The 64,120-nt window shown below is 37.3% G+C and overlaps 2 protein-coding genes across 2 annotated transcripts; both read right to left on the bottom strand.

The window, feature by feature from the left end:
* Window positions 1-6,323: 6,323 nt before the first annotated feature.
* On the bottom strand, window positions 6,324-8,228 carry LOC112053267 (uncharacterized). The gene has a single exon (XM_024092640.2). It carries the CDS (start codon window positions 7,971-7,973, stop codon window positions 7,212-7,214), a length of 762 nt encoding a protein of 253 aa, XP_023948408.1. The 5' UTR covers window positions 7,974-8,228; the 3' UTR covers window positions 6,324-7,211.
* A 752-nt stretch (window positions 8,229-8,980) lies between these two features.
* On the bottom strand, window positions 8,981-49,045 carry LOC112053263 (uncharacterized). The gene is made up of 10 exons (XM_052889008.1): window positions 48,880-49,045; window positions 40,236-40,542; window positions 30,212-30,414; window positions 27,156-27,283; window positions 25,780-26,030; window positions 13,935-14,096; window positions 12,962-13,094; window positions 12,141-12,323; window positions 11,330-11,468; window positions 8,981-10,468 (listed from the first exon to the last, which is right to left on the bottom strand). Exons 2-10 carry the CDS (start codon window positions 40,478-40,480, stop codon window positions 10,329-10,331), a joined length of 1,584 nt encoding a protein of 527 aa, XP_052744968.1. The 5' UTR covers window positions 40,481-40,542; window positions 48,880-49,045; the 3' UTR covers window positions 8,981-10,328.
* Window positions 49,046-64,120: the final 15,075 nt, after the last annotated feature.

Raw genomic sequence — 64,120 nt, 5'->3', positions numbered from 1 at the left:
CAGCCTTTCTTGATGAGTACTGTTTACCAAAAAATAAATTAGAAATGAAGGTAGAAAACGCAAGTCATTTCTTAACTTATTTATTTTAAATTATGTATTGTTTGTATAAAAAAATATATAAAATATAATAACAATATCTAATTATTCAAAGCTTATATTAATCAAATTTATTTACATTAATTTAAGAACAAGTTAATTTAAATAATTATTAGGTGTGAAATGACTATATATTATATACCCACATTTTTAATGATTGTTGATAAACATTATTCATCAAGAAAGGCTGTAATAGACCTACCTACCTATTATGTTTTATTTTCATACCTCACTACTTTCACTTACAACCCCTGCAGTTTATGTTAATCGCGAAAAAATAACGGGACATGATATTTTACGTAGGTACAAGAGAATAAATCATTCTTACAAAAAATGTCCTTAAAAATATAATAGCTTTTTTAAAAACAATCGATCACTTTCAATAATAATTTTAAATCCAGTCAATTAGCGAACAATTAAAAGACCATTTCGTAGTCTCAGATTTTGTACAATTTGCTTATATATCTCACATTTCTTGCACTTAACATTAATTTTTTTTACCCAAGGTATTTAAAAATAATTCCCAACAAATCACACCAATCATCAATCAAAAATTGATACACTATTAAGCAAAAATCACCAATTTTAAGTTCATAACAATATCAATCACGTTTAAGCCACATAAAACAGTTTGCTAGATTAGAAATATCCAATATCGCAAGCAGCCGTGCTGTGCGAGCCACTTTAAAGCAATGTGCTGAATGGATGGCTTAATTAGCTTAATTGATGTGACTGGCGTCTGTGGCAGTAAACCGCAGTAACCTTTATGGTTATTTATGAGAGGGTGAATGGGGTTGGCGGATCGAAACCTGTGGTATTTTAGTGATTTATCTGACCTACGAATATTAGTTATATAGTAGAGGCTTCATCATTATCAGCCGTTGAACGTCCATTGCTGGACATAGGCCTCTTGTATACACTTCCAAACATCAGGGTCTCGAGCCGCCAGCATCCAGCGGCTCCCTGCAACCCGCTTGATGTCCTCAGTCCATCAGGGTCGGCCAACAAAGCAATTTCCGGAAAAATGGCCAACGCTTTCTGGAAAATCACTTTTTTTTTCAGAAAATCAGATTTTCTGCAATAATGTTTTTTGTTCCAATTATTGATCATAAATTGTTTATTGTGGGCATAGGGAGTATGTCGGGCAAGAGAGGTGAGTGTTGATGCATTTGAAAGGGACCCCATGAGCCTACACCCAAGGATACAAGTCCTGGGACCTGCTCGAGGTGTTTCCTCTACGAAATGATGGTACAATCACTATCGCTGCCACCCGACATGTCTTCTTCTTTTCTTGGGCCTTTTCCGCACTTGGCCACTAGGTTTGGCCGTTGTGCGTAGGTCCTTTTGGTGCCGGTCCCCGCTGGAGTCATTCCAGCCAACCGAGCTCGCTCCAGAAGCTTAGCTGGCCACCCTGGTCGCCGAACGCCTTTTGGAGTGTTGCAGGGGAGTCAATGTGTGCTGCACGTTTTTTGGATACACCTCTGCATCTGAGCATAACATGTATCGGGGTTTCTTCTTCCTCCATGCATGCTCTGCACAGAGGACTATCGGTTATACCTAAAACCGAAAGGTGTTTATTTAGTGAACAGTGCCCTGTCATTAGTTTTGTCACTGTTTAGTTAAGTTTGCTACGTTTAAGTTTAATGATCTTCTCATTCCTGATTCGATCACGCAGAGAAACTCCGAGCATAGCTCGCTCCATCGCCCGCTGAGTGACGCAGACGAACCAAAGTCACTAACATAGCTCAGCGAGTTGCGAAGCTGAAGTAGCAATGAGCGGGTCACATAGTTCGAAGAGCCGATGGACGTTGGGGTCCCAAGGTGCTGTAATGGCGACCCCGCACCGGAAAGCTCAGTGTTGGGCGCCCCCAACTAGGTGGACCGAGGATGTCAAGCGGGTTGCAGGGAGCCGCTGGATGATGGCGGTTCGAGATCGTTGTGCTTGGAGGTCCATGCTAGAGGCCTATGTCCAGCAATGGACGTTTATCGGCTTATAAGGTAAGGTAAGTTTAATGACGTGGGTTGAGGCTTGGTAAAGCCTTTTGTGTGTTTGCATTCATTTGTGTTAGCCCATGAATTTGCATGTGACATAAGTGTTTCTTTGCGGAGCCATGTATTGTACTCACTGTAGGGTATTGGCACCATTGAAAGTGGTCCATTAACCGTCAGTGTACCTTTGCTGCGTGTTCGTCTGCCCTATTATTTCCGATGTCATACCCAACTTCCCTCCGGACGTCCATCTTTTAATTTAATGATATTAATGAATTATAGAATAATAACCGATAACTCCATAACAGAGAGCCAGAGAGTCAAAGATAATCCCGCTCGTCGCGTCAGTGCCACTTAGTATAATTGACGCAATTACGCGTCAAACGCCGCCCGAATTAATATTCAATATTGAGTTTGCTACTTTGACGGAATAAATTAAACTGAGAATTTAATTTTATTTGCATTCATTCTTTTATCATAATAATATTAGGTGTTTAAATTAAAAACAATTTTTCACTACTCTTGCACAAAAACACTGATACCTACTAATACCTACGAAAAATTTAATAAGTGGAGAAAACAACAACGAATGGATTCACTTACGAAAGGAGTTTTTTAAACTATTATCTCCCACGTTTACCTCACATACTCATTATTCATCTTCACAGTAGTCGGAAATTATGTTACCGGGTGAAAGCATCTCCCTTATTATCCAAAATTGTAGACATTTAATTTTCAATTAAAATAAATCATTGAATATTGTACTAAACTATTTTATTTTCTCGCAATCGTAGTGAAAAGCAGAGTGTAACACGTGCGGCTAAACCTAAAAATACCTCGTATATAATGGGTCTTTTTAGCCCCTTGTATAACAATCTATTATTATATAGGGTAAAACCTCAAATCGCCTGCCCGTCCCTTACCTGTCTGTCAAAAGTATATGATCACGATCTAACGTGTTTAAAAACTGTTTCTATAGAATCGATGTATTTTATTTGTTTTGAACACATTTACTCGTAAAGTATCGCTTATTTCGCCAATTACAATATCGTAATGTATCTCATTACGCAGATGTGCCGTTATCAATCAATCAATCAATCGATCAATCGATAAATCAAATCATTTATTTGCATAATGTGGTACATGTTTTGGTCTTAAAATTATTGAGTCACCTATACATTCAACTGATTATAGTATGCAAAATTTTTACAATTAAAATATTAATTTCAATAATTTGCCCTAATAACATATATTTGATGTGAAAATTTACAATAAAAATTTATTATAATTGTACTAGCAAACCATAAATTAAATTTTACTATTTACAGAACAAAACTTTAAAATGATATATGAAAATGAAAAATAAATCGATGATGAAATGCACTTGTACAAATAAAGTAAAATGCACTTGTGCCGTAATGTAACATAAAACCTTCATCATCCGTCTCAACATTTTATGAATAAAATTAACTTTTTGAGATAAAATATAATAAAAAAACATTTAATCCAACCACTTATCTGTATCAGAAACACAAAAATATTAATTTAAATTATTAGTAATACTGGCTGTTTTTGGTGCATTTGTCTAAAAAAAAACTAACGCTGGTGTGCGCATTTCGTTATCTGTGCAAAAATTACAAGTATATCAAAATGTCATCATAAGGAAAACAGGCAAAGATGTAAATTCATTTTCAGAAAGTGTGTTCAAACGTTCTCGTACAACACGTATGACATACGTGCGCTTTGATAATTACGGCCTCTGCCTGTTCACTACAGCTCTCGCCTTTGGCTCGAGCTGCAATATCGCCTCGGCTGTAATTTTCAACTTACCGCAGTTATATCATAATGTACTATTACGTTTTCGTCGTGTGAAGAGCTCTAAAAATTTATTTGTGTAGATGCATGGCAAAAAAACCGGCAACAACTTCAAGGTTACTAAAAGATGAATTTAAGTTTCATGTGTAGTATTTATCATAACACAAGGCAAAAGTGTGTTTGTTTTTCATTCTCGCCACAACTACTGAACGATAAGAGTGTGCAATATGTAATTTGGTAGTTACAAATGGTTCTGGATCTCAGATTCTGGAAAAGTTAGGAGCCTGATATTTGGGTAAATGATATTTCAAAGTGTTAGCTTCGTTATGACTATACAAAATACACAATTTGTAAAACTTTTCTCGATAGTTTATTTTTTTGAAAAATACATGTTTTGCTCACATTTTGCTTTCAATCTCAGGAAAGGCAAACTTATTTTCTTAAATTTTTGTATTGTATAGAAAATTAGGTATATATATTGAACATGGCCATTTTGTTTTTCGTTATGTTGTTTAATTTACTTGCAATTAGGTAAAAATGCTTTTGACGCTCACGTCATAAAATTTGCGTCGCGCGTCAATCGCTCCGTGCTTTTCACTCACGTGAAAGTCATAATTCGGTGTCTCGTTTGCGCTTCGAATTTTATCCATATCGTACCGACGCGTTGCGCGCTCATAAGGCTGAACTATAAAATAAGGATTTATAGCCTCTATAGTTCTTTTAATAAACATAAATTATACATACCCTGTATTCACAAAATAGGCTGTTCAAAAAATTATTGAAAGTGTGTAACCAGCTTAAAACTCCTTAAGTCTGTGAATTACCCAGACGCGTAATTGAGTGACATCACCGCTCCAATTGGCACGGATTCCAAAACTTATGCAAACATGCAATCGGCATTATCGGCCTACACCAATGATATGAAACACTGTTAGTTGTGTCACTAGCGCATGAAAAATGAGGTGCTCAAAAGAGAAAATTTTGAGTCAACTCAATGTTAGTTGTGGTCAACAACGAACGTTATTTAAACAAATAATACCTAAATATCGTCTATAATGTCGAGTTGTGTGTTCAGGAAGTGAATATACATAAATATATAATGGAATTAAAAACAAAATTGTGCATGTGTGCGTTCAGTATTGTAGCATAATATTTAGATCATTTTTTGTCGTAATTTTGTAGGGACGTAACCTATCTATACTAGTCTATACTAGTATTATAAAGAGGAAAACTTTGTTTGTTTGTAATGAATTGGCTCAAAAACTACAGGACCGATTTTAAATATTCTTTCACCATTCGAAAGCTACATTATCCACAAGTAACATAGGCTAAATTTGATTTTGGAAAAAAATAGGGTTCCTTAAGATATTTGGGATTTACGGACACAAGGTGTAAAAAATCAACCAGAAATGTTACTAATTTTGCGAACGCTGCCTAAACTATAAAAGATAGAACCATAAAATGTTCCAATTAAAATATTAGTTAATTAATTTGGGTAGAGGTAGGGTAGGGGTAGCGTTAGGGGTAGCGTAGAGATAGGGTAGGGTACTTGATAGTTTACATAGAGTTTTACGCAGACGAAGTTGCGGGCGTCCGCTAGTCTATTATAAAATTATCATTAAAAATTGTCAAGTGCTTTCAGATTTACCTACTGCCAGTAACTTTCGCAACTAACTTTCCAACACCGGCTCGCTATTTACTGGAAAAGCCCTACAGAAAATTACTATTTAATGCCTAATTTATCTAGGGATAGCTTTATTTTTGTCAGCCTAAAGCACACTCAATTCATTTTAAAGGAATTTAACTTATTTCTTCCGATGATAATTATGTTACCAAACGTTCATTTTTTATTTTGAAACCTAAAAATCATTCCTTGTCAGCTCTTCTAGTCATGTAACTGCTTTCAGAACCAATGGTAGTCTAGACAAACAGACAACTGAGACTACAAGACTAAATGTTTCAAAAGTGCTTGTATTACGTGCACACATGGCCATTGATCATGGGTTTGACTCCCGCCCGCAGGACTATTGTCGTACCTACTCCTAACACAGTTTTTACAATAAAATGAAAAGGGAAAGCAAAAGGAAGGATATTGGCTAATTTGAAACAATAATATGTCTATCTTTTTAAATAAAAAAACGTTAAAATTATGCTGTGTAAGATTTTTATAGTTATTTTAATAAATAAAGCATATATACTATAAACGTTGTATTAAATTCACTATTTTTTAGCATTAAAATTTAATAAAAAATATATTATTTATCAAAGTAATCACTATCATACATAAGTAGAATTATCGCTTATCAGTAATTGATAATTGTACATAATCTATGAATATAAACAGTGAAAATAATCATGATTTTTACAATTTCAATTCAAAATTACAATAATACATTAATGATTTAAAAAGTTTTATACCTACATTAAAAATATCTTGTTAGGCACACTTTAATGACAATACACATTAACATCAATTAATTTTAGGCTAAACATTTTTATCTAAACGACAATTTACGTCCAAGGGTATATCCAGATATATCACGTGACTTGATACTCGTTCGTATTATTAGAACACATACAGACAATATCACCATTAGTATTATATTTATAAATCGTTAAACAAAGTCCAAAAAGAGATGAAAACAGAATTTGATAGAGTCAGGTATCACAAATTCCTGATTCACAAGACAAACAAATGAAACAGTATTCTTTTTGGAAGAAAGAAAGGAATAGTAGATTGTTATACAAGGGGCTAAAAAGACTCATTATAGGTATACGAGGTATTTTTAGGGGCAATACGAGCCGTAAGGCAAGGGCCACTAAATTGAGACGAGTTTATAATGGGTTTAGCCCCAGGCGCAACATTATACTTTTCACTACGATTACGAGAAAATAAATCATTCAGTACAGTATTCAATGATAAAATTCTTTTTGCAGACGCAGCTCGCAACTCTTTAAAAAATTACTTTAGCCCCTAGAAGCTGAAATGCTTGTTTAGCCTCGCCGTGGAGTAGTAATATGACAGTGTTCTTGAGCAAGAGTTGTGAAAAATTAATTTCGCACATCACAATACTACTTATTTCACCACTCCGGTAATAGAATTAACTACCAGTTAAAAACCTGTGAAGTGTGGCATAGAATTTTTGTCCATCCCTATTGGTGTACATCCCTGATCACATATTTACACGTGCTAGTAAAACAGATCGAGAAATAAACTAAAAACACGTAGAACCAACACGTACTTCACAACTTATTCCAACCCTCGGCAAACTTGAAACTTAACGAGTTAATTTACGTAGTTCCGAAGCAATTTAACTTACACGGCAAAGTACGTCATACATCTTGTGCGAGACTTCCGCGCCTCCGAATCCTATATAACAGCAGTTGTGACTCGGGTGTACCTTACCAGGTGTCACGGACAGTTGATGCCTAGCTCGTCCCACATATAACGTTTCACCAGAAGAAGTATGTCCACCGTTTATGGCACCTGGCGGAACGCTGCCATTGGATGCTGGAACCCATCTTAAACTATCCGGTCTTGCGCATAAAACATCGATTTTTTGAACTGGTATCTCTTTGCCGTTAAACATTATAGATGCAGCGTTATGTCTCACTGATAGCTTTCCTGGTATGAGGTCTCCATTGTGCCAAGCTCTGATTACCCATAGAGGACTGCCGTCCCAACCTTCGTGACCTCCGATGACTGCTTTGCCAGTCAAACTGTTCGCAGTTGTCGAAGTTGTGGGTACCCAGTCGTAGTCTCCTGATGTTTCGGATATTTGGACTTGTTCTGTTGTCGGCGGGTTGGAAGTTTCTCCTTGATAGATGATGTTGGTTATGTAGGTAGGGTTGCTCGGATCTGGGGGTGGAGGCGGTCCGATCGGGAACGGCATCATAACAGCTCCAGGGATGTAATACGGGTAAGGGTAGGGAGGGTGAGCGGGCTGGGTAGTTTGCCCGTAGTCTGGTTGAGGTTGCGATGAACTGGTTCCAGAGAGACTTGGCTGGGGTGGACGCCATCCTGGGCCGTAATACGGCGGTGGAGGAGGTCCATAAGGAGGAGGATAGCTCATTTTGTTAGATTTATCCCTTAGAAGGTGCTGCAGAAACAAAAGCTACTTCTTGGGTGCAAAACGATGCGCGTATAGAACAACTGCTTCTTGAAATCCTGTCCTTTTCCGTTTTGAGCAAAATCCACTGTTTCGTTTCCTTATTGCGCAATAATTTCCTTCTTCGATCACAAAAATGTATTGTAAACTATCAGTGGATCGGGGTTACAGTTTATATTGTTCACTTATAATCTTATCTGTTTCTTGATAAACGGATAACGTTTGATAAACTCAAGTGAATCATTGTATTATTCTTCAAATTACTTTGGTGTTAATAAAATTCCTTTTGTTCTAAGTCTTTCTAAAATTTTGTTTTGATTACAATTTTTTTTGTTTGAGTCACTACGTTTGCGTAATCTATATTTCTATTACACATTGCTGTTAGTAGAGATATAATACCGGATTTAATTACCTTAGTGGCCAAGTGCGGATAAGGCCCAGGAAGAAAAGAAGAAGAAGAAGAATACCGGATTTAAATTTAAATTAAAATTGAAAAAGAAACTTAAGCTAACGTATTCTAATAGCTATACTAATCAATTCCTTATAGAATGGTGGCAAGAATATTAAGCTGAACAGCTAGGCTGGTTAAGGTTATGCCTTTGCACAAGAAATGAGCCAATATTTTTGTCACCAGAGGGCCTAGTAGCAGTTTGATACTGTGACGATCGCGTTTACGTAAACGCAAATTTCTAAGGAATTGAAACAGCGCCATCTAGTGGCACTACTGCACAACTGTTTCAATTCCATATAAATTCGCGTTTACATTAACGCGGTAGTAACAGTATGAATATTTTGAAAACTAGTTGACAATTAGTCAAGGTGAAATGGCTAGGTTTTTTTTATACTGCGTCTCCATGACCTAGGGTTCAAATGATAAGAGGATCAAATATAATATGTAACTCGCGCTTAGAGAGTCAAACGCAAAATATAGTATGTATTGATAAGAAGTGATTGAAATAAAACGAATGAAATAAATTACCAAATCTATATTTGCAATTTTACTTATGATATATATATGTAGTTACAAATAACTAAAGAAATAAATTACTGTAATAAATTTTATAAAACTTAACTATTAACATATTTATTTCGACATACAATAAAAGTGACTTCATAATAAATACTTATCAAACTCAATAAATTTCTTCATTTTAAATTCTTGCTAAAATTCTAGTTCCCTAAAATATTCTGAATCGTGTAAAAATTACTATTATTTTTCAAGTTCAAGGCTTAACCTAAAGGTCTATGTACAAAAGAATAGAAATTGGAAATTATCAAACCTAAGCAAGTATATTCTACATAACCAGCTTCGAAAGCTTTTGACAGTTCGAAAGGTCTTAAAATAATTGGGATTGTCTTACCAATATCCAAATACACATTTGATGGCGCCGATTTATTGAGAAAACAGACCCAGAGAGAATATGGTAGGAGAAATGAAAAGAACGAAATGATTGACAGGCAGTAACTCTATCTATCAATGAGTGAATAAAGCGTCTCAGTATCTGTGTCATCCTTAACCCTGTACCACGGGAGGAGTTTATGTGGTCCCTCGATAGTAAAGAACAACAATGATCGAGTCTGTAGCAGTAACAGAGCTATCATACTAGCGGATTGCAAACGTTCTCAAAGCGGGGCGGGTTCGCAACGTATAATAGGCGCGCAACGAATTCGTTCGTCGCAATTTTGTACTGTCTCGTACTAGTGTTGCCAACCGTACGTTTTAAATCGTATTTGTACGACTTTTTTGGCTCATTTGTCGACGAAATTGTTTTGGATTATTTTTTATTCGTCTTCAAAGCAACACAAAATAGTCACTCTCTTCCGATAATTGTTAATGGGTTTTCCGAAATTCATCAATTCTTTCGTTTTAGTCTCCAAAGTAACAAAACCAAGCAGTGTTTCCTCGTCAGAATCCATTTTGTTACTGAATGTACTGTACGGTGTTATCATCATCATCATCATCATCTCTTTACCCTTATCCCACTTAAGTGGGGTCGGAAAAATATGTCAATCTTTTCCATTCTCTGTTACTCGTCAACTCATCATCCACTCCTTTTACACACATGTCCTCTTTCATACAATCCAACCATCTCTTCTTTGGCCTTTCTCTCCTCTCATGTCCTTCCACTTGCACATTCAACATTTTCCTAGTAATATGACTTTCCTCCCTACGCTTTACATGTCCATATCAAGCTAACCTTCGTTAATTCGCTACAAAATCGCGATGGAAACATTGCAAATCTGTCACACCTCCTCGACGTGTTCGCTGCGCAGCCGCGCTCGCAAGACGCTAGTATGATAAGGCCCTATGGTGTTACATCAAGTGAGCACCACAGCTCGGAACACGCATCGATTCCCGTCCATGAGCGCCGGCCACACGAACGATTTGATCAGGTCGGAGCGTCGCTCGCGCGCGTCGGCCAGGGAGTACCTCACGTGCTTCTCTGGATTCATTACCACTGGAACACGAATTACACAGGTTCAGTTTTCAACCTTTCAAAAAAGGAGGAACTCAATTCGACGCGAATGTTTTTTTTTTTAGTGAAACACTTGAGGCAACGAATTTGCAGTCTTCAGAGTGGATTATGAATTTTTCTTTTGGAAAAGATTTTGGTGATGAGAACAAATTGTGACACTACTTTTGTATGTAAGAAAATCTTGGACTCTTAATGTGACCCACTTCCCGATCTTCGATTATGATGAAATTTTGCACATGGACTGAGTTCTGATGACAATACATGACTAGCTAAGAAACGTCATTACAGATCTAATATGGCGAACAGGCTGTTTGAAATCCACCCTCGTGTTAAGGATATGAAATAAAAGGGTTTGCTGTCAGACTTAAATCCAATATGGCAGACGCCCAAGCTGGCGGACAGGCTATTTGAAATGCATCCCCATGATATCAATATCAAGCGTGTTTTTTTGTTTTTTAAACTGTTCATGTTATTTAGACTTGAGCTCTAGTTTTTAAATGGTTTATTATGATAATATGAACTTATAATGACTTTATGACTATCACTGTCAGATATGAATGATAATGACTTTTACTGACAAATTAACGTAGTTTCTGAGACACGGTGCCTCAGAAAATCACCAACGTGTGAAATCAAATTTCAAACTCAAACAAACTCCGGGATGCTACTAAGTTTTCTTTGGAAGAAAACTTCAATATTTTATAGCCTGGTCCAGGAGTCGAGTCCAGGAGCCATGTTGCAACAGGTTAGGTGGAGCAACGATGTTAAATAGCATGTTTGCCCTAGCTGCTTGTGATGACGCATGTGTCAGGGTAGTGGCACTCAGTCGAGCATCATGCTCACCTGGGGTAAAGTCTGTGTCGATGCGCAGCGGGGGCGCGTGCAGGCTGAGCGCCCACGCCGCTCGACACGCCGCCGCCACCAGCGCGTGCAGCGCGCCGCATGCTGCCAGGCACGGGTACTCACGCAGCGTGCTTACCACCTACGATTATATAAGAATATATTGTAGTAAATAGTTTATAGAGAAGCTTCTTTACAAAACAGAAGCAGCAAAACATGGTAAAAAGAATCGGTTAAAGAAATATTTTACTAAGAGGCTAAACTTCCATACGGCGTAGCCTGTACTCAGCAGCCTTGTGGCCGAGGCTACGAAGCCTCATGCCTGGCGTGTCGTCCTAGTCACAAAGACTTGACTTCCTTGGATAGACGTGAATGATTATACCTGATTGGCAACAATCCTCTCTTCGTCTCCTGAATGTGAACTGAGGTTTGACGTGTCGTCGAAGTCGCATTCTAGCAGAGACAACCTAGTGAGACATTCGTTAGGTTACTGTTAAAACTAATACCTGATTGACAGAAGTCATCTCTGCATATCCTAGCGAAAAGCTATGCTCCTGAGCAGCTTCGTGTTCTGTTCGTCTCTTCTGTTGACCGAAACAAATCCCAGCAGAAAGTTTGCCTCCCTGAGCTGTTTGTCAGGAAGATGTGCAGTTGTTACCTGATTGACAACAGTCGTCTCTGCATGTCCTATCGAAAAGCTATGCTCCTGAGCAGCTTCGTGTTCTGTTCGCTTCTTCTGTTGACCGAGTCAAATCCCAGCATCAAAGGAAAGTTGATCCCTGAGCTGTTTGTCAGGAAGATGTGCAGTTGATACCTGATTGACAACAGTCCTCTCTGCGTCTCCTAGCGGGAAGCTGTGCGCGGTGCTCCTCAGCAGCCTCGTAGCCGCGGCGACGAGGCCCGACGCACCTGGTGTGTCGTCTGAGTCACATCCCAGTAGTGACTTGACTTCAATTAGTCGTTTGTCGCGTAGGCTTATTGCAGCTCGGAACGACAACTGAAAGTTATACAGCAATCATTACTGTACTTGCGAAAGTAATTGACATATTCTTGGCAACATTAACCGATACTTCATATCTTCAATAAAACTTGGTATACCTAGCACCAAGTTCATTCGTTTGAGGACAATAACGCATGATATTGATGTAAGTAGCTCGATTTTTGCTACATCTACGGCAAGATTCTATAATACTTTATAATAGTTGTAATGCCTATGTTTTGTCAGAGTCACAGTTTTTTTTTCTGACGAGCTTTATCGCCAAGAATAAGTAGTAGGTAGATCTGATGTCTCTTTTCTTTTACTTTAGTAGTATGAGTAAAATAAACTTGTAGTTCTTCCAAGTAAACACACTTCCATCTTAGACTGCATTCTCACTGAACAATAACTAAGATTGCAGTGAAGAACTAAGTTATCACTAAATAAAAAAATATTTAGGTGCACTGAAAGCCAGATCCATCGGTTTTTGTGACTGGTGGGAAGCTTCGGCCGAGGCTAGTTACCACCCTACCGACAAAAACTTACCGCCAAGCGATTTAACGTTCTGGTATGATGTCGTTCCATCATCCAAACCATCAGGTGTCTTGTAAAGAATTAAAAAGATCGTATGAAGAAAGCTTGGATAAAGCTTTACTTACGACGACGATAGAGAAGACGATCTTGTACTTCAGGTTGGGTGTGGGTTTCAGCGGCTCCAAGGCGGCCAGCGCCGGCAACACCTCGTCCGCCGCCCGCGACCACACCGCCGCGTACTGCGACACCAGCTTGCTTCTGTAATGTTAATGTTTGATTTCATTTTGTCAATTGTTTTGCTGTTTATTTTAATCGGTTGATAATAAAGAATACTTTACTTAAGAAACCTGCATACTAGAGAATTTTCTTAATTCTCTGCGTGTGTGAAGTCCGCCAATCCGCATTTGGCCAGCGTGGTAGACTATTGGCCTAACACCTCTCATTCTAAGAGGAGACTCGAGCTCAGCATGTATGGGAATGACATTTGCTATCGACAGGTCACGTGATCAAGATCTGTCATTCCCATACATTTTTCTACTTTTCGAAGCGTTAGCGATCGTAGAAAGAGAATCGATATGCCACTTGGCTAGGGGGGCAAAAGCGTAATGTTTGGAAGTCGCTACAAAAGGCATATATGTCGTGCGGTAGATGTCTATCGGCTGATATGATTATGACGATGGTTAACGCATCCTTTAATGAGGATGTCCTTGCAGTAATGAGAGTTTTTTCCCGATTCCTATCGTTACCTTTTAAAAATACACGAGTATTTTTAATAGGAGGGAAGCTTCGGCCGTGGCTAGTTACCACCCTGCCGGCAAAGACGTACCGCCAAACGATTTAGCGTTCCGGTACGAGGCCGAGTAGAAATCGAAAGGAGTGTGGATTTTCATACTCCTCCTAACGAGTTAGCCCGTTTCCATCTTAGATTGCATCATCACTTACCATCAGGTGAAATTGTAGTCAAGGGCTAACTTGTAAAGAATAAAAAAAAGTGTTTTACGAACGTAAATAATTCAGCCAAAAACATACTCAGACTAATAAACCACATGAACGGGTTATCTACGAGAAAATTTCAATCTTCGCTACTGGTTTAGTCACCTGTCAGGCTGCTGGTGGGAGTCATCACTGTCGGAGTGGTAGCCGTCGCTGGCGGAGTCGGTGGGCGAGCGAGGGCCGGTCTCCACCACCTGACCCTCGCTCATCTGAGACAGCACCGCCGCACAGCCGCGGGAGTAGCTCATCAGCACGCCGGCCACTGGCCTGGAAAGAGAAAAAGAGACTCATTTCAGAAAACTTTTAATCAAAACTTCGTTGACTTATGTGGTTGTGAAATTCTTAGCTTAAAGTGCATGAGAGGGGTTAGGCCAATAGTCCACCACGCTGGCCCAATGCGAATTGGCAGACTTCACACACGCAGAGAATTAAGATAATTCTCTGGTATGCAGGTTTCCTCACGATGTTTTCCTTCACCGATTGAGACACGTGATATTTAATTTCTTAAAATGCATACAACTGAAAAGTTGGAGGTGCATGCCCCGGATCGGATTCGAACCCACACCCTCCGGAATCGGAGGCAGAGGTCATATCCACTGGGCTATCACGGCTCTTTTTCTTATGTCTTACCTCAGCTAAGACTTAATTAGGTACGAGTGAAAAGTGTTATAAACGTAAGAGTATAAATATAATCAGAAAGATCCAAACTGCTAAGCTATCGAGAGTTGCACGTGTTATTGTGAGTCAACCATAAAAGATAGACATTTATACGCTGTTGTGATTTTTGATATAATTTTAAGGAAAATATTTCCATTATACATGATTTCTTTGTAGGTTTAACCATTAAGGCTGCACACGCGACGAAAGCTTAAAAAAATGGAGTAACTTCTCCCGTTTTCCCAACATGCTCTGCTCCTATTGATCGTAGCGTGATGAAAAGTATACTATAACCTGTTCAGGAGTATGTAAAATAATTGTACCAAGTTTCGTTAAAATCAGCAGCAGACAAGAAGCTCTTTCAAATCCAGCCTCTTGAAAAAAAAAGTAAAACTAATATAACTTGGTAAAAATGGCTAAAATATTCAACAATCATACAGTACGCTCCACACGAAAAACGTGTTTTTGGCAGGTCCAAAACATATTTTCTAGTAGCCACTAAAACACGGTAATTCAAATTAAAACAATGACAATTAGAAGGAATATCGTAGAACAATAGTAAGCGCTAATTTGTCTGACGAAGTCTCGGAACAAAGGACAATCAGGTTATCTCTCCCATACGATGAAAGTTGTTACATAAGTAATTATAACGCAATTGACTAATTATGTCACATTCGAGTTAATTGGTGCCGTTCATTAAACGTAAGTTATACCGAAAAGAAAGCTCTGTATCTTATAATTGTATCACGTAAATTATCTTGGACCGAAAAGCTGCAATGGTCAGACATGCCACATTTTATGAATGCTGAAAGTCGACCGATGCTTCTACCATAGGTAAGTATGGTAGCCAATAGGGATGATGGCTGTTTTTTAAATTAATAGTAAAGCAATTTTGTAAAAGTAACAGGATATCTGCGATCATTAGTTTCGGAGCGGAGGGATTTAAAGGGTCAGATTTGCGGCGCTGGCGCGGATCCCTGAAAAACGTCCCATACAAAATGTTACGAATTAATGACGTCATAGGTACATAATGATCGTTAGATTTATATGGACGTTCGAACAAAATTACTATATTATTAGTACCTTTATTAACTTATAGTTCATGTATTGAAAAATGTCACATTTAATGTAAGGAAGCTAAAACTGTATAAATTTTCATCTAATTACGATAAAAAAAATTTAATAGATTTTGAAATTTTATAATCTTATTTATTTTCCAGACAATCTTAGCTTTTTATGTATAATTTGCGTACGAAGTCGCGGGCGTCCGTTAGTTCTTGTATAAATTATAAGTTCATAAATATGTGTAATATCGATAACGAATGTTATATGCTCAGACCAATTATAGAAGGACCTGTATCGCACTCATAGTCACGAACAAAATTGTCTGTCATTTTCTGAAGAAAACGAGCTTAGATTTGGTATATATCTTATACTAAACTAGAAGTTTTTGCCCGTTTTTTACACAATTGAATTACACAAAAAGGTACTTTTACGGAGCTCTTTAACCGACGAACACGATTACAATTATTTAACATCGATACTATAAAGACGGTTTTTATAATCGCATTAGATCATTGATCATATACTTTGACAGAAAATTAACGTCTTGCGAGGCAGGTCCTATACAATACTTGGTCTGAGGTTATATGTTATGCAATGTTGAGTTTTCGAAGCTATAGCGTTTCTAAAAAGAAAATCGATACGCAGCATAGCAAGATGCGCTGTTTATATGATTATTTGGAAAGCATGATACGCTTTTAAATACAGTCGTATTTCTACATTTTTCTAGCAGCGTGAGTTGTAAAAGCAGGGAAAGCAAGAAAATAAAAACAAGTCAAGGCAAGCTAGTTAAACTGGTAACAGGGAAAATTACTCGAGAATGCCACCTCGCGCTAACTAGGAAGAAGTTACGAAACTGGATACTCTCTGGAAATTACAAAGATTTCTAGCAACATAGTTAGTTGCGTTTCTCTTTTATATATTTTTCTATTTTTAACCGACTTCCAAAAAGGAGGAGGTTCTACGTTCAGCTGTATGAATGTTTTTTTTTTTTCTTATGTATGTCCAGCGATAATTCCGTCATTTATGGACCGATTTTAAAAAATCTTTTTTGTTTTAAAGGGTTTGATTCCAGGGTAGTCCCATGTTTTTCATGTCAGGATCTGATAATGGACGGCATCCTGGAGAAATTGAGGGGAACTTTCGAAAATTGTAGAGACGGCTAGTGCGTTTGTTAGTGTTTTCATAAGGTATTTTAAACCACTACACGTGTTTTAATTAAAGCTGTTTCTCAAAGAACCACAGAAAATTGTGTAGTTTAAACGGGTTTAATTAAAACATCATTGGCTTGGCACCGCCTTCAAACTGATCAGAAGGTAGCACATAGGCAAGATGTTATTTTTTGCTTTTTAGTTTAAGTTAATTTTTGAGTTGGAAGTCGGTTGAATTTTTTTATTAAAATTTTTTAATCTCATATTATCATTATGGTAATATTTGTTTTTTACCTGTCTGCATCAGAAGGAGGGTAATGTCTTACGAGCGTATGTATGTGTGTAGTTTATGTTTGTATTCGTGGGTGTGTGTGTATGTATGTCCATTTCTTTCAATCGTAAGAAATAGGCATTTTAACAGTAGCCTGTCAGTATATATATATAGCAGTATAGTTTATGTAAGACAAAATATTAATTTGTACAAACGAAAAGGAGATTTAAACCCACGTCTTACTAGACACGGGCATAAGTTAGTTATTTCTGCATATCGTCTCCAAAGAGTTAAAAAATCTTTTGTGGGTTTGGGTGTACTCTTCTATAACAAGATCCCCAAGACTGTGATGGACCTGCCAATGCACAACTTTAAGCAATGTGTTAAAAAACATTTACTTAGTCGAGGTTACTACACTATTGATGAGTTCCTTAACGACAAAGGTGCTTGAAGGCCATTGGATCAGCTTCCACCTTCACACAGGAAATAAAACTATAAGAAATTGTAATTTAATTGTTATCAAATGTAAATTGTAATACTGTATGACTTTTTCAAAAGAGCAACTGTTGAGTTTCTTGCCGGTATCTTCTCAGCAGAACCTGCCTTCCGAACCGGTGGTAGAATCTTTACAAATAGTCAACTGACGTGTCAAAAGTGCTTGTAAACTGAGCCTAGTTGAAATAAATGAATTTTCAATTTTGAATTTTGAATTTTGGCACACCCTACAGCCCAAACGGCTGCACTGAAGGTGGTGAATTCGTCAGAGTTGTGTTAGTGCCATAGGCTATATAATTTTCAAAATAGCGCCTCTGGCTATAACTCTGACTATTGTTGATAACCGCATAAAAAATGCTTATAGCTTAAAATATCGGTGACTTTGTATTATACTATTTAAATATACGTACTAACAGACCCTGCATACATTTTTTTATCCAAAAATAATAAAATCAAACCTAAAATGGATAAAAGTAAAACCCGACCCTCACTCTCGACATGGGCTCGAATCCAGAACCTAACGAATCAAAACCGCAGAGCCTTACCATTGGATCGCAAGTATCAAACACTAGATGGCAAAAAAATCGTAAACGCCCAACAAAAAGTAATAAATCCCAGTATAACAATAAATTAGTTCCGAAACATTATTTGAGCGTCAGATTTCTCCCGCGCATGAGCAACGCAACAATGGCGTCGTGCGCGCGAATGCTAAATGTTTGTGTGAAAATGAACAAAATGAAAGCTTTTACCACGGTTTATGGACCTTACAGAGATACTGTTTCACTTTTTTCAATTGTTAGTATAAAGTATTTTTTTATTTATTTATTCACACTTCATTGCACAAAACAAAAACAACAACAGAGAAAACAAAAGAAAACATAGAAAACAAGTATGTGCTAAGGCGGTCTTATTGCTTATAGCAATATCTTCCAGACAACCTTTGGATATAGGAATTAATGTAATTAAATGCGGGATAATGCAACAAAAGAAAAAAAGGTATATTTATTTATCCTACATGTATAAATACAAAAAGTACTATGTTAATAGAATTTACAATATCGCAGTATTTAATCATTATGTTATAGCCAATTGACATCCACTGCTAAACATCTTTCAAAGACTTTTGAGCCGCCGTATTACTATTAGTCGTCTATATTTTCGTATAGTCTAACTAACTAATTTCTAGTATTATGATTTGTAAGTTTGTATGATGTTTTTTCCACAAATCAGCGGAACAAAGATACGGTGTTCCGAGCTTACTTTACGATTTTACATAAAAATATGTTAAGTAGCGTGACAGACATTTTCCTAACATATTTTTCTGATCCACATAATATTAAGGCAGAGGGCAAATTATTGTTAACTTTTGGTTATTCTCTTTGTTTCTTTATGAGCGACAACAGCTTTGTGACATTTTGGAAACTTTGTATTTATTACTATATTTTAGTAATATTTAGACTAAGCTTTGATTATGTTGCATCCAAATTTATTTTACAACTATTTACGTAATAAGGATAGGGCATGATGCAATATCCACGGTAGCGAAGGACATGTTTCAATTAGTTAAAAATCCTTACCCTACTGTGTGATTCTTAAGTTGTGATTTGACTGTATTAGCAGGGTAAGGGAATTGGTTACGGTTTACGTTCATACTAATGCAAGAATATATTACTTAAAAGGTATTTCACACAATCGCGGTGGGAGGGGGGGGGGGGGGGGGTCCTATGACACAGAGGTCAACCGGGGTCAACATATATTAAGTTAAGTAATATTTTCATCATCATGGCCCATTAGGTACAAGGCCAGGCCTCCCTCCTCCTTATAGGACAAATGGTTATGGAGCTTAGACCCACCACGCTGCCGCATCGTCTCGAATATCCAATGCGGTTTTGAGGTCATAAATTAAATTGTATAATGACCTGTGATAGCCCAGTGGATATGACCTCTGCCTCTGATTAAGGAGGGTGTGGGTTCGAGTCCGGTCCAGGGCATGCACCTCCAACTTTTCAATTGTGTGCATTTTAAGAAATCAAATATCACGTGTCTCAAAATCTGAAGGCAAACATTGTAAGGTAACTTGCTTATGAGAGAATCTTTTATAATTTAATTTTCTGCGTGTGTAAAGTCTGCTAATCCGCATTGGGCCAGCGTGGTGGACTATTGGCCTAACCCCTCTCATTCTAAGAGGAGACTCGAGCTCAGTGAGCCGAATATGGGTTGATAACGAACGTCAAATGACCATATTCGCACCAACACTCACGGAGTCCTTACCTTACCTTTCAACTCCACGCTAAGATGTTTAACCGAAAATTTCCAAGAAAAACTCAGTAATTTACAGGTTTCGAACCCAGGTCCTCTTTCCGTAGGCACAGAGGCTAACCTCTGGACAAACGAAGAGATGTTACTTTTTTTTATTCTTTATAAGTTAGCCCTTGACTACAATCTCACCTAATGGTAAGTGATGATGCAATCTAAAATGGAACCACACACACACACACTTTCGGTTTCTACACGACGTCGTACCGGAACGCTAAATTGGCGGTACGTCTTTGTCGGTAGAGTGGCCAGCCAGACCTAGACCAATTAAGAAAACCTCAATCGGTCCAGCCGGGTATCGAACCCAGGACCTCCGTCTTGTAATTCCACTGCGCCACGGAGGCCGTCAAATAGATAAACATCTCACTAGTTACAGGCGGCTATAAAAACGCAGATAAATCAAGAAACCTGTAATTCCGCCCAAACGGAAACATTTAGTGTAACGAGGCGAAATTACAGCTTCCACGTATAAAAAGTGTTATTCAATACGAAGGTGCAGTTCGTTACGTCACTATATACTTGACGTAATAGCCCAGTGGATATGACCTCTGCCTTCGATTCGGAGGGTATAGATTCGAATCTGATCCGGGGCATGCACCTCCAACTTTTCAGTTATGTGCATATTAAGAACTTACGTTTCACACCTGCATACCTAAGAATTTTCTTAATTCTCTAAAAGTGTGTAAAGTCTGCCAATCTGCGTTAAATCAGCGTGGTGGACTAAGGCCTAATCCCTCTCATTCTGAGAAGAGACTCGTGCTCAAAAGTGAGCCAAACATGGGTTGTTAATGATGACTATATACGAGTTTGAGTGTTTGTCTTTACGATTTTTTTTTATTTTTATTCCTTACAAGTTAGCCCTTGACAACAATGTCGCCTGTTGGTAAGTGATGACGCACTCTAAGATGGAAGCGGGCTAACTTGTTAGAAGGAGGATGAAAATCCACACTCCTTTCGGTTTCTACACGACATCTTACCGGAACGCTGAATGCGCCAATTGTGCTATGATAAAATTAGAATAATTGGGAAAGAAAATTAAACCTAAAGGCCTTTAGATATTGTCCAATATTCAATAAAATCCCAAATTCAGAGCAAATTCAACCATAAGGATTGAGTTTAAGGTTGAATTTGCAAATGCGACTACTTGAATTGAGAGCCAAGAAGTTGTGTTTGGCACTCATTGAGTGGGGACTTTTTTTGCATTCTGCATACACTTTTTAATCTATACTAATATTATAAAGCTGAAGAGTTTGTTTGTTTGTTTGTTTGAACGCCCTAATCTCTAACTACAGGTCCGATTTGAAAAATTATTTCAGCGATAGATAGCCCATTTATCGAGGATGGCTATAAGCTATATATTATCCCTGTATTCCTATGGGAACGGGAACCACGCAGGTGAAACCGCGTGGCATCAGCTAGTAGGAGATAATTGTATAAAAACTATACACAAATCTGATGCTGGTATTTCCCTCTCGCCCACCAGTTGTGTAACGGTGAAATCAGTGATGGAACCCATCTATCATGTTCTGTGCATAACCGTGTGTCAATATTGATATTACTTTTAAGGCTTTCAGGGTGGCTACACACATGTTCGCAACGACTCAAGTAAGTTTACAAGCACTTTTAAAACGTCAAGTTATGTCATAATTCAATTTAATGGTGGTAATTATAATCGAAAACTTAAAATTCAAGTTACGACGGTTTCAAACGCGCCTTGGTCCGAGAAGAGCCAAGTTTAGAAAAGGTTTTTTTTATCACCATTTTTCAAACTTATCTAGAACTATATACGTACATAGTCGTTTAGTGCGGTTCAACACCAAGCTTTTTTATCATTTATATAATCATTAACACTATAATAAGATTTTCATTGAAGCTTGCGTTTAATAAATACTTTTTGAGAGACATGCCAGTGGCTTCATGTTGTTATAAAAACTTATACAATTGCCCTTAAAAGAATTACTAATTTTTGTAATCTAGTGTGGTGTGCAACAATTTTATTTCTATTTCTTCAAATTTCTCTCTTAAACTCTCTAGGCCCAGTTTTATATATCGCACGAACATCTCACTTCTGCAGAACAAATATACTATCAATATCAACTGCATTAAAAAGCTAAACCGGAATCATATTCACTCACGTTCACTGTAATAATGAATACTGAAATATTAAATTGAACAACAAAAATTATATATTATGTAATTTTTACCAACCCCAAAGCATTATCCCATATCTTATCTTCATAACAAGGGCAAGGCCTCTCTAGAGGTCAAGTCGCAAGTTACCACCCTACCAGCAAACACCGCCAAGTGATTCTGCGTTCCGGTACACCGCGTAAAAACCGTCAGTGTGGGTAGAATGAATTTGTATTGAATGAAGGTCCGATTTGAAAAATTCTTTCAGCGATAGATAGCCCATTTATTGAGGAAGGCTATAGGATATATTATCCCTGTATTCCTATGGGAACGGGAACCACGCGGGTGAAACCGCGCGGCATCAGCTAGTAGGAGATAATTGTATAAAAACTATACACATATTTGATGCTGGTATTTCCCTCTCGCCCACCAGTTGTGTAACGGTGAAATCAGTGATGGAACCCATCTATCTTGTTCTGTGCATAACCGTGTGTCAATATTGATATTACTTTTAAGGCTTTCAGGGTGGCTACACACATGTTCGCAACGACTCAAGTTAGTTTACAAGCACTTTTGAAACGTCAAGTTATGTCATAATTCAATTTAATGGTGGTAACTATAGTCGAAAACTTAAAATTTAAGTTACGACGGTTCCAAACGCGCCTTGGTCCGAGAAGAGCCCACAACAAGCTCAGCCAAGGTTTTTTTATCACCAATTTACGGGTGTATACCCGCACACCGCCAAGCGATTCTGCGTTCCGGTACACCGCGTAAAAACCGTCAGAGGTATGGGTTGAATGAATTTGTATTGAATGAAGCCCGCTACCATTTGGTGCATCAGCACTTACCATCAGGTGAGGTTAGTCAAGGACTTGTCCTCAAATCCATACTTCCATACATATATTATTTATACGATAGTAAGTTTGTTAATCACAATTTCACACCTATCAATCACCTACTCAAGTTATGAAAAAATCTATCACCAATAGAAAGCTACATTATCAGCGAGTGACAAAGGCTATATTTTATCACAGTATTCCCACGGAAACGGGAACTACAACTGAAACAACGGGATGCCGCTAGTATAAGATAAAAATGGTACTTCTTCTCCATTAAAAAGCCAAGTGAAACCAAAATACGAGTATCTGCGGACGCGTGTGAAATGTCCCAGCATGAATTATTTCGGTAGACGCTAAGTAAATACAGACAGGTCGCATTCACTTTTGTTTTATTTGACTAATATTATACTAACAGGAACTATTTAGGAATGAGCTAACATTTCTTGAAGTTCCTATTTTTATAAATTATAGTTATGCTCAGCAAACCGTTATCTGAACCCATAATCCATCACATCAACTTCATCAGAACCTTACTAAATAATATGATGTTCTATACTTTCCTATAGACTATCATTTCTCATCAATCTGCGACTGACGTCATCCATCAATGCGCAGCATAAGATACCAAAATGTATAAGTGTAAGCAATGATGTTAAATACTGTTATCATATATACTAATATTATAAAGCTAAAGAGTTAGTTTGTTTGGTTGAACGCGCTAATCTCAGGAACTACTATTCCGATTCCGAAAAATTCTTTCGATGTTAGATAGCCCATTTATCGAGGAAGGCTATAGGCTATATATTATCCCTGTATTCTTACGGGAACTGGAACCACGCGCATGAAACCGCGCGACAGCTAGTAATATGTAACAACTAGAACGGATTGATGTGAAGATGAAACAGGAGTTGGTTTGTACAATGTACTAGTACATAAGTATCCTGTGGTTAGGTTTTACTCTTTGATGTAAGATCATTTTGATTATACCTCAACCATTGCGTATAGCTGAAATAAATGTATGGAGGCTTTTTGAACCTTTAAAAGTTCTACAAAAAAGTCCGCGACACCATATATCTATCTTTTATATTTTTGCAGATATAGTACCTTTAGTACTTTAATAAATTATTTAAATTTTAAACTAAGGTTTACGTCATTATTTACACAACTAAACTTAAATCCTTATCAAAATAAATTATTTAATAATCACAAGGATATTATAGAGATAAGATTTGCCCTTTACAGTATGTTAATTAGTTATATAGTTTCGGAGATAATACAAAATTTCTGAAAGTCGCAGAAATGCCGCTATATGACGCCCCGCGGTTTCAATTACGTGGTTCGCGTTCCCGTGTGAATATGAGGACCAAACATAGCCTATGACACTCGCAAATAATGTAGCTTTCTATTGGTAAAAGAATTTTCCAAATCGGTCCAGTACATCCAGAGATTACCCCCGACAACCTCACAAACTTTACCTCTTTATAGTATTAGCATAGAAGTCGCTTAGGAAATTATAGTCTTTTGGTCATTGCACCACGCACAAAAGGCTGGACCAATTTTGCTGAGGGTAGGGATAGGATAGGGGTAGGGAAGGGGTAATTTAGGTAAAGTGTAGGGTAGGGTAGGGTACGGGTAAGGTAGGGGTAGTGTAGGGTAGGGGCAAGGTAGAGGTAGGGGAAGGATATGGAACGTATAGGGTAGAGGAGGAGTAGGATAGGGATAGGGTAGGGGTAGGGTACGGGTAGGGTAGGGTTAGGGTAGGGGTAGATTAGGGGTAAGGTAGGATAGGGTATGTATAGGTTACGGGTAGGGTTAGGGTAGGGGTAAGGTGGGGGGAGGGTAGGGTTAGCGTTAGCGGTAGGGTAGGAGTAAGGTAGGGGTAGGGTAGGGTAGGGTTGGGTAGGTTTACGAGCAGGGTAAGGTAGAGGTAGAGAAGTTTACATCAATTTTTACGCGGACGAAGTCGCGGGCTTGGGGAAACCAAAAAAAAGCAATGCGTTAATCTTTAACACTCGTATCGTTAACAAAATTCCCACAATAATTACTTTCCCATCACGAATTCTCATGTCCAAACCCATCATTAGTTGCATAACCTCTCTCTCCATATATGTAAATGAGATATTAATGATAACCCGTCCAAATTAAAGAGCAACCTTGGGAGTAATCTCCAACGCAATGTTATGCAATGCGCAAACTCATAACATATGGACTTCCGTTAATATGTAAACCTTGTGTGAGAGATGTTATCTCACGCTCTGAGGAAGGGGAAACGAAGCAGTTTTTATGCTGTTTGAACCTTAGGTCTTCTTTACTACATATATAGATGATGGATCAAACAAATGAACCTTAGCTAGTAGTTAGCTAAGTATAAGACTTAGCTAGTAGTTAGCTAAGTATGAGCCTTTGCTAGTAGTTAGCTAAGTATGAGCCTTAGGCAGTAGTTAGCTAAGTATGAGCTTTTGCTAGTAGTTAGCATATGAGCCTTAGCTAGTAGTTAACTAAGTATGAGTCTTAGCTAGTAGTTAGCTAAGTATGAGCCTTAGCTAGTAGTTAGCTACTGTCTGTCTTAATATAAGCTTGAAAACCAAAATGGAAAACGTTCTGTTTTAACTTTAGTTTCCAAGCATAGACTAAAGATAGGTTGCGTTTTAATAAAGCTTTTTTTTCTTTACAAGTTAGCCCTTGGCTACAATCTCACCTGATGATAAATGATGATGCAATCTTAGATCGAAGCGGGCTAACTTGTTAGGGTTAGGATGAAATCCACATCCCTTTCAGTTTCTGCACGAAATCGTAACGGAACGCTAAATCGCTTGGCGGTATATCTTTGCCTTAAAGCCTCCCACCAGCCAGACCTGGACCAATTAAGGAAAACCCAATCGGCCCAGCCGGGGATCGAACCCAGGACCTCCGTCTTGTATACCACCACCACGCATATGACTGCGCCACGGAGGTCGTCAAAAGCTTTCAAGATTTGCCCCACTAACTTTAATTAATTAAAATCATGTAAAATATGGGCCTCGACTCACCTAGTATCACTAAGATCCAAAGTTGGGTCACTTCTCTTTATCTGTCCGACACACGCCAGCACCGCCTTGTCGCTCTCCACCCTGGCTGCTAGGGACGCGACCAGGGTCGGCAGCTGCCTCAACGCGGGCTTATCGACAATAGTGAGGAGCGACTTGTTGTCGATAAGTCGACGCTCCACGTCAGCATGGGAGAGAGCGAGCAGCCGTTGGTGGGATGACGACGCTGGGTCTTGACTCACTGTCACTGATGACTGGGGACACAAAAACCATTGCTTCAATAGATATCACAAAAAGTGTGTAACAGTCATTATCTTTTTTTCTACAAGTTAGCCCTTGACTAACTAACCTGATGGTAAGTGATAAGTCTAAGATGGAAGCCGGCTAACTTGTTAGGAGGAGGACGAAAATCCACACCCTTTTTCGGTTTCTACACGACATGGTACCGGAACGCTAAATCACTTGGCGTTAGGTCTTTGTCGGTAGGGTGGTAACTAGCCTGACCTGGACCAATTAAGAAAAACTCAATCGGCCCAGCCGGGGATCGAACCCAGGAACTCCGTTTTGAAATCCACCGCGCATATCACTGCACCACGGAGGCCGTCAAAATCTTAATCGTTTTCTACGTATCTTTGCATCTTTTTCCAAGAGCCATGATTGTAGTTTGCTATAGCCCAGTGTATCGGTCATGTGGCTTCAAATTAGGTCCTGGGTACGAATTTAAGGTCAGGAGATCTAATACTGAGCTTTTATTTTTTCTGAGAAATTGTCAGAACAAATCTCAGCCCAGTGTTGGGAAGTTTTTGGTGTTACACCACCTATACTTCGAACCTCGGAGAGCATGTTAGAAAGTGAAATAAATCACCACCCTAAATACAAGCCTGCCCACCCGCATCGGAGCAGCGTGCTAAGCTTCATATCCCTCACTACAATGATGATCATTGCAGCACAAGCCTTATTGTCCATAAAAATTAACATCATCATCAGCTAATTGCTAACAATCTACAGAAGGCCTGGCCGGCCCTCTTTAATTTTTTTTTTCAAGTAGGCTTACTTTATATAAACTTAATGACTATCTGCTGGTGCTAGAATGGTGACCCAGGACCGGAAAACGCAGTGTTGGTCGACCCTCCACTAGGTGAATTGATATCAAGATATCAAGCGGGTTGCAGGGAGCCGCTGGATGCTGGCGACTCGAGACCGTTGTGCTTGGAGATCCATGCAAGATGCCTATGCCTATGAGATGCCTTTGTCCAGCTGTGGACGTCTATCGGCTGATAAAGTAAGATAATATCAATCATCCAACTGGGAATAGCAAAAGAGCACACAGTTTAATATTAGGCCGTATGTCCCGAGACCTGGAGCATCAAGAAACTCACCAGCTCTTCCAGCTTATGCAGCGCCTGCTTGTAGACTTCCACGTGCCTCTGAAGCTCGTTCTTCATGGCCACGTGCAGCGAGATGAGCGAGCCCGTCGCATCGGCGGTGAGGCCGTGAGTCCCGAGACCTAGATTGGAAGCAAGGTAATAGATTATGAAACAGTAGCATAATGGAACCAAAGTCACTGATATAGCTCAAGCAAGGTAATAGATTATAAAACAGTAGCATAATACTGGAACCAAAGTCACTATAGCTCAGCAAGTCGCGAAGCTGAAGTGGCAATGGACAGGCCACATAGTTCGAAGAGCCGATGGACGTTGGGGTCTCAAGGTACTGGAATGGCGATCCCGCACCAGAAAGCGCAATGTTGGTCGACCCCCCACTAGGTGGACCGAGGATATCAAGCGTGTTGCAGGGAGCCGCTGGATGCTGGCGGCTCGAGACCGTTTTGTTTGGAAGTCCATGCAAGAGGCCTATGTCCAGCAGTGGACGTCCATCGGCTGTTAATGATGATAATGATGATGATTTAAAATCAACAAAATTATTAATAAAAAAAAAATGAAGATAGTTCTATTTTACGTATGATCTAATCATAATCACGCATTACTTTTGTAATAGTGTCCAATTTTTTCATGAAACGTGATTATGTGTAGGTCTAGAACTGCCTGACATCGCAATAGTTTATCTGCATCCTAACGTAGTTGACGTCCCTTGAACTCGTAAGAAGCGTTTGAGCTCTTCGTTCTTCAAGTCAAGGGTGTATAGGCACCATAGGCTGCATCAAAAGTCAAAAAAGTCAAAAAGTCAAAATTAATTTATTTCAAATAGGCTTACTTTACAAGCTCTTCATCATCATCATCATCCCTTATAGGCGTGATATCAGCCAAGTGCAGGTCTGTATATCGTAAAAATCTGAATCTATACTAATATTATAAAGCTGAAGAGTTTGTTTGTTTGAACGCGCTAATCTCAGGAACTACTTGTTCGATTTGAAAAATTCTTTCAGTGTTAGATAGGCCATTTATCGAGGAAGGCTAAAGGCTATATTTTATCCACGTATTCTTACGGGAACGGGAACCACGCGGGTAAAACCGCGCGGCGTCAGCTAGTACATATATAAATGCGAAAGGTCATTTATCACGAAATCTCGAAAATTAAAAAGGTCTAAGGGCCGAAGTCGCGGGCATCCGCTAGTAGTTAACCCGAAAATGTAGGTGCATTAGGGGCTGGGTTTTTTATGTTTATATTCAAGGGTAGGTACTCTAAAATTTTCTATAAGTACTTCGTAAAAGATATAAAAAATCAAATAACATAAAATAAAGATAAAAATCGCAAGGAAATAACACCATTAATATTTCCCCTGTTACTCTTTATTTCCATCCGCAGTTTGAGGAAATTAGGCATTATTCATTCGTTTCGGCTTGGATTCAAGTAATCTGTAATATTATAATGATTCACAGTAGTAACCTTGGCAGTATACGCTCGAAATGAGTTTGCGGTCTCGCGATACGCTTAGAGCCAACGCACTGTATTGACTAGCAAACTGCCGCGGCTTCGTTTATCCACGGAAATCAGTATTATTATGCCTACAACAAACTAGCGGACGCCCGCGACTTCGTCCGCCCTTAGACCTCTTTAATCCAGCCCTTACAGTAGTATCGCTGTAAAAATGGAGTAACTTCTCCCGTTTTCCCAAGATTGCCCTTCACTGCTCTGCTCCTATTGATCGTAGCGTGATGAAAAGTATACTATAACCTGCCCTGAGATATGATGAATAGTTTTACCAAGTTTCGTTAAAATCTCGATCGATAAAATCGAGTTAGCGTTCCGGTACGATGTCGTGTAGAAACCGAAAGGAGTGTGGATTTCATCCTACTCCTAACAAGTTAGCCCGCTTCCATCTTAGATTGCATCATCACTTAGCATCAGATGAGATTGTAGTCAAGGGCTAACTTGTAAATAAAAAAAATAAAAAAATTCATCCTACTCCTAACAAGTTAGCCTGCACCATCTTAGATCACTTGGCATCAGATGAGATTGTAGTCAAGGACTAACTTGTAGAAAAAAAACTAACCACAGCACTACTAACTGCGTCACAGAGGTCAATCTTAAAACTTTAACTGTTATTGTCTTTTCATGTAGTCGACTCGTAAAATACCATAAAAATTAAGTACAATTTTTTTTTATTTTTTTATTCTTTTACAAGTTAGCCCTTGACTACAATCTCACCTGATGGTAAGTGATGATGCAGTCTAAGATGGAAGCGGACTAACTTGTTAGGAGGAGGATGAAAATCCACACCCCTTTTGGTTTCTACACGGCATCGTACCGAAACGCTAAATCGCTTGGCGGTACGTCTTTGCCGGTAGGGTGGTAACTAGCCACGGCCGAAGCCTCCCACCAGCCAGACCTAAACAAACTAAGAAAATCTCAATCTGCCCAGCCGGGGATCGAACCCAGGACCTCCGTTTTGTAAATCCACCGCGCATACCACTGCGCCACGGAGGCCGTCGAAAGAATATTATTCTGACATGAAAATTATTATTTAAACGACTTTATATTCTTCTTTGGTCACGTTAAAACCTTAAACGCTTCTTGCAATTCTTATACGATACGACAATTTCAACATTGGATGCTCAAATTTTGGACAATTGCTCATAAAGTGAAGCAAGAATCTGGAGTCCAAGGTTCAATGTTGGCTAACGCCTTGGTACGTTGCTGCAAATATTTTAACTAAGCTAATTACAATTGTGATAAAAATAAAAAAACGCCAACTATGGAGTTATTTCGAAACTAGCGGTCGCCCGCGACTTCGTCCGCGTGCAAATCAATGTAAACTTTCAAGCCCTATTTCACCACTTTAGGGGTTAAATTTTAAAAACTTTTGAGTTGTATTTCGTATTTTTTTTATGATTTATAAACAAATTTTTAAAACTGTAACTCTAAAAATGAAGCACTTTCCATACAAACTTTCAACCCCTATTTCACCCCCTTCTCATTTTATTTTAGCAATAAAAAGTATCCTGTAACCTTTTCCGCTTATATTAAACCGTACCTTGGACAGCAGAGTCCAGCTGCCTCCGCCTATTGTCCACAGCGTCCCTCGCATCAGGATTGTAATGCATGAGTGCTGAGGCAAGGCGCGAGGTCCTGGGTCTCAGGCCGCAGCCTTGCTCTCCCCCCAGCAGGCCAACCAGGCGCCAGGCCACCGCTTCGCATTGCACCTCCGGACGTGGTGTGATCTCCAGGGATATTAACCTGAGGAAAGCAAAGGAATCAGAAATAGAATCATTTATCTGCAAGAAACATTACATTTTAGACATGCAAATATGTCGTTATGTAATAAATAACAATGTCACACCATAATGCAAATATTTAATTACTATAATATAAAATTGGTAAAATAACAATTTAAAAAAGAAAAATTTAATTTCATTAAATTGAAAGGATGGCGAAAGTGGGAGTCACACTCAGAAGTGTCGTACACTCTTACATTTGTATTGATTAAAACTATTATTTTATAAGATGCTTGTAAAAAAAAATATTGCGATTTTACAGAACGGGAATCAAGATTACTTCTATACTTAGCATAGTAGAATTGTTCTACTTGTTGCCTGAGACCGAAACGCCTTGTCGTATTTACAAAACAATCACACAGTTGTATGTCAGCGGTGGTATTTTTCAGTATAAAATTCACATTTATTAGTATGCATAGATAGGGTACTTTCTAATTTTAAGGTATATCTCTTTTCTCCCTGCTTTTCAAGATTGGTTACCATTTGCTTTTTTCTTAGTTTAATCACGATTAACAACTATTAATGGTTTTCCATTATGAACGCTACTTCTATGTGCTAGTCTCAAAATACGCGCAACCTCGCCATTCTCCTTTAATTAAATTAGATAACATGAACATTCTCAATGGGGATGATGACTAGGTTTGAATATATTGATTTTTATGATACATTCGGGTAAATAGGGCCAATGTTAATTAATTTATACATAAGAAGCAAAAATCGTCTGGATATTTGCAAAATAAATGAGATTAAAAAATTTCAAAATCTATTAAAAATCTTTTATCGTAATTAGATAAAAATTCATACAGGTTTAGCTTCCTTACATTAAATGTGATATTTTTTGATCTATGAACTATAAACATAAACGCACATGAATCTAACGGTCATTACATTACCTACGACGTCATTAGTTCGTGCCATTTTGTATGGGGCGTTTTTCAGGGATCCGCGGCAGCGCCGCAAATCTGACCCTATAGAGCCCTGTAGCTCCGAAAGTTCCTTTTACAAAATTGCTTTACTATTAGCATACTTTAAATTTATATACAATTTAAAAAACTGTCATCATCCCTATTTCAAACCTAAGAATTTAATTACAAAATAGCCTATTTAGGCAAAATAGATGAATTTAAACACAATACTATGAATAGAAAACTTATAAAATTATAAGATTGCGGTCAAGGGGTAACTTGTTTTGAATAGAAAAACTTCCTATTTCCGTACTTTCGAAGGCACCTACACCCGAATGAGAGGCGACAAGTGAAACTCCATTACCTAATCTGTGATAACTAAGTAAACACACATGAGCAATGAACAAGTATTTCGTCACAAGCAAGGGCTAGTTTTTTTTTCTTTTTGAGTGAAAGTGATCCACCGACGGGCCGTCTGCTGTGTTTAGGGTTGTCTCTCTCGATTTCTACTTTTAAATAAAACTTTTTAGGTGGCGATTAATCGTAAAATCTTTGAATCTAGAGAAATATTTGAAACAAATGTCCCATCCGATGTCACGTGGATTGTAACGTAACTTAATGCCTATAACAGAGGTACTTGGTAACTTTTTGGGTCATAAAACATCACTTATTTTCGAAGATAGTATATAATCTAAGCAAAAATAGAAGAACTATACTGAATCTGTTCCAAACTGTGTCATTATTAAAAATGTTTAGGGTACTATTGTCTGACTTTTGTTGGGATTGTCCTAGATATGGTCCAGGAATGGTCATCTTGGCCTACCAATTCCATTCATCTTTCCTCAAACCATCTAAGCATGCCTTTATCGATTTAAGGCACTACATCTTCTTTTTAACCGAGTTCCAAAGAAGGAGGTTCTACGTTCGGATGTATGTATGTTTTTTTATGTTTGTCCAGCGATATTTCCGTCATTTGTGGACCGATTTTGAAAATAATTCTTTTGTTTGGAAAATACTTTCAGGGTGTCCCCATTTTTTTTCATGTCAGGATCTGATTCGATCGATGTCGATTTCTCCAGGATGCCATATCCTGGAGAAATCGACTGGAACTTTCGAAAATCGTTAGTAGTACGTTTCTTAGTTTTTTCATTAGGTATTTTAATATATGACTTAAATCCGTGATTTCTGAAAACAGACTCTTTTGGCAGTCAGGTAATAAGAAAAATACCGAACTTTTTTCTATTAAATTATATTAAAGAAATAAGGTGACAACCCTAACTGGATTCTTTATCAGAAACTCGTTTGGTATCGGGTCGGAGCGTCCACTGATACATACGTTTTGCTTTTAAAAACTTATATTTTTAAATTATACAAAGCTGTATGTTAATGTGAAAATTATCACTACACGACTATTTTGCATATATTACTGTCAATGTCAAAGAAAATGATAAAATATTTATAATTAACAACCAACTTGGGGTCAGAATTGCAAAATAATGAAAAGTGAAAAATATAGAAAGTCTCCTAAAAATTTCGCTTCTGTTTTGATTTTTCTGTTTTGATGTAATGAGACGTTTGTGCGCATCTTCCAAACAAATACTGATTTGTGGCGATTTTAATGTTGATATTCTAACAGAAAACTCAAAGTCTGTTAGATTTCTGAACTTATTCAAATGTTTTGATTTGACTCATGCTTTTAATGAACCTACTAGGATAACGGCTACTTCAGGGACATGTCTGGATAATATATTTTACAATTGTGTGATTGAAAAAAAGATGATAATAAATAAATTAGGCTCTGATCACAGTGGTCAAATAATAACTATTTTAAACAATAAATCCAATAGCAACCAATGGTTCAAGTATAGGCCGATAACTGAAGGCAAATTAGAGCGATTTAAAAGCATAATTTCTTCAAAAATTCCAAGTCTTTCATTTGAAAATAGTCACCCAGACAGGCTATTTGGTACGCTGTTCAAGACAATAGACAAAGAGTTTTGTAAAATTTTTAACTTTAAACGTATTAATGTTACTCAAAAATTAAAGTTTAGCGAATGGGCTACTGTAGGCATTTACAAAAGTAGAGACAGATTGTACGAGTTGTACGAGGAGAAACAGTATAATCAAACGCGAACATATTTAGAACATGTAAAAAACTATTCAAAAATTTTCAAACGTGTTTGTATTCTTGCAAAATCATTACACATCAAAGATAGAATAATAAAATCTGAAAACAAGGTACAAACAACCTGGAACATAATTAATAAAGAATCAGGCAAAATTAGACCACGTGATATGAGTTTTGAATTAATTGTCAATGATAAAAAGATAAACACCGATAACGAGGTTGTTAATGCCTTTGAAGACTTTTTCCAGAATGTTCCTATCTTGTTAACAGATTCACTGGACTCTTCTGCTACGGAAGCCCAGAGGATATTAAGAGGCCATGTTAAAGAGTGCAACGTTCTTTTTGAATTTCATCATATAACTGTATCAGACATTAAAAAAACTTTTAAACTGTTAAAATTAAAAAGAACTGGAGACATGTGGGGCATGTCAGTGAAAGTAATATCTAACATCATTGATGTCATTGCTCCCCACTTAGCTATTATTTTTAATGAATGCGTGGATTTGGGTATCTTTCCGAACCTAATGAAACATGGCAAACTGTTACCACTTTTTAAATCAGGTGACAAAACTGATGTTAATAATTATAGACCAATTACAATACTGCCAACACTTAGTAAGGTTTTTGAAAAAATCATTTTAAATCAACTTTTAAGTCATTTTAATTTAAATAATTTATTTCACCCTGAACAGTATGGTTTTACTAAAGGTCGCAGTACAACTGATGCAGGTGCTAAACTTTTAAAACATATATATGATGCATGGGAAAATGCTAAGAATGCTATTGGTGTATTTTGTGATTTGTCCAAAGCATTCGATTGTGTTGACCATAACATTCTTTTACTTAAGTTAAGCCACTATGGCATAAAAAGTGTTGCACTCGATCTCATCGCCTCTTATCTTAGTGATAGAACACAAAAGGTATGCATAAATGATTCAAAGTCTCGCGGTTTTTCTAACACAATGGGCGTCCCACAGGGTTCAATTCTGGGTCCTTTTCTATTCCTAGTGTACATAAACGATTTACCACACCATGTTAGCGGCATCTGTGAGATAGTACTGTTTGCTGACGACACATCCCTAATTTTTAAGAGTGACAGAAGTAAAGATAATTCCGACGATGTAAACCGTGCCATATCGCATGTGTCGCATTGGTTCACTGTTAACAACTTACTTTTAAATGCAAAGAAAACTAAATGTATTGAGTTTTCATTACCAAATGTTATAAAATTAGATAAGTCTATAATGATCAATGGTGAAACACTAGAAATAGAGAATTCCACAGTTTTCCTGGGAGTGACCTTGGATTCTAAACTTCAGTGGGGTGCTCATATAGAAAAACTGTCAGGTAAACTCAGCTCAGCTGCTTTTGCAGTGAGAAAAATAAGACAGTTTACTGATGTTGATACAGCTAGACTTGTTTATTTTGCGTACTTTCACAGCGTAATGTCTTACGGTATTTTGTTGTGGGGCAAGGCTGCTGATATACATTCTATATTTGTACTTCAAAAAAGAGCAATTCGAGCAATATATCAACTAAAATCACGCGAGTCCCTTCGTCAAAAGTTTAAAGAAATAGGCATTTTAACAGTAGCCTGTCAGTATATATATAACAGTATAGTTTATGTGAGACAAAATATTAATTTGTACAAACGAAAAGGAGATCTAAACCCACGTCTTACTAGACACGGGCATAAGTTAGTTATTTCTGCATATCGTCTCCAAAGAGTTAAAAAATCTTTTGTGGGTTTGGGTGTACTCTTCTATAACAAGATCCCCAAGACTGTGATGGACTTGCCAATGCACAACTTTAAGCAATGTGTTAAAAAACATTTACTTAGTCGAGGTTACTACACTATTGATGAGTTCCTTAACGACAAAGGTGCTTGGAGGCCATTGGATCAGCTTCCACCTTCACACAGGAAATAAAACTATAAGAAATTGTAATTTAATTGTTATCAAATGTAAATTGTAATACTGTATGACTTTTTCAAAAGAGCAACTGTTGAGTTTCTTGCCGGTATCTTCTCAGCAGAACCTGCCTTCCGAACCGGTGGTAGAATCTTTACAAATAGTCAACTGACGTGTCAAAAGTGCTTGTAAACTGAGCCTACTTGAAATAAATGAATTTTGAATTTTTTTTTTTGAATTTTTTTCTAAATACTTTAGAGTACCTACCTAGCACTTACCGAGGTATTTGGTTCCCGAAAAAAATACCTTTACATTTAGCAATAACAGTATTTACCTATGAATATTTATACTAATATTTTAAAGAGGTAAAGTTTGTTGTGTTGGAGAAGGTAATCTCTGGATCTTCTGAACCAATTTTGAAAATTTTTATACCACCAGAATGCCATGTTATTTGCGAGTGTCATAGATTTTATCCCTGTATTCTCACGGGAACTGGAACTACTAAAAACGCAGGGGTCGGCTAATAATATATATTAGCCTATTCTACCTATAACATAATATATTTGATTTTGATAACCTATAAACTTAATGTGTGGGTAAAAAGTACGGAACCTTTTGAACTCATCATTATTAGCCGATGGACATCCACTGCTGGACATAGGCCTCTGGCATGGACCTTCAAGCACAACGGTCTCGAGCCGCCAGTATCCAGCGGCTCCCTGCAACCCGCTTGATATCCTCGGTCCACCTAGTGAGGGGTCGATCAACACTGTAACTTCCGGTGTGGGATTGCCATTCCAGCACCTTGGGATCCCAATGTCCTTCGAATTATTTGGCCTGCCCATTCTTGAGCTTTACGCTGAGCTATGTCAGTGACTTTGGTTCGTCTGCGAATCTCCTCATTTCTGATCTATGACGTTCAGTTTTTACAATAACTCTGAATGTGAACTTTGGCCCGTGCATCTCGCATGTCATGGTTTTGTACGTAATGTGACATGTAACATATTGTGTAACATTGTTCCGTGTTACATACATGAACATTTTGATGTCTATCTTTAACATTTCGCCGATTTGAAGTGTTCTTTTTCGGCTAATTGACAGCGGACTGATTAATGCTGTCTTTCGTAGATTTTAATCAAAGTAGTATGCGCGCTGCGATAGTCAGACCTACCTAATTTAATGATATTTTTTGACTAGTAGAGCCCGTAACGTAACGCGTTACAACTGAAGTTGGCACGTTTAACACTTGCACTTGACAGAGGGAACTTCGGTCTGATTTTACGAACACAGACTATTTAAAAGCTTCTATGTTGTTGCTGTCAAAATGTTCACAACTCTCAGGATCGCAATGTTTGGAACTAAATACAAAAGGCCTATGTCCTGCAGTGGACGTCCATCGGCTTTTATGATGATGATGATGAAATTTCGATCAGATAAAACTGTATAACTAGAACTACGCAGTTAAATCTGAATGTCTGTTTATGCCGCATTTATCTTAAATATCAAAATAAAATCAAATGAACACAGAAAGTGACAGAATCTTAGATCTCGCATTAAATACTATGTAATTAATAGACCGAGTTAGTTCACCCAGGAAGCCTGCTTTGAGAACGCCAATAAATCAGATTACACACAAAAACCAATAATCAATTAATAAAACGCATTAACACCAAAGCAATAAAGTCCAATGTGAATGCACTACATAAAATTGTACACCTGTATCATTCACAAGTCATTATGTTTACAATGTAATTTAAACTCTATGTTTAAAGAGATAGAGATTGAAGTAGGTTGTTAAACTGTAACATATCAGTGATAGGTAATGATGAAAGTACCTCCTGACCGGTTGTATCGACTTTCTCAATTCAAAGAAATTAATGTATGATATAGATATAGGTTTACCTTAAAGTTAATTTATGATGAAGTAGCTGACGCCGAAGTTTTACCTGCGTGGTTCCCGTTACCGTAGGAATACGGGGATAATATATACAGGGTGTCCCGTAATTAATGGATAAAACGCAAACGGTAGATACACCACCTAATTATATAAATCTAGCGGACGCAGGCGATTTCGTCCACGTTGAATGTAGTTTTTCACAAATCCCTCGGGAACCATGGATTTTTCCGGGATACAAAGTAGCCTATGTGTTAATTAAGGCTATAATATATCTTAATACCAAATTTCAGCAAATTCGGTTCAGTAATCGAGGCGTGAAAGAGTAACAAACATTCATATCATCAAAATCATCAGTTTTCGCAAATCTCGAGAGACCATGGATTTTTTCGGGATAAAAAGTAGCCTATGTATTAATCCAGAGTAAAATCTATTTCCATTCCAAATCTCAGCCAAATCGCTTCAGTAGTAGCAGCGTTAAAGAGTAACAAACATCCAAACAAACATACATCCAAACATCCATACAAACTTGAATATATCCATATAACTAAATTGAATAGTTTTCCAAAAATCCCTAGGGTTAGCTAAAGGTTAACTTGTATGTATGATGCTTACCCTAGATAAAAACTTTGTGGATGCCACTGCTTGGGTAAATCATACTATCCACTCAGGGTTGTTACTGAAATTATTTATGAGAAAAAAGCTTAGTATTTCTGACCAAACCTAGGACCCGAACACACGACCTCATGATCCTAATTCCAAAGCCCAAAGCCCAAAGCCCAAAAGCCCACAGCCAAAGGCCAAGCTGTGACTTAGCGTCAGATAAACACGCCCTCTGTTGGCTGAGCGCGGCCAATCGCGTTTCCACTACATTAAACAAAGTCATTGACTTGTGATCATCGATTTAAACTCGATTTTCTCCGCAAATACTAATGATCGTGCGATACTTTTTTCCCAATATATCCGTTATGCATTCTCATTGAAGATAACAATGTTTAACTATCGTACAGTTGGTTAACGCACTTGCGTGCGCGGAATACCGCACCGATGACACAGAGTGAAATTCTGAAAGAATATCATTCTAACTTGATCACACTATTTTCTGTATTGGGGTATTTTATAACTAGTAAACGATATATTGGGGTGCTGAAATGGCGACCCCGCACCGGAAAGCGCAGTGTTGGTTGACCCCCCACTAGGTGGACTGAGGATATCAAGCAGTTTGCAGGGAGCCGTTAGATGCTGGCGGCTCGAGACCATTGTTTTTGTAAGTCCATACAAGAGGCCTATGTCCAGCAGTGGACGTCCATCGGCTGATAATGATGATGATGAAACGATAGAACAACGTGAATTGCTTATTTTCAAATAACTTTTATTTATATTTTACTCGTAACCTCAGTAATATACGAATAATACCAAGTACCGCGATACTTATGAAGCCAAGAAGTATTGCTGTATTTCAGTTAAAAATGTATTCTAATAGATTGTCCGTGGAGATACAAAATGAACATATGAGTCTTTATAGGTTGTACCTCAGGTTGATATGTAATTAATAGCACAAAGTCGAACATGTTTCTAACTATTCAAATATTAAATTTATTTATTTCAAGTAGGCGTAATTTAAAAGTATTTTTAAAACGTTAACTTTGTTTGTTTAAGTGACTTTTTTTACAAATTTGGAATTCAGATTCCACGAAGAGTTGACATGAAAGTGAATGTTCCCTGTGTTTTTTTTGTAAGTTTTACTTTGTTGTAAACAATGGTTTTTTTACTTGAAATAGGGAATTCCATATTACGTCAAATATTACTACAACATTCATTTACTAATTGCATAACCTAACATCTGTATTCTCATGTATGCAAATAAATAAATTGATTAATTGATCGAAATAAACCAACAATATATGTCATGAAATATTTATAAAAAAAAACTCCAAAGCATTAATTTAACAGCCGTACTGTAAGATTGCTACACCGCGGCTTTCCAGCACATAACGCTATTCTCCTCATTATCGTATTAGAAATGCTCATTGAAGCGGTACTACAAGTACAAGTACCAGCGAGCCGATGTATTAACATTCTACGAAGAATGCGGCGCGTGAGAATCAGACATGCGACTTAGATCTACAAATATTGAACAAACAATCAATCTACGCATCGATACTATCGTAAATTAAAGAATAATCGATTAATATATTTATATTTATTAGTTTAGATATTATTATCTAAACTAATAGGTAAGATTTGATTTTTTGTTGGAAGTTTTCGCACTACTACTCATCTCATAAAAAAAAAGCTCATTATTCGCGGGGGATACGTTCTCTAAATGTGTCGCGAATACAGAAACCGTGAATACGGAATGGTATATGGTATATGGGATTCTATGGGATACGTTTTTGGGTGACAAAAAATATAAAGAAAAAACAATTAATTGAAGTCAATGATTAACTATTATATTCAGTCTTAGACAATGGTTTGAAGAATTTTGAAATGTTTTCTTGCTTGACATTTTTTAAAAGCTGCCATTCAAAGTGATTTAAGGCAGTGGCATTCTTAAACCATCCATTCGCAATTTCAATTTAGTTGAAAGTTTCCATCGAGTTTCACGCGTACGAAGTCGCGGGCGTCCGCTAGTACGATTATAAAAATTAATTCACCCTTCATACTTAAAAACGCACAATTTTATGTCATTCCCTAAAGACGTGCACGCACATCTTAGTACGTAACAAGCGCATGCTGTGAGTGGACGTGGACTTAAAAAAATATTTACTGTTTTTTTTATTATTTTAATCCACACAAAGCCACAGCATGAATAAAGAGAAATGTGTTACGAGTGATGACAATTTCGCGATGCTTTGAGGCCCATCTAACGATCTACGATCGATGACATATCCCATTTTCTTTATAGAGCTAAAAACGATGATGGTGATTTTATAGTATCCTTACCTGTTTAAAAGTGTTTCAATAAGATGAGCGGAATGCGGCAACGCTTCTATCAGCAAATCAATCGGCAGTTCGGAAGCAACGCTGTGCAGCACGCCAGGTCCGAGCCTGGACAAAATGGCCGCCGCCTCCCTGAACTGTCTGCCCTCGGCCAATAGCAGCACGCGACGCAACGCCAGACGGGGAGAGGTATACGTGTTCTTCTCCCTTTCCCTCTCCCGTCGAATCCTTTCTCTACTTTCGTTCATTTTGGCGGGTAATTTGATATTTCTAGCCCATTATACTTGATGTTCGGGTGATTGTATGTAATCTGTGGAAGAGAAAATGACGGTATAAATAAAAATGTAGATAAATAATAGAGTCTACGCCACAAAAGAAGTCCCGCGGCTAAAATCTGAACTAAAATTGACAGCGCCTTACCAAATGACAGTGAGCGCCATGAAGACATTAGCGCCGCGTCTACGAGACTTGTTTCGTAGCGCGGAGTTTCTAGTGGTAAAGTGCGGTACAGTTAAACACATCTGTTGAAAATTTGGCTAAAGATCCTGGAGCCAAATAGACGCGACACTATATCGAAGATATTAAAACATTGCTGTTGGCAAATCTTATTTTAATAAAACACTTAGTTACGCTATAACCCCCTATTAGACTCAAAGTTAACCCCTGTGACCTCATTTATTATAATCAATCAATACAAATTATAATGTGATTTACATCATTATCAACCCATATTGATTCGTGCTCAGCAGTGAGCCGAAATTGTAAGAATAAGTAGGCACAATGTTTATCGCTTTTTAGTGTTAATTTTTTTTTTACTTTTATTTTTTGAATGTGAGGAAAGCTTTCTATCTATATTTTTATATGTACCTACGTACGATTTTCATAAAAATGTATGAAAATGATTTTCCATTCAAATTTTCCATTGACGCTCCGATCCTATTGAACAGTCTTACTCGATACATGGACTATCTAACACGTAAAGAACTATTCGAACTATGCTAAGTTTAAGTAAACAAACAAACTGTTCCGCTTCATAATATTAGTATAAATGACTGTGTATGCCAAAAAAGCGATGAGTGAGCAAATGAGACGCCGTTACCATTATGTGTGGCCTGGGAGCTGCGAGCTAACGGAACACCATAACAAACAGATGCTATGGGAAATATCGCGAGAGCTTTTTGTCATCCACTTTGTAGGGTTGTCTCTTTGTTCATGATTATTTTTACCCGAGTATCGAATGAGGGGTTATGTTTTTAAAGTTCATATCTAAACTAATATTATAAAGCTGAAGTTTGTTTGTTTGTTTGATTGAACGCGCTTCTCTCAGGAACTACTGGTCTGATTTGAAAAATTCTTTCAGTGTTAGATAGCCGATTTATCGAGGAACGCTATAGGATATATATTATTCCGGTATTCCTACGGGAACGCTAAACATGCGGGTAAAACCGCACGGCGTCAGCTAGTCTATACTTATAATAAAACTGGTCGAGTTCTATACTACATTCGCAATTTGAGAATTATCTATACTTATAATACGAATTTTGTACATTCTGTACATTGAAGATATTTTGAAAATTTTTGTTCATTATATATATAATCGATACTGAAGATAAAAATATTTTGTCTGTCCGCGTTTTTTTGTTATTTGGGCATCACGCCACGACCATTAATTAGGACAGAACAACCTCAACTGGAAAAAGGAGAAGAGGGCGCCCCAAAAAAAGGTGGATAGATGATATACGAACAATAGCAGGAAATGATTGGATAAAGAAAGCTAAAGACAGAGAGGTCTGGACAAAGCTGGAGGAGGCCTTTACCCGAGAAGGGGTTCCGATCAATGGTAACGAAGAAAGCGACAGCAATTAATATATTAATGCATTTTTTTTTAATATAATAACCTTAAATTTTAAAAAAATCTCTAAAAACTTAATATATATGTATAACAGAAAACAGATAAAATAAATACAAAAAATTATCTTTATCTACAAAAGTATAATGCCCATTTGGATAGTAAAGGCATTATTATATTTGTGACAACCATTGTCATGTTATGGCAGTGTTATGTTTATTGAAGTTAAATGAGAGATTGTAAGCATTATTCTGCGTTTTTGTTCACGGTTCACAAAAACCCTATCGATTTCCCATATTTGAGTCCCCATTGTCTCCGTTTTTAACTACGATATAGAATACAAATGAAATTGAAACACTTTCTTATGAGCACTAGACGAGATAGAATAGATCAACTAGATATAGCTATTTCATACTCTCTACGCAAACATTGTTTTTTTTTTAATTTGATATTATCACGCCTCATCACTATCCTACTAATATTATAAAGGCAAAAGTTTGTATGGATGTTTGTTTGGATGTTTGTTACTATTTAACGCAGTAACCGATTTGGCTGAAATTTCACATAAGCTACTTTTCATCCCGGAAATATCCATGGTTACCTAGGGATTTTTGAAAAACTAAATATCACGCGGACGAAGTCGCGGGCGTCTGCTAGTTTATCATAATCATTATAAGCCTATTTTAAACAGCCCATTACATGGCGAGGCCTCTTTTCTTACTGGAAATTTATTGGGCTTAAACTCACTAGGCTGCTTCAATGTGGTTGAACGTATAAATAAATAAAGAGTTACAGACAGTACCTACACTACCATAATGACAGCATGTCTGTCTGTAACCCTTAAAACAAAGTATGTAGAGCTCAGCATATTCCGTGCAATACATACAAGCATAATACAGCGCTGCTTTCAGTTGAGAGTCGCGCATTCAGGGTAGGGGTAGGGTAAGAGTAGGGTAGGGGTAGTGTAGGGATAGGGAAGAAGTGCACATAAGTCAAAGCGAAGCTTGACCGGGTCCGCTAGTCTTAAGTAAAAATATGAATAAACTAGCTGATGACGCGCGGTTTCACTCGCGTGGTTCCCATATCTGTAGGAATACGGGGATAATATATAGCCTATAGCCTTCCTCGATAAATGGGCTGTCACTGAAAGATTTTTTCAAATCGAAGCAGTAGTTCCTGAGATTAGCGCATTCAAACAAACAAACAAACATTAGTATAGATTCAAATGAATTAAATAAGCTAGCAGCAAATATGTACCACCACCACCAAATATGTAAAACTGAGAATTTTTACTAAGAATTTTTTGAAAGAAAGAAATCATCATTATCAACCCATACTCGGCTCATTGCTGAGAAAGAGTCTTCTCTTAGGATCAGAATAGTTAGGCCAATAGTCTACATAAGCTGGCCCATTGCGCATTGACAGACTTCACACACGTAGAGAATTCAGAAAATTCTCAGTTTTCTTATTTCCTTTTCCTCGCTATATTATTTTTGAGACACGTTTAAAATGCACATAACTGAAAAGTTATGCCCCGGTCCGGATTCGAACCTTCGCCCTCCGGAGGCAGAGGACATATCCACTGGGCTATCACGGCTCTAAAAAGAAAGAAATACCACATGCAAAACCTAAGATCTACACCAACTATGATGACCTCTCGAACAGTTACAAAACTATTACAAGTACCCTCTTATTACCTGTAAGTCAAGTGACTATAACGCGATATAACAGTTAGGAGATTTTGTGTGCTTATAATGAGGTTAGTTGTAATAAAAAAGTGACAAGTGCGAGTCCGAGTCGCATACCGAGGGTTCCGTACAAGGAGAACGTCAAATAAAGTCAATTAAACAGTGCATTATTTTATTGCAATTTTTTATTATTTAGAAAAAAACTCTTAAAATCATTAGAACTAGTAAATTTGATTAAATTTAAGTTGAATGTTAATATTAAAGCCAAGTGTAGTTTTTAATTATTTAACAAAAAATGGAACGTGATACTGACAGATTAATTAATTATATGAAAATTTTGTATTTTTAACTAAAAAATCAGGAAAGGATCCTCTGAAGACAGGTGGTGGAAAGTCTTTTCGAGATGTTGAGTTGTTTCAACACCGATGCATTGGACCTATGCGCTGTCCATGGAATACGGAGCATTCTTCGCCAGCACCACATCTTGAAGGCGTCAATGCGATGCCGATCAGCTGATTTGATAGTCCATGCCTCAGCTGCATACGTGAATATTGGAAAGATTAGAGTCCGGACAAGACGCTTGTTGAAATTTTTCCACCACAGTCTCGAGCCACCACAATCCAAATACACCACAGACCAAAGCCATCACAATCCCAAGCCACCACAGTCCAAAGCCACCACAGTCCCAAGCCACCACAGTCCAAAGCCACCACAGTCCAAATCCACCACAGACCAAAGCTATCACAGTCTAAAGCCACCACAGTCCCAAGCCTCTACAATCCCGAGCCACCGCAGTCCTAAGCCTCTACAGTCCCGAGCTACCACAGTCCAAATCCACCACAGACCAAAGCTATCACACTCCAAAGCCACCACAGTCCCAAGCCTCTACAGTCCCAAGCCACCACAGTCCCAAGCCACTATAGGCCCGAACCACCACAATCCCAAGCCACTACAGTCCCAAGCCACCACAGTCCCAAGCCATCACAGTCTAAAGCCACCACAGTCCAAAGCCATCACAGTCTAAAGCCACCACAATCCAAACTCCGTAGCAGCATACCGAAGTTACCTACGAAAGGAGCTTTATAAAATTGCAGCTTTATAAAATTACGAAGATCTGGTTCTTACAGGCCATAAATAACAACAGTTATTAGTTCAAGTACGAACAGTTACTTTATAGTTGCTTCAACGAAATATCTACTGATCATAACTGTACAAGATTTATTTAGGGGTTTAGGGGGGGGGGGATTAATTGATTTACTTAAACTACACCCGAATAATAAGATGTAGTTTCTGAGATTAGCACGTTCAAGCAAAGAAACAATCTCTTCAGTTTTTTAATATTAGTACATATGTGTAGATTATATCTATGATGTAGATCGACAATACCAACCTGTTTAATAATTCCACGTTTTGAGTTTCTCTGCTCTCTAGTCTATTCATATGTTTATCATTTGGAAAAGCCTTGTAAGTACCAGTCATTAACAGATTTCCTTCCTTCACCCTTTGCATTATTCAGTAAGTAAGTCTGGTTTTGCTAAGCAAAAAATAAATAAACTTTAAGATGGTAAGGTTCGAAATATGTCTCCATCAAAATACATACTATTAAATGTTTTTGGTTACAGGAACAAAATATTTATTAATGACAATACTGCTCAAACGTAATAATGGCTAGCGAACTAAAATGGTGGAGCGTTTTTCTTCCTAGCCATCTTCCAAAATTTTGGTTACTAATTATGTGATTTATGTTGGTACTCGCAACAATTTCAATTCGAAATATTTACTTTTTTTATACTTTCTGTTGATAATTCAGTTTTACTTTATAAGGTACTTTTAATACGTTTGTTTATTTATCACCCTATTTTAGATGCCAAGAACAAGTGCATAGCTCCCTTCTTATAGGAGTTGGGATATAGTGCTAATACCCACTGCGCTGCTCCAATGCTGGTTACTGGGAATACTGTCAGATGTTAATGACGACCGTAATCGACTTAAAGTACTCTCCGAAGCACGGAGGTGTAACATCACCAACTTTTCAACTACGGGTAGCGCCGGCCCGAAGTAAATTTTAAAATGGAGCGAGATCCAATTATGGCGCCTCTCCTGATTGCTCCTAATAATATGTAGATACCTATACCAAATTATGAGTGTAAAGGAAGGATGGAACGCGAAGATCTCGGCCATACTCTGGGGTGACCAATTGAAAATCAGGCGCAGTACCGTAGACCGTGGATTTTAGAAGTAATATAATACCGATAACTTCTAATATCATACTCCTGGACACCGGATGGCATGGATATAGACAATGGGGATGATAACTAGGTTTGAATATAGTGATTTTTATGATACATTCGGGTAAATAGGTCAATGTTAACTGATTTATACATCAAAAGCAAAGATTGTCTGGATATTTGCAAAATAAATAAGATTATAAAATTTCAAAATCTATCAATTTTTTTTTATCGTAATTAGATACAAATTCATACAGTTTTAGCTTCCTTACATTAAACGTGACATTCTTCAATAAATGAACTATAAACATAAACGCACAAATAACAAAGATATTAGTAATTTTGTTTGAACGCCCATACAAACCTAACGATCAGCGAGCCAACGACGTCACTAAATCGTGCCATTTTGTATGGAGCGTTTTTCAGGGATCCGCGGCAGCGCCGCAAATCTGACCCTTTAAATCCCTGTAGCTCCGAAAGTAATGATCGCAGATACCCTGTTACTTTTACAAAATTGCTTTGCTATTAGTATACTCTTAATTTATATACAATTTAAAAAACTGTCATCATCTCTATTAAAAAAAAAATCTTTTATTTTTCTTTATCATTTAGGCGCTCTCTAGGATTTGGTGCCTGGAGCGAATGCTCCGTTCGCTGTATGGACCCTGACTACGGGATAGGACTTTTCCTGATATATCTTGGAAGATAACCAGGATTCGAACCCAGGATCGCGTGATCCATACCATCTAACCACTGAACTGAAGACAGTTACAGATACCCAGCTAAAACTAGACTTATTAGACTCATCGACCTACAAATACAAGAGGTCACAAAAGTGAAATATCAAGATTAAGCATTTCAATGGTAATAATATGATTTAATTCACTCACTTTCACCGATTCCCATAATAAAACCATAAAAAGCAACCTGTCTGCATGGGGCCAGTGCTGACGCCTTATGGGGTATTCAATCAACCGGTCGCGGGTAACTTTCTACATCCACAGGGGCCGAGTGTTTCTTACGACTTTCTTTCGAAGTTTTACAAATTTTTCCGCGGATCACCATGCAAATTTTCTCCTATTTCAATACACATATAAATTAAACTAGCTGACGCTGCGTGATTTCACTCGCGTGGTTCCCGTTCCAGTAGGAATATGGGGATAATATATAGCCTTGCTCGATAAATGGGCTATCTAACACTGAAAGAATTTTTCAAATCGGAACAGTAGCTCCTGAGTTTAGCGCGTTCAAACAAACAAACAAACTCTTTAGCTTTATAATATTAGTATAGATTGTAGTGTCTATCTGTGATTTAAAAATAACTGTTTTTCTTTATACGATACCACAACACAAACGAGCTTAATAAAAATGTTTGTCTGTCTGTCTATCTGTTTGTATGTCCAATCTCTGAAACGGCTGAATAAGATTCTAACTGGAAAATAGAGGAGGCTGTTGAACGACATACTGATACTTTTATCCCCGAAAATCCATGGTTCCCACGGGATTTGTGAAAAACTGAATTTACGACAATCCTTTAACCGACTTCATAATCATCAACCTTAAAATAGACTGGTGTTTGGAAGGTGGGAGGCTTCGGCCGTGGCTAGTGACCACCCTACCGACAAAGACGTACCGCCAAGCGATTTAGCGTTCCGGTACGATGGCGTGTAGACACCTAAAGAAGTGTGGATTTTACCCTACTCCTAACAAGTTAGCCCGCTTCCATCTTAACTTACCATTAGGTGAGATTGTAGTCAAGGGGTAACTTGTAGAAAAAAAGACTGATTATTCAGAAAATCCTCATTACTTATTAATTTTTAACAAACGACCCAATATTCTGTTTTCCCTGGATGTTGTTGATTGTTGATGATAAGAGTGGGTTATTTATATACTCGTAATTGTAATTAAACGCTAATTGTAATCCTTCACTATTTATCGATCCTTAGCCCCCATTCACAAGCGGTAAAAAAATCATGGAAAAATTTAACCGACTTCAAAATCAGCAAATAAACTCAAAAGTGAAAAACAACATCGTACGTGCTACTTTCTGATCATTTTGAAGGCGGTGCCAACACAGTGACGCATTAACTCAAGCCGTTTAAATCATAAAGTTTTACGATTTTCTGACAGTTCTTTTCCGTGATTCAGAAACGTCTTTGATTAACTAGCTGGTCGCGATAAACTTGAAACTACTAAACGGATATTCATGCGGTTTTCACCAAGGTTTAGGTATATAATTTATGAAAGTGTCGTACTAATTGAAAGAAATGGTCGAATATAGTCGAGCCGCCTAGTTTTCATGGAAGGCGCTGCGTAAACCTAATCCCGAGAGATTGAATGCAGGCATCTGCTAATAGGTACCTAATAAATAATTTATAATGAATATGTTTACTTTTATGCCGTGATAGCCCAGTGGATATGACCTCCGATTCCAAAGGGTTTCGAATTCAGTCCCACTTTTCAGTTGTGTGCATTTTAAGGAATTAAATATCACGTGTCTCAAACGGTGAAGGAAAACATCGTGAAAAAACCTGCATACCAGAGAATTTTCTTAATTATCTGCGTGTGTGAAGTCTGCCAATCCGCATTGGACCAGTGTGGTGGACTATTGGCCTAACCCCTCTCATTCTGAGATGAGACTCGAGCTCAGCAGCCGAATATGGGTTGATAACAAACGATGTTTACTTAAATATTACTAAAATCATCATCAGTAGATGATTTTGCATGATATTACCTACTTTCGTCTTTTTAGTCTGAATTTTTCTGTCTCACATGTTCGATGACAAATTAAATTATCACATAAATTAAAAAACCTTCTAAAGTCGGTAAAAAATTGTAGATGGTCAAACTAGAATGAATATATCATTAGTAATATTACTTACATTAGGTTGCAAAGTAACAACAATCCGTATTAACTAATAGTCCAGGAGCACACACACAGTTGTCAGACACAAGTAGCACACGCGCGGAACGTCCGGCAGCTCTTAGACTATACACCGGTGTACAGTCGTGCGATCGGCGCGCCGCGGCAGTACGGAGTGACGCGAGGAGCTTCGCTTGAGTTGTGTGAAAGCTTCCGGACGGTGGTATGTTGTAGCGAACTATTTATTTGTTTACAGGTTTTTTTATTCTCTACAAGTTAGCCCTTGACTACAATCTCACCTGATGGTAAATGATGATGCAATATAAGATAGAAGCGTACTAACTTGTTAGGACGAGGATGAAATCCACACAGCTTTCGGTTTCTAGACGACATCGTACTGGACAGCGAAGGAAAACATCGTGAGGAAACCTGTATACCAGAGAATTTTATTAATTCTCTGCGTGTGTGAAGTCTGCCAATCCGCATTGGGCCAGCGTGGTGAACTATTGTCCTGAACTCATTCTAAAAGGAGACTCGAGCTCAGCAGTGAGCCAAATATAGCTTGATAACGATGAGGATAATTAAAGAGTCAAACATATTCACATTGGAACAACGTGGTGGGTCTAAGCCTCTCCTGTAAGAGCTGCCTGACCCTAAGATAGGCAGATAATGTTATATAAATTAATCATAAGCGACTCGAACATTACCATTTTACAAAGAGCGCAAAATTACATGCTGAAATATGTGTCGAACGCGCCGTGGTTTCTGCGACTTCACAAACAATAATAAATGCCAATAGTAAGAGTAGAAATAAAATCCAGTAACTACAAATACAAAGTTAGACAGAGAAACCATCCGAATCGCCTGCCCAGTGTGCCTAGTGGGAGTTTTCAATGTTTTCATACTGTGACTATAGCGTTGATGGAATTGAAACAGTTGTGCAGTAGTGCCACTAGATGGCGCTGTTTCAATTCCTTTGAAATTCGCGTTTACGTTAACACGATCGTCACAGTATAAATAAATAATAACAATAATAATAAATAAATAAATATACTTAAACAATACACATCACTATCTAGCCCCAAAGTAAGCATACAGAGTAGCTTGTGTTATGGGTGCTAAGATAGTTGATATTATAATATTAATATACATTTATATACTACATATAAATACTTATATAATGTATAAACACACACAGACACTGGAAAACACCCATGCTCATCACACAAACATTTTCCAGTTGTGGGAATCAAACCCACGACCGTGTAACCGCAGTATCAAACTGCCACTAGGGCCTCTGTTAAACATAGGAGTCAACGCTTGAAAAGGCGGCAAAATCTTGATTGAATGCCACGTACTCTTTTGACATATACATGGAGCTTCTCCCCCTGAGGAAGATTGCTTCTAACCACCAAGTTTCCCTACAACCTCTGCTCATATTATGTCGATCGCATAAGAATAGTAGAAAAAAAATAATCATATTCCGTTTCGCTACTGCATACCGTCGTCCACCAACAGGTGGCCATAAAGCTCCCGCCGCCGCCGCCCGCCGCACCGTCTGCGGGTCGCGGTTCGATTCCCGCGCTGACTCAGCTCAGATAATCTGTGGACTGCATCTGTGTTTATGACCTATCGGAACTGTACAGCTTCGTTTACTACTTACGGTGATAAAATTAGTAAATATTATACACTATCTCCATGCTATACATATATCCATGCTATAATATCTCAATACCAAATTTCAGCTAATTCGGTGGTAGTCGAGGCGTGAAAGAGTAACAAACATTCATACCATCAAAATCATCAGGTTTTCACAAATCTCGGGAATCCATGGATTTTTTCGGGATAAAAAGTAGCCTATGTGTTAATACAGAGTAATGTCTATTTCCATTCCAAATTTCAACCAAATCGCTTCAGTAGTAGCGGCGTTAAAGATTAACAAACATTCAAACATACATCCATACAAACTTTCGCGTTTATAATATTAGTAGGATACCTATATTATGACCTAGCCAAACTTAATCATTGTTAAATATCATGAAGTAGTAGAAGTGAAGTGTGGAGAGCCAGTTGTAATATCTCGTCGATATCGACAGTCTTACTACTACGATTACGTTATCAACCCATATACGGCTCACTGCTGAGCTCGAGTCTCCTCTCAGAATGAGAGGGGTTAGGCCAATAGTCCACCACGCTGGCCCAATGCGGATTGGCAGACTTCACACACGCAGAGAATTAAGAAATTCTCTGGTATGCAGGTTTCCTCACGATGTTTTCCTTCACCGTTTGAGACACGTGATATTTAATTTTTTAAAATGCACACAACTGAAAAGTTGGAGGTGCATGCCCCGTACTGGATTCGAACCCACACCCTCCGGAATCGGAGGCAGAGGTTATATCCACTGGGCTATCACGACTCTCACTCTCTACTACGATTACGTATTTTAAAATGCAAGGATAATATTAGAGCCGTGTGTTACATGGATATTCGGAATTATTTGAATTACTTTGTATGATTTTTTTTTAGATAAAAAAAGTTATTATTCAGTCCGACTTCTATAAGTGGACTAGTGAGGAAACCTTCATACCACAGAATTTTCTAATTCTCTGCGTGTTTGAAGTCTGCCAATCCGCATTGGGCCAGCGTGGTAACCCCTCTCATTCTGAGAGGAGACTCGAGCTCAGCAGTGAGCCGAATATGGGTTGATAATGATGAAGTGGTCTACACCTTGAAGTTATGGGAAACACTCCCGAGCACCCTGTATAATAGATACATGAGGCGTAGTGGTAATTCACTGCTAAATTATGTATATTTAGTTGGTTAATTGTACCAAACAAATAGTTACGGTATAAGCCGGTAACCTTGCGCGTCACGTCGAGGTTAATTGCCGCGATGGGCTGATTAACGTTAATTACAATCTTCACCCATTACTTCACTTATTCATATTTCCTACATCCGTTGACGAAGGAGGTTGTAAGGCGAAAACAAAAAAAATAAGTTCAAAAACTATAACCCGACGTACAAAAAGGGGTATTTTTAATACCCCGTTTTTTATTCCATAACCCAGTACTCACACTTAGTACCTTGTTATCCGCAGCAACATAAGCTAAGATCTGGACCAAACAGCTAATTAAAATATTACCGACATTTGGCATTGTCTCGACACGGCAAATAAAAAATAAAGACACGAATAGTTCAAATTAAAACTAAAAGTCAATAAACTACGCATCAGCAAACTTTGGGACTTTCGTTTTTCAACTACAAAGTTTTATGAGCAAATAGGGTTGACAAATGCTTAAAATTAAAATCATTTAATATATAAAATTAAAAGAATAACTGCTTACTTTATTTAATAATCGAAAATGGGTTACTAACTTCCTAAATAACAAAAAATCTTGCTCTATTCAGTCCCTGTAGCCAAGTGGCTCGTCGTTTCTTTTTCTACGATCGCAAACGCTTCGAAAACTAGAAAAATGTGTGAGAATGACATTTGCTATCTACAGATCACGTGATCAAGATCTGTCATTTCCATACATTTTTTTAGTTTTCGAAGCGTTTGCGATCGTAGAAAGAACATCGACGTGCCACATGGCTACGGGGGCTGAATTGTTAGAACCTGCACAAGCCAATATTATTGCATTACTTAAACTAAAATTCAGAGTAGTCTTGATGCCCAGCGGTATAACCTACTTTTATCCTGTGAGATTATTGTGATGCAAGTTTATCTACAAATCCAAACTATATTCTATTTTGTAAAAGAATATTTACCATATCTTTTAAATGTGACTAATATTACCATTTATCTCTGTTTTTCCAATAGATTGATTAACAGTGCTAAGAGAAGAAAGACAAAGAGAGACAAACACTTTCTTGTGGGCAAAGAATAAAATACCAATGTTTGTCACCGCATGCGGCACCACAAAGAATTTAGTCGGAACTTTATACAGATATTGTGTTACCTACTTCTTTTTCTCTTTTCAGTTCATTAAGCAGTCGGCTTTTTTGTTTTTAGTCTGGAAAATACTGGCCGTGGACACACAAAGTTTGAGCGGCAATCTATATTTCGTCCGCGGGCCTAAAAACTAGAACCGGACCGGAACCGGAAAAGAATATTTTAAATATTAATGTGCCAACCCTACAAGCACACGGTATATTGCGTAAGCGCGAGTATTAAATTAAGTTTTACCAGAACATGGGTGTTACCGTCGGTTGCGGACACACTTTCTATCAATAAATCTCTAGTAATATTGGCGTGATAGCCCAATGGATATGACCTCTGCCTTCGATTCCGGAGGCTGTGGGTTCAAATCCGGTCCGGGGCATGCACCTCCAACTTTTAAGAAATTAAATATCACGTATCTCAAACGGTGAAGGAAAACATCGTGAGGATACCTGCACATCAGAGTATTTTCTTAATTCTGTGAGTGTGTGAAGTCTACCAATCCGCATTGGGCGTGGTGGACTATTGACCTAACCCCTCTCGTTCTGATAGGAGACTCAGCAGTGAGCCGATTATGAGTTGATAATGATAATAATAATAATAAAACACTTTATTACACCAAAAACAAAATAACAAAATTTTACAAAAACAAACCAAGTAAAATACAAACAATGGTGTAACGGCGGCCTTATCTCTAAAGTGATATCTTCCAGGCAACCGTTATTATAAGGAGTTCACGTTTACAAAGAGAAGTGGTTGGTGCGCAAATATCGACTTAAAATACTGTACAATAAAAAATAAATGAAATATACTTACATAAACTAAGAAAATTAAAATACATAAATACCAATATTAACATTAATAATATATATGTATATATATATACAATAAAATAAACTTACTTAAATTGATATTACATACCTAAATATATTACTGTGATAAAAAGTAGTCTTTAAGACGACGTTTAAATATATGAATCGACTGAGAATGATGATGATGATGAATATTGCCTTGTATCTATATGACGAGCTCTAACTGTCAGGTTGTCTTATTTATAGTTCTTGGGCCCCAGAACATAATATTTATTCATGACCATGCTTCTCAAAGTCACGGACACCTCGTATGAACGAGTGAAGCATGGTGGTGAAGCATGGTGGTGAAGCGTTATCTATCTAATCATCATTGACAGCCCATATTTGGCTCACTGTTGAGCACGAGTCTCTTCTCAGAATGAGAGGGGTTAATCCACCACGCACGGATTGGCAGACTTTACACACGTAGAGAATTGGGAAAACTCTCATGTATGCAGGTTTTCTCACGAAGGTTTTCGTTCACGTTATATTGAATTTCTTAAAATGCACATAACTGAAAAGTTAGAGTTGCATACCCCTGACCGGATTCGAATCTACGCCCTCCGAATCGAAGGCAGAGGTTGCAAACTTGTGAGACTTTAAGGGTAATCTCTGGATCTTCTGAACTAATTTTTAAAATTCTTTTACTAATAGTAAGTTTGACGGCCTCCGTGGCGCAATGGTATGCGCAGACGAAGTGTAAGTCGAAGGTTCTGGGTTCGAACCCCGGCTGGGCGGATTGAAATTTTCTTAATTGGTCCAGGTCTGGCTGGTGGGAGGCTTCGACCGCGGCTATTTACCACCCTACCGGCAAAGACGTACCGCCAAGCGATTTAGCGTTCGGGTACGATGCCGTGTAGAAACCGAAAAGGGTCCCACCCTTTTCGGTTTCATCCTCTTCCTAACAAGTTAGCCCGCTTCCATCTTAGATTGCATCATCACTTACCATCAGGTGAGATTGTAGTCAAGGGCTAACTTGTAAAGAATAACAAAAACTAATAGTAAGCCACGTTGTAAGTGTAATAGGCTATATAGGCCATAGACTTTCCAATTCTTTGTATGTAATCAAAAAATTAATTCGAACATTTACTTTACCTAAAAAGGAGTCATAAAATTAGAAATCTGTAAAGCCGCGGAGGCGTGAGTCGATCATTATCTCGCAACATATCAATCAAATCAATCATTAAATTTGTTTATTTGCAAAAGTCTCGTTAGTCCAGTAGTTAACGTGTTTAGCTATTAGGTCGTGGGTTGCAATCCTATTTCGGCTTTATTCTATTTATTTTTTTTTCATTTTAGTGACAAGTCTAAAATGGTAGGCTTACTTGGAAGCGGTATAAGTTCATTTTAGCCATCCTTAGCCAGTACGCGGCATCTCAGTACGATACCTCCCTGCTAAATAGGGATGATGACAATTTTTTTAAATTGTATATAAATTAAGAGTATACTAATAACAAAGCAATTTTGTAAAAGTAACAGGGTATCTGCGATCATTACTTTCGGAGTTACAGGGATTTAAAGAGTCAGATTTGCGGCGCTGCCTGAAAAACGCTTCATACAAAATGGCACAAACTAGTGACGTCGTTGGCTCGCTGATCATTAGATTTGTATGGGCGTTCAAACAAAATTACTAATATCTTTGTTATTTGCGTTTATGTTTATAGTTCATTTATTGAAAAATGTCACATTTAATGTAAGGAAGCTAAAATTGTATGAAATTTTATCTAATTACGATAAAAAAAATTTGATAGATTTTGAAATTTTATAATCTTATTTATTTTGCAAATATCCAGACATTCTTTGCTTTTTTTGTATAAATTAGTTAACATTGACCTTATTTACCCGAATGTATCATAAAAATCAATTTATTCAAACCTAGTCATCATCCCCATTAAAATCCTCTACGTCAAGCGGTTTTCGAGATGAAACTAAGGTTATATTACCATAAAGTTTCTGACTTTCTGACTCTGACAGCTATATTTTATCTCTGTATTTCCCACTGAAACCGGAACTAAGCGGGTGAGAACCGCGGGGCGTCTGCTAATACCTAAATCATAGAATTAATCAACTACAAGCTAAAACGTTGGAAAAATAAAAACCTAAAAGCTGAAGAGTTTGTTTAGTTGAACGCGCTAATCTCAGGAACTATACTGGTCTAATTTGAAAAAAAAATTCAGTGTTAGATAGCCCATTTATCGAGGAAGGCTATAGGCTATATATTATCTCTGTATTAACTATTTATTGTATTTATTTAACTTAATTACTTACTACTACATTTAAAATTATATAAGCAGAATATGTAACATTAAATAAGCATATCAGAGGATCTAAGTCGAGATAAGTGTCTACTACCTACAGCATCAATCATAGTTAAATGACCAACACGCAATATTAATAATATTTAATAGTTTATTAATATTTATTTACTTTAGAAATTAAATGGCGACCCCGCACTGCAAAGCTCAGTGTTGGTCGACCCCTTACCTGGTGGACTGACGACATCCAGCGAGTCGCAGGGATTCGCTGTATGCAGGCGGCTCAGGATCGTGAAGTTAGGAAGTTCTTACAAAAGGCCTATGTCCTGCAGTGGATGCCTATCAGCTATAATATGATGATGATGATGATGATGGTGATGAAATTAAATATCACGTGTAATCAAACTAACTAGGAATACATTGTGAGGAACTGTGAATACTGCATACCTGAGAATTTTCTTGAATTTTCTTGAGAATTAAGAAAATTATCTGGTATGCAGGTTTCCTCACGATGTTTTCCTTCACCGTTTGAGACACGTGATATTTAATTTCTTAAAATGCACACAACTGAAAAGTTGGAGCTGTAAGTCCCGGTCCAGATTCGAACCCACACCCTCCGGAATCGGAGGCATAGGTCATATCCACTGTGCTATCATAACTCATAATGAGGCAAATAATAACATAGAAACTCCTCATTTAAAACCCATAGATACATTGATTCTACTGATTTTAACTTATACCAAGCTTGTCAATACTGAATTGGACAAAACATATTCTGATTAACCAAACAACATCCGTTTTATTCTTCCAATTAAAGCTTATAAATACTTTATATTATAGCACAATAACTACGATCAGATAACACTATAACAGATAGCTATATATATCTAGCAAGTGTTATAAGCATGCTGTTTTATAATAAAGAAAATATATCGTTAATTAAATCTCAAAATGCACCACACGTCAATCACAAAACGATTTTTTGTTACCGACGTATAAAGATCTGGCCACAATAAGGTAGTTGACTCATATCAAATTTAATATAAATAATGTTAATTTTGGAATAAGGGTTCGAAATACATCGATAACAATTAATAAAAGTTAAGGATTTTTTATAAAACTTAATTTAAATATCAATTTTTTAACAATATTAGTGTTGCATTTCTTGGGAGAGAATAAATATTATTTCGAAAGAATTAAAATAAATTCGTATTATCAAAAATAGTTAAAAAAATATATTCTTTTATTTTCGCCAGGGTACAATGACTGATCCATACAAGAGACTAGCATAAAACTTGACTTTAACGTTTTCAGAGGGCCTAGTGACAGTTTGATACTGTTACTATTACGAATTTGTAAGAATTGAAACAGCGCCATCTAGGGGCACTACTGCACAACTGTTTCAATTACATATAAATTTTGCGTTTACGTCAACGCGATAGAAACAGTATGAAAATATTGAAAACTCCCACTAAGCACACTGTTATGTGCATAAAACTGTAGGACCGGACAAATGTGGACACACCTTAATAGTTGATACACGCCACATAACCGACAGGTTTGTGTGTGGACAAAGCGACGGTGAAAGCCGAATAATTCATGTTTGCGTTTACAAAACTCACGACTGTAATGAGAAGGAAGTATCAGATAAAACTAATTCAATACTCGCTCTTTTCCTGGGCGAACTGTCTTGGATAGTTTTGATAGCTTTGACGAGGATGTAAATAGTTCATTTCCTTGAATAAGTGATGAATTAACGGTTATTGAATGACGTGGAAAAAAGACGGTAATTTTTTTATTCTTTAAGTTGACTTTCTATAACTACGATCACAATTAATGTTGTGATGATGCAGAAGATGGAAGTGCTTTTGGAAATTAAACATTTTTCAAAATTCTACACTGAAGGGTTCAAAAAGGGTTCATGTTTTTTAATATGATTCGTTCATGTTTTGGGTTTAATTTTTGTAAAATCTATTTTAATATTATAAAGCTGAAGAGTTTGTTTGTTTGATTGAACGCGCTAATCTCAAGAACTACTGGTCCGATTTGAAAAATTCTTTCAGTGTAAGATAGCCTATTTATCGAGGAAGGCTATAGGCTATATATTATTGCCGTATTCCTTCAGGAACGGGAACCACGCAGGTGAAACCGTGCGGTGTTAGCTAGTGATTATATACAAGGTGTTTGGGAGTATTTTCCATAACTCTAGGGTTATATTCTTTACTGAAAGTTAATTAAAAATGTTCAAGGAACATGTGTTCTAAAATTAATATTTTCAGGGTAAATAATATATCTTTATAAATAGATCTTAAAATGTGTACCTTATAAGCATCCTTGTAATTATGACGTAGACGTAGACGAAGTTTTACGTATTTTAAAATGCAAAAATAATTTAAGGCGCGTGTTACATGGATAGTCGGAGTTATTTGAATTTGTATGAAAACATAAAAAGTTTTTATTTTTTGGTTAAAAAATATAAGTTATGCAGTTCGGCTCCTCTAACTCCTCTCGCCAACACCTTGATGCTATGGTAAATACTCCCAAGCACCCTGTATAAAACATGTAAAAATATGGGGATGAGATTTTCTAGTTACAAAGCTAGTTATAAATAAAAGACGATAAACAAAATATTACAACGAAGGAAGGAAACATAATGCAAATTAAAATCCGAATATAACACTTATCTCAAAAACAAAACCTCGTGACATACAAACATAATGATATACGCGAAAGTGACCGAGTGCTAGACACACACAGGAATATGCTAAATCACGCCATTAATATGGCATATAACTTATAAAGGCGACAATAGAAACTGGAACACACAAGCCATCGGCGGCTCAATTACAACACCCTGATTACAGACGATTACAGACAGTGTGGACTCCGATTACAGACAATTACAGAAAGTGCCCTGTAATTATGTCACGTTATAAGGTTGTTAGTAAGGCTGATTGATAGTTGTATGTCGCATTACATATAATTATTAACAGTCTGTGACAATGATTATTGTATACAATGGATAGGTTACGTGCCTACAAAATCACTGCAAAAATTGATACGTATTTAGCTACACCACTGTGCGCACACATGCACAATTTTAACTTTAATTCCATTGTATATTTTTGTATATACGAGTATTTGTATATATAGGTTTTACATAATTCATAATTGTAAACAATATTTAGGCCTTATTTGATTAAATAACGTTCGTTGTTTAATAAGAGACTAAATACACATTAGTCCAATGATGTTAAATACTGTTAGATGTATACTAGCGCATGAAAAATGAGGCGCTCAAAAGAGGAAATTTATACACAACTCAGTGTTAGTTGTGGTCAACAACGAACGTTATATGAACAAATACTACCTAAATATCGTCTACAATGTCGAGTTGTGTGTTCAAGAAGTGTAAAAACTATATATACATAAATAGGAATGGAATTAAAGACAAAATTATGCATGTGTGCGTTGTAGCCTATTATTCGGATCACTTTTTGTGATGATTTTGTAGGGACGTAACCAATCTATAGTATAAAATTATCATTGCATTTGTCCGCCTCAGTTTTGATGCGCTACTGCCTCCATCTCTAGTATTATAAGATATCTTTGGTCTGTGATGATTTTAAAAGAGCAGCTATTGAGTCTATCGCAGACTCTTCTCAGTGGAACCTACCTTCGGAACCAGAGGTTCTCTACAATAAAAAAAAATAACAGAGTTGTTCATAAAATAAAGTCTTATGAGCATTTATACAACCAGTACGTAATATTGAGAAAATTAGTCAATACTATTTTTCAGAGTTTTTTTCACATAAGCAATAGAAAATTCAAAGGTGAGCGACAACAAGGACATTGGACAAATATGTAGATATACCTACCTACTATTATACATTCCTACTATTTCATTCATTCTACAAAATCAAACCACTTTTTAGGGTTCCGTAGAATAATCCTAACTATACTACAGCCTTTCTTAATGAGTACTCTAGAAAATCATGTCATTTCATAATTTATTTATTTTAAATTATGTATGGTTTGTTTATAAAATGTTCTAAGCCTAATCAAATTTATTTTCATTAATTAAGGAACAAGTTAATTATAATTATTATAAGTTGTGAAGTGACTAGTGATTTATACCCTCATTTTTAATTTGTTTGTTGGTAAACAGTACTTATCAAGAAAGGCTGTAGTATAGTATTATACATGCGAACGTGATGTATTTATTTCTTAAGCTTTCACATCCAAAAGCATTAAACCGTTATTAAAAATTCTTTCATCAGTGGAAAACTACATTATCAGAGAGTTACATAGAGACGTTTCATTCATCTCCGTATTGCTACGGGAACAGGAATTACGTAGATTTAACCACGTAGGACCCGGATTTGAGTTCTATGGAGCTGTGAAAAAATTTCAACTGCCAATATTGTTTTTAAAAGTTCCTCGATTGCGGGTGGTATTCATTATATATAATTTGTGGAAGAGAGCTATCAGTGTTGCGATGAATAAGAGAGTATTTGATGACTTGAGTTCAGTTGTTTGTTAGGCAGCGTGGACACCGTCACGCTGCCTGTCGCGTTATTGATTCTGTGCAATAATGTTTTATGTTGTAATTATTGCTCATAAATTGTTTAGTGTGGGCATAGAGAACATGTCGAGCAGAGAAGGTGAGTGTTGATGCTTTCTGAAGGGATCCCTTAAGCCTACTCCCAAGGTCACAAGTCCTGGGACCTGGTCGATGTACTTGCTCTACCACAAAATGATGGTATAATCACTGTCACTGCTACCCGTCACGTCGCAATATGAAAAAATATTAAGAAATTCGTGAAACGTTAGCTGTCAGTTTGTACAATAATAATGTAAAAAATATTTACTTATCTCGAGATTCTACCACTATCATAGTTTTGTTATCGAAAAAAAAAAAAAATTGAAATCGAAAATTGATCAAACTATAATATTAAATATAAAGTATTTTACTAGAAGAGCCGTGACCTCTGCCTCCGATTCTGGAGGGTGTGGGTTCGAATCTGGTCCAGGGTATGCACCTCCAAGTTTTCAGTTGTGTGAATTTTAAGAAATTAAATATCACGTGTCTCAAACGGTGAAGGAATACATCGTGAGGAAACCTACATACCAGAGAATTTTCTTAATTCTCTGCGTGTGTGAAGTCTACCAATCCGCATTGGGCCAGCGTGGTGGACTATTGGCCTACCCCTCTCATTGTAAGAGGAAACTCGAGCTCAGCAGTGAGCTGAATATAGGTTGATAACGACGACGACGACCCTATTACATCAGCAACACCCTTTGAACCGGAAAACAATGCTGCTTCATATACAGAACCCACGGGGCCGCGCCTTCGACTCGTACTTGACCGGTTTTTTGTAGATCAATGAGGTGAGAGCGAACCATAGTCACAGTTGTCAAGTGGTCCAGTGAACCGACAAGACAGACTAATAAAATTTGAATAATCACTTTTCAATAACAAGTGAAAGTTATGTGATAAACGCAATGCTTTTTTTGTTTCGCTGGACAATCTATCGCAGCAATGATTTATGCCGGTGCTACGTATAACTTCAAACATTTGAACATTATTTCTATTTTTTTTCTTCAAAATTATATGAAAAAATATTTTTTATAAAAAAAAATGCAAAAACCAATAATAATTATTTACGAAGTAAGCTAAACAGTCTTCAGAAAATTTAACAACTACAAATTACAAACAGTACAGTAGTCTTAAATATTTTAGTTTACATTTATTTGTGTATTTATTTTTAATTAAAACTTACTTAAAAAGTGGGTTAAAAAATTAGGGATGATGACAGCTTTTTAAATTGTGTATAAATTAGGAGTATGCCAATAATAAAGCAATTTTGTCTGTAAGGCAATCTGAGATCAATACTTTCGGAGCTATAGGGATTTACGGGGGTCATATTTGCGGAACTACCACTATCCTCACGGATCCCTGAAAAACGCCCCATACATAATGGCACTCCGATTTGAATGATTCTTTCCTTGTTAGACAGCCCATTTATCGAGGAAGGCTATATAGTATCCCCGTATTCCTACAGGAACGGGATGAAAACGCGCGGCGTCTGCTACTGTCACATAAAAATCAATATATTCAAACCTAATCATCATCCCCATTAGCAATTCAATAGATTTTGTACTAGTCTAGCTGACGCCGCGCGGTTTCACCCGCGTGGTTCCCGTTCCCGTAAGAATACGGGGATAATATATAGCCTATAGCCTTCCTCGATAAATTGTCTATCTAACACTGAAAGAATTTTTGAAATCGGAGCAGTAGTTTCTGAGATTAGCGTATTCAATCAAACAAACAAACAAACTCTTCAGCTTTATTATATTAGTATAGATTATACACGAGTAGAAATTATAGCTATGAATATTATTATAATATAAAGTAATAATAGTAAGTGTAGAAACAAGTTTGGCGTATAACCTAGGAATTTAGGTATTATAGAAAGCACGTCCTGTCTGCCTAGATACATCCGCCGTCGATTATAAAGTCACACTTCAATACCTACTTGTGGTTTGTAATTAATTAAGTTCAATTAATATTCAAAAACAGATTGACACAGATAGAGCGCACAGAACACGGTGTCGTAGCCGCTCCAAATACAAAATTCAAAAACGAATACATTCTCGCATCAGTACGACACGAAGCGTCGCATGAGTCATTTTCAATATTGTTCAAGAAAACTGGCGTCTTATGTTTTTAAATATTTTAAAAATTATTTACATAAACTAAAGAACTAATTATTGATTATTTAATTGTTGTTAGTGTTAAATTTTGAAATACAAATTATGAAAAAAGGTTGTCAAGGAGACGCGTGTCGTTTCGTTTTTTATGGGTTTCACCGGCTTCACCACGCTGCTTGTAAACACTCCTTCTGGATTTATTCTTTATTCTGTGTATCCAAATGACTTATTTCCGAGTAGCTGATAACCGCGAGTTCATATAATGAGATGTCCGAAACTGGGCCCACTATTCAGAACAATACAGAAATGAAAAATGCACTAAAAACCTTGTATATTTTACTAGATTACTCCATCAGAATCTTAGCCGAAAGAATATTCACCAACAGGGAGAATAGGCTTGTAGTGTTTGTGTATACTAAATAGATGCCTACAACACTACATACATAGCTCATCCCTACACTGGTATGGCAAGCAGACCCCACACGACCACTCCGATCTAGCGCCGGTGACAGACTGCTCCATTGCTCCCACTACCAATACATGAGACAGTGTATGTAGTATTGTAGGCATCTATTTAGTATACACAAACACTACTTATTTATTTATTTATTTATTTCAGTACTACAAAGCTAATTTCAGTATTTCATACATACAATGGACCCCACTCCAAAAGTACCTCGATTACAGGTGGTATTAGCATAAATAATTATTTATGTTATTGCAGGTATCAGTGTTGGTATAAATAAGAAGTATTTGATGACTTGAGCTCAGTTGTTTGTTAGGCAGCGTCGACACCGTCACGCTGCCAATTGCGTTAGTGATTTTGTGCAATATGTTTTTTGTTGTAATTATTGTTTATCATAAATCGTTTAGTGTGGGCTTACAGAACATGTCGGGCAGGGAAGGTGATTGTTGATGCATTCTAAAGGGGTCCCTTAAAACTCCTTCCAAGGTACTGTTACTGCTACCCTTCACGTCACATTTAACCCTTTCAGACAGAAAATAATTATTCAAATCGGATCAGGTGTCTTCGAGTAATCGCGTAACATTCATACAAAAAAAAACGTCAAAATAAGAATCACTCTCACTCACTCTCACACTCAAATTATGAATCCTCCTTTTTTTAAAGTCCGTTAATATAATAACCGGTCCGGTTGAAGTCCGGTGATAACAACAACCTTTGAAGTTTTCGGGTGTCTATTAATTGTATTTAAAGTCTTTTTTTTAAACAATAACTCAGACACACTAAACTTCAGCATATAGGTACACATATAGGTAGATGCACACAGGAGTGGAATACAAAGGAGATGGTCCAAAATTGTATGGAGCCCAGGATCAGTCATTGTACCCTGGCGGAATTAAAAGAGAATATTTTTTATAACTATTTTTGATTATAAAAATCTACGAATTTATTTTAATTCTTTCGAAATAATATTCATTCTATCCCAAGAAATGCAACACTAATAGGGGTAATAATGGCGGATGGATGACGTTTTCAA

The sequence above is a fragment of the Bicyclus anynana genome, chromosome 24, assembly GCF_947172395.1.
Source record: "Bicyclus anynana chromosome 24, ilBicAnyn1.1, whole genome shotgun sequence".
Lineage (NCBI taxonomy): Eukaryota > Metazoa > Arthropoda > Insecta > Lepidoptera > Nymphalidae > Bicyclus > Bicyclus anynana.
The sequence above is the reverse complement of the archived record's forward strand: the minus strand, read 5'-3'. Positions and strand labels throughout refer to the sequence as shown.

Excerpts from the sequence above, each read along its gene's own strand:
- LOC112053267 (XM_024092640.2), bottom strand. The coding sequence starts at position 7,973 with ATGAGCTATCCTCCTCCTTATGGACCTCCTCCACCGCCGTATTACGGC.
- LOC112053263 (XM_052889008.1), bottom strand. The coding sequence starts at position 40,480 with ATGAACGAAAGTAGAGAAAGGATTCGACGGGAGAGGGAAAGGGAGAAG. Across the intron at positions 30,415-40,235 it reads ATTGAAACACTTTTAAACAG|GTTAATATCCCTGGAGATCA; the intron begins GTAAGGATACTA and ends TGCTTTCCTCAG. Across the intron at positions 11,469-12,140 it reads AGAGGACTGTTGTCAATCAG|GTGGTAAGCACGCTGCGTGA; the intron begins GTATCAACTGCA and ends ATATAATCGTAG.